The sequence below is a fragment of the Pseudophryne corroboree genome, chromosome 4, assembly GCF_028390025.1.
Source record: "Pseudophryne corroboree isolate aPseCor3 chromosome 4, aPseCor3.hap2, whole genome shotgun sequence".
Taxonomy (NCBI): Eukaryota; Metazoa; Chordata; class Amphibia; order Anura; family Myobatrachidae; genus Pseudophryne; species Pseudophryne corroboree.
The window spans coordinates 152,237,570-152,309,658 of NC_086447.1; the positions used below are offsets into that span (position 1 = coordinate 152,237,570).

Consider the following 72,089-nt stretch of genomic DNA (forward strand, 5'->3'; position numbering starts at 1 on the left):
CTGGGCAAAACCATGTTGCATTGCAGGTGGGGGATCAGTACTAAATGCCGCCGGTCGGAATCCCGCATCCCGCAGGTGGGGCAGATGTAACATGTGCAGAGAGAGTTAAGCTGTGTACACATGGTGAGACAAATCTGTAAGATTTTGACTATATACTCAAAATCTTAAGGAAAGTTAGTGCACATCCCAGGGTGTTAGGCAGCTTGCGATACCGATTCGATCACAATGCGCACTCCCGCGGGGTCGGTATCGCAAGGTTAGATAGACTATGCAGGCAAGTCAATCTTGACTATCTAGTGTACTATCTAGTACAAAGTATATAGTCACAATTGGCACTTAGTAAAAATCGTACATAGACAACATTGAAAGTACAGATAGTCAAAATCTGTGCTATCTGGGCTCTGGGGGGGGGGGGGGGTTTAAGGGTAATCGCATAGTCAAAATCGGGCATAACAAGGATCTCACCGTGTGTACACACCTTAGGATTTGGGTGGGTTATATTGTTTCTGTGCAGGGTAAATACTGCCTGCTTAATTTCTACACTGCAATTTAGATTTCAGTTTGAACACACTCCACCCAAATTTAAATCTCTCTGCACATGTTAGATCTGCTCCACCTACAGTGCACATGGTTTTGCACAACTGCTAACTTTTGGGTGGTTTGCTTACAACTGTTAATAACCCGAATTGTACTGTGACAGACCCTATTATGCAGTGTAGGACACTGAATGGGCTGATGATTTCTGTTAGCGTATGTTAGGTTATCGGATAAACAAGAAGCTTAGCACTATGCAGCACTGACATTCCACCCAAATCTATGCAGTTTGGCACCAACATATGGAGCCAAATTACTGACAACCCCAAGCAGTAGGCAGCAAGGCTGAATGACCTTAACACCATATGTGTAGACAGCTTTATTTTCATAAAAGTCACACTTCGCACAGTAATTAATCATGATGTGGGCGTAACAACAAACCTCGCCTTTTGCCTGTACATGTCATATTTTTATGTTTATATGCTTCTTTGCTTTACATCCTAATTTGCTACAGTGGCTGTATATTTTACTATCTGACAATGATGCGTCTTTTTAGTTGATCACAAATACAGCACAGTTGGTTTTAAATACACTTGAGGTATTCTTTGAAAGAGATCACACAGCACAGAGATGAAAGGAGGCCCTGCTACTTCTGTCGGAGCTGCTTGTTTTCCCACGACCACCGTATGTTCCATATATTAGTGAACCAGAAGGTGCAGGCAAGGAAATCAGGTTACCTATTTGGCCTGTGGACAACACAGACGCATTGTACATGTTCCCACGTGTTAGGTGAGTCAGCAGCCGCAGGGAAACTTATGTTCATATTAGTCAAACACATTTTGTTATAAACAGGATGAAAATAACAGACTGTGTAAATATATCACAGTGCAGTAGCTCTCATAAACATTTGCTGCAGACCCCTTCTCACATTCTGGGGATATTTCGTTTTTGCAGGTATACTTCGAAAACATTTGTTTTGAGGGGATTACCCCAAAAATAGTGTTGATAAATACTTACAGTAGTATCTCAGTCATTTTGAGTTAACCATTTGTGTCCACAGTTTTACACCGTAACTCAGTGGTTCCCAAACACGGTCCTCAACCTCAAGGCACCCTAAAGTTAGAGATGAGCGGGTTCGGTTCCTCGGAATCCGAACCCGCCCGAACTTCAGGTTTTTTTACACGGGTCCGAGCGACTCGGATCTTCCCGCCTTGCTCGGTTAACCCGAGCGCGCCCGAACGTCATCATCCCGCTGTCGGATTCTTGCAAGGCTCGGATTCTATCGCGAGACTCGGATTCTATATAAGGAGCCGCGCGTCGCCGCCATTTTCACACGTGCATTGAGATTGATAGGGAGAGGACGTGGCTGGCGTCCTCTCCGTTTAGAGTGACTAGAGTACTAGAGAGAGACACAAATTTTGGGGAGCATATAGGAGGAGTACTACTTGCTGCTGATAGTGTGACCAGTGACCAGTGCCACCAGTTTAATTAATCCGTTCTCTGCCTGAAAAAAAGCGATACACAGTGTGACACAGTCACACATACCATATCTGTGCTCAGCCCAGTGTGCTGCATCATATACTGTATATCATTATCTGACTGCTGATTGCTCAGTGCTCACTGCTCACACAGCTTAATTGTGGGGAAGACTGGGGAGCAGTTATAGCAGGAGTACATTTAAGTACAGTGCACACTTTTGCTGCCAGAGTGCCACTGCCAGTGTGACTGACCAGTGACCACTGACCACCAGTATTGTGATTGTCTGCTGACCACCAGTATATTGTGATTGTCTGCCTGAAAAAGTTAAACACTCATCGTGTGGTGTTTTTATAAACGCATTCTGCAGACAGTGTCCAGCAGGTCCGTCATTACATAATATATATATACCTGTCCGGCTGCAGTACTAGTGTGATATATATATATATATATATATATTTTAATTTTATCTCATTATCATCCAGTCTATATTAGCAGCAGACACAGTACGGTAGTCCACGGCTGTAGCTACCTCTGTGTCGGCAGTCGCTGGTCCATCCATAATTGTATACCACCTACCCGTGGTTTTTTTTTCTATCTTCTTGATACTAGTAGCTTACTTTAGGAGTCTGCAGTGCTGACAGACAGTGTCCAGCAGGTCCGTCATTACATAATATATATATACCTGTCCGGCTGCAGTACTAGTGTGATATATATATATATTTTATTTTTATCTCATTATCATCCAGTCTATATTAGCAGCAGACACAGTACGGTAGTCCACGGCTGTAGCTACCTCTGTGTCGGCAGTCGCTGGTCCATCCATAATTGTATACCACCTACCCGTGGTTTTTTTTTCTATCTTCTTGATACTAGTAGCTTACTTTAGGAGTCTGCAGTGCTGACAGACAGTGTCCAGCAGGTCCGTCATTACATAATATATACCTGTCCGGCTGCAGTACTAGTGTGATATATAGATATATTTTAATTTTATCTCATTATCATCCAGTCTATATTAGCAGCAGACACAGTACGGTAGTCCACGGCTGTAGCTACCTCTGTGTCGGCAGTCGCTCGTCATCCATAAGTATACTAGTATCCATCCATCTCCATTGTTTACCTGAGGTGCCTTTTAGTTGTGCCTATTAAAATATGGAGAACAAAAATGTTGAGGTTCCAAAAATAGGGTGAGATCAAGATCCACTTCCACCTCGTGCTGAAGCTGCTGCCACTAGTCATGGCCGAGACGATGAAATGCCAGAAACGTCGTCTGCCAAGGCCGATGCCCAATGTCATAGTACAGAGCATGTAAAATCCAAAACACCAAATATCAGTAAAAAAAGGACTCAAAAATCTAAAATAAAATCGTCGGAGGAGAAGCGTAAACTTGCCAATATGCCATTTACCACACGGAGTGGCAAGGAACGGCTGAGGCCCTGGCCTAAGTTCATGGTAAGTGGTTCAGCTTCACATGAGGATGGAAGCACTCAGCCTCTCGCTAGAAAAATGAAAAGACTCAAGCTGGCAAAAGCACAGCAAAGAACTGTGCGTTCTTCGAAATCCCAAATCCACAAGGAGAGTCCAATTGTGTCGGTTGCGATGCCTGACCTTCCCAACACTGGACGTGAAGAGCATGCGCCTTCCACCATTTGCACGCCCCCTGCAAGTGCTGGAAGGAGCACCCGCAGTCCAGTTCCTGATAGTCAGATTGAAGATGTCAGTGTTGAAGTACACCAGGACGAGGAGGATATGGGTGTTGCTGGCGCTGGGGAGGAAATTGACCAGGAGGATTCTGATGGTGAGGTGGTTTGTTTAAGTCAGGCACCCGGGGAGACACCTGTTGTCCGTGGGAGGAATATGGCCGTTGACATGCCTGGTCAAAATACCAAAAAAATCAGCTCTTCGGTGTGAAAGTATTTCAACAGAAATGCGGACAACATTTGTCAAGCCGTGTGTTGCCTTTGTCAAGCTGTAATAAGTAGGGGTAAGGACGTTAACCACCTCGGAACATCCTCCCTTATACGTCACCTGCAGCGCATTCATAATAAGTCAGTGACAAGTTCAAAAACTTTGGGCGACAGCGGAAGCAGTCCACTGACCACTAAATCCCTTCCTCTTGTAACCAAGCTCACGCAAACCACCCCACCAACTCCCTCAGTGTCAATTTCCTCCTTCCCCAGGAATGCCAATAGTCCTGCAGGCCATGTCACTGGCAATTCTGACGAGTCCTCTCCTGCCTGGGATTCCTCCGATGCATCCTTGCGTGTAACGCCTACTGCTGCTGGCGCTGCTGTTGTTGCTGCTGGGAGTCGATGGTCTTCCCAGAGGGGAAGTCGGAAGACCACTTGTACTACTTCCAGTAAGCAATTGACTGTCCAACAGTCCTTTGCGAGGAAGATGAAATATCACAGCAGTCATCCTGTTGCAAAGCGGATAACTGAGGCCTTGACAACTATGTTGGTGTTAGACGTGCGTCCGGTATCCGCCGTTAGTTCACAGGGAACTAGACAATTTCTTGAGGTAGTGTGCCCCCGTTACCAAATACCATCTAGGTTCCACTTCTCTAGGCAGGCGATACCGAGAATGTACACGGACGTCAGAAAAAGACTCACCAGTGTCCTAAAAAATGCAGTTGTACCCAATGTCCACTTAACCACGGACATGTGGACAAGTGGAGCAGGGCAGGGTCAGGACTATATGACTGTGACAGCCCACTGGGTAGATGTTTGGACTCCCGCCGCAAGAACAGCAGCGGCGGCACCAGTAGCAGCATCTCGCAAACGCCAACTCTTTCCTAGGCAGGCTACGCTTTGTATCACCGGTTTCCAGACTACGCACACAGCTGAAAACCTCTTACGGCAACTGAGGAAGATCATTGCGGAATGGCTTACCCCAATTGGACTCTCCTGTGGATTTGTGGCATCGGACAACGCCAGCAATATTGTGTGTGCATTAAATATGGGCAAATTCCAGCACGTCCCATGTTTTGCACATACCTTGAATTTGGTTGTGCAGAATTTTTTAAAAAACGAGAGGGGCGTGCAAGAGATGCTGTCGGTGGCCAGAAGAATTGCGGGACACTTTCGGCGTACAGGCACCACGTACAGAAGACTGGAGCACCACCAAAAACGCCTGAACCTGCCCTGCCATCATCTGAAGCAAGAAGTGGTAACGAGGTGGAATTCAACCCTCTATATGCTTCAGAGGTTGGAGGAGCAGCAAAAGGCCATTCAAGCCTATACAATTGAGCACGATATAGGAGGTGGAATGCACCTGTCTCAAGCGCAGTGGAGAATGATTTCAACGTTGTGCAAGGTTCTGCTGCCCTTTGAACTTGCCACACGTGAAGTCAGTTCAGACACTGCCAGCCTGAGTCAGGTCATTCCCCTCATCAGGCTTTTGCAGAAGAAGCTGGAGACATTGAAGGAGGAGCTAACACGGAGCGATTCCGCTAGGCATGTGGGACTTGTGGATGGAGCCCTTAATTCGCTTAACAAGGATTCACGGGTGGTCAATCTGTTGAAATCAGATCACTACATTTTGGCCACCGTGCTCGATCCTAGATTTAAAACCTACCTTGGATCTCTCTTTCCGGCAGACACAAGTCTGCTGGGGTTCAAAGACCTGCTGGTGACAAAATTGTCAAGTCAAGCGGAACGCGACCTGTCAACATCTCCTCCTTCACATTCTCCCGCAACTGGGGGTGCGAGGAAAAGGCTCAGAATTCCGAGCCCACCCGCTGGCGGTGATGCAGGGCAGTCTGGAGCGACTGCTGATGCTGACATCTGGTCCGGACTGAAGGACCTGACAACGATTACGGACATGTCGTCTACTGTCACTGCATATGATTCTCTCAACATTGATAGAATGGTGGAGGATTATATGAGTGACCGCATCCAAGTAGGCACGTCAGACAGTCCGTACTTATACTGGCAGGAAAAAGAGGCAATTTGGAGGCCCTTGCACAAACTGGCTTTATTCTACCTAAGTTGCCCTCCCACAAGTGTGTACTCCGAAAGAGTGTTTAGTGCCGCCGCTCACCTTGTCAGCAATCGGCGTACGAGGTTACTTCCAGAAAATGTGGAGAAGATGATGTTCATTAAAATTAATTATAATCAATTCCTCCGTGGAGACATTGACCAGCAGCAATTGCCTCCACAAAGTACACAGGGAGCTGAGATGGTGGATTCCAGTGGGGACGAATTGATAATCTGTGAGGAGGGGGATGTACACGGTGATATATTGGAGGATGATGATGAGGTGGACATCTTGCCTCTGTAGAGCCAGTTTGTGCAAGGAGAGATTAATTGCTTCTTTTTTGGTGGGGGTCCAAACCAACCCGTCATTTCAGTCACAGTCGTGTGGCAGACCCTGTCACTGAAATGATGGGTTGGTTAAAGTGTGCATGTCCTGTTTATACAACATAAGGGTGGGTGGGAGGGCCTAAGGACAATTCCATCTTGCACCTCTTTTTTCTTTAATTTTTCTTTGCGTCATGTGCTGTTTGGGGAGTATTGTTTTGAAGGGCCATCCTGCGTGACACTGCAGTGCCACTCCTAGATGGGCCAGGTGTTTGTGTCGGCCACTAGGGTCGCTTAGCTTACTCACACAGCTACCTCATTGCGCCTCTTTTTTTCTTTGCGTCATGTGCTGTTTGGGGAGTGTTTTTTGGAAGGGCCATCCTGCGTGACACTGCAGTGCCACTCCTAGATGGGCCAGGTGTTTGTGTCGGCCACTAGGGTCGCTTAGCTTACTCACACAGCTACCTCATTGCGCCTCTTTTTTTCTTTGCGTCATGTGCTGTTTGGGGAGTGTTTTTTTTGGAAGGGCCATCCTGCGTGACACTGCAGTGCCACTCCTAGATGGGCCAGGTGTTTGTGTCGGCCACTAGGGTCGCTTAGCTTACTCACACAGCTACCTCATTGCGCCTCTTTTTTTCTTTGCGTCATGTGCTGTTTGGGGAGTGTTTTTTTTGGAAGGGCCATCCTGCGTGACACTGCAGTGCCACTCCTAGATGGGCCAGGTGTTTGTGTCGGCCACTAGGGTCGCTTAGCTTACTCACACAGCTACCTCATTGCGCCTCTTTTTTTCTTTGCGTCATGTGCTGTTTGGGGAGTGTTTTTTTTGGAAGGGCCATCCTGCGTGACACTGCAGTGCCACTCCTAGATGGGCCAGGTGTTTGTGTCGGCCACTAGGGTCGCTTAGCTTAGTCATCCAGCGACCTCGGTGCAAATTTTAGGACTAAAAATAATATTGTGAGGTGTGAGGTGTTCAGAATAGACTGAAAATGAGTGGAAATTATGGTTTTTGAGGTTAATAATACTTTGGGATCAAAATGACCCCCAAATTCTATGATTTAAGCTGTTTTTTAGTGTTTTTTGAAAAAAACACCCGAATCCAAAACACACCCGAATCCGACAAAAAAAATTCGGTGAGGTTTTGCCAAAACGCGTTCGAACCCAAAACACGGCCGCGGAACCAAACCCAAAACCAAAACACAAAACCCGAAAAATTTCAAGTGCACATCCCTACCTAAAGCTAGACACACACTATACAATTATCTGGCAGATCTGTCTTGTTGGAATGAAAATCTGGTAATAGATGATAGCAAATGACAATTGGCTCCCAAACACACGAACCTCAAGGCATCCTAAAGCTGGGCACACACTATACAATTATCTGCCAGATCTGGCTTGTTGGAATGAAAATCTGATGATGGATGATAGCAAATGACAATCTGTGATTTAACCAATTTCTACGAACAACAGGTTTTGTCCATTTTCCAGTGTTTGGGTTGGGAGCAAATGGTCGATTGTCATTTGCTCTCATCCATTACCAGATTTTCATTCCAAATAGCCAGATCTGTCAGATTATCTGGCAGATAATTGTATAGTGTATGCTAGGCATGTCAGTCCAGGTTTTAAGGGGTGTGGTATGCGCGACCGCGCCAGTCAGCATACCGTCACCGGGATCCCGACACCGGAATCCCAGTGGGGGTGGCGAGTACTGCAAGCCCCTTGCAGGCACGTTGCGCTCTCTACGCTGCGGGCTCAGTGGCGACCTACGGTCGCCACGGGTTCTATCCCTACTCTGTAGGTGTCGTGGACACCCAGGAATGGGAATACTTTCTGTATTAGGGGGACGGCCACGCCTGCGTTGGCCGGACCGCTCCCCCTAAACGTCGGCTTAACGCCACTGTTCAGCCCCCTCCCGCCTAGCAACCGCCTCTGTCTCAGAGGCGATCGCTAGGTAACGAAACCTGCCATGCACTGGGGCACTGCGGCGCCTGCGCATGCGCAGTTCCGACCCGATCGCTGTGCTGCAACAAACTGCAGCGATCGATCGGGTCGGAATGACCCCATATATTCCCTCTCAATGGACAAACATACAAGTTAGGTTTCTTGTTTTTTTGACCAGTTTACTTAGCACTTTGTTGTTGTTTTGGATGTAGGAGGAAACCAGAGCACCTGGAGGAAACAAATGCAAACATCAGGAGAACATACAAACTCCACACAGACACATAATTGTTTTGGGAATTGAACTTCTGACCTCATCGCTGTGAGGCAGTAATGCTAATTAATAAGCCACCATGCACGCCCACAAGCCAATAAATGAATGTCAATATGGAAGCCCTTTAAACAAATGCATCCCCTCTTAAAGTATGATTCTGAATCATGAGCAATCCTACAGTGTAAATGAGGGAAAGTTCAATATATATTATATCCATAACATTTTCATCTTTCATAAAGTTTTATTTCCGTTATATAAGCAATTTGCGCTGCTATAACCCCTGTAATTGTGCAACTGGTGATTTAACTTCTGGAGCATGTTTAACAGTATAATAACACATATGTGGGTGATGGCTTATCAGATACAAACTCATTCTTGCAGATAATTGCAGAGTTATTTTGTGTAATTACACAAAGAGGAGCATTTGTACTTTAAAGACCTCGTCTACAGTCAGGATTTATGTTTCTCTCGCTGCTTTTTTATGAAGAACAAGGCAAGTTAATTGCAAGACAGTTTATAGGAGTTACCATCATGAAGGGTACATTAGCTTGTCACACCAAGCTGATATCGCAAACCGAAAAAATGTATATGTGAGAACACAGGAAACAAGGTATAGGTTGGAAAGAAGATATGCAAGTGCGGGCTATAAGCACAATTAACAAGTTTTATTTTAAAATAACAGTTCCACTTCAAGCTTGGAACTATTTAAGGCGGCCATGACACCTATGCTGCAAGGAAATGACTGTTAGTAGTGCATGGATACTGGGCTTGGTATACAGATGTGCTCAAATACTGGAGGAAGAGTTTCATCACACCTTCTAAAGAAGACAAGTGGAGGTGTTACCCATAGCAGAGTCTATCATTTATCTAGTACAGTCAATAAAATGCCCTTTTTATGTGGCACCCCGAAAAAATGGCGTGTGTGCCCCTTTAAAAGAGTCTTGCTTGCAGCTCCTCAGCAGCAGGAGAAGCGCACAGGAGGAGTGAAGTGTAGCCCATGGTTCGGTCACGTGGTCTCGGTGAGTAGAGCAGACTGGACAGGGGCAGCTAGGAGAAGCAGGGCCTGTTGGGAAGAACAAGGTGGATCGGGGAGGTGCTAGGAGGCAGGGAAACGTGGAGCAGATCGGTAGCTGAGTTCAGGAGACCACCACAGGATGCTGGGCGCTGAAAATAGCGCTGCTGAAGGAGAACAGCGGGGTTTTGCCGGGGAGCCAAGTGCCGGAGAGCTGGCATTGAGATGACACAGCTGATGACCAGACACCGCCAGATCTGGTGAGAGGCGTGGTCGCTGCAGCCATCTTGAGACAACGAGGAGCCATTGCAGCAAGTGCGGCCAGCACATACCTTCATTCCCTGGATCTGAGTGAGTACTGTAGGAAATTGACAGACCAGCCACAGGCAAGCATGCCCTTCAGCCTCCGCCATCCTTGTCACTGAGCAGTGTTTAAAAGGGCACAGCCAGCAGTGCCATAGTTTGCAAGTTAAAACCCACACAAGGGGTGCCAAAAGACTGAGTTTAATGCAGATCCAAGGGAGATATTTATACTATAAAGACTGAGTTTAACACAAATCCAACGGAGATACTTGTTCTGAAGGACTGAGTTTTATGACAGTTATTTCTGGAAGAACTGAGTTACTTTGGCAAATGCAGATCAAGAGCAGCAATTCAGTTAGACTGAGTGTGTTCTATTCAAAAGCCCCTCATTGTGAATGAGTTGCCATTGTTAAGGGACCCTACCATTCCTTCGCTAGTTACAACCTCTTTGAATAAAGGGCACGGCAGCTACAAATACACCTGCGGTGAGACATTCTTTCTATTGATGGCGGGGCGTGATGCATTACTACACTGACAAGGAGGTATGAGAAACTTTACCTCCAGCGGACTTCAGAGCTTAATATTGGCACTTCATCGGCTATTATAAAAAGGGTTTATACATCCAATAAGGTGTTACATTCATTTTCTTATGTAGTAACTACCAATGTGGACATTTGAGTGAGCAATTGTATCAGGATATCTACAAATTCTCTGTCCATATAGGAATTTCTGGACATTATAAAACACTTCCAAATTGAGACTTTATCAATTTTCCCATTGCATCGGTGCCACTGGGTTGGATAATACAGTGGTTGGGGTAATTTGATAAGTGGTTCTATTGTCACAGTGTAAATGTTTTAACAAAATTACTAATGTTTTAGTGGAATAATAAATTGTTTTATATATCTTATTATCTGCGCTCTCTTTTAAAGTTAATTTTATATATATATATATATATATATATATATATATGTATATATATATATATACATATATATATATATATTGTAACACTGTAGGGGTGCAAGGTGCCTTTTCCTGGGGAATATGGCAGCCCGCAGCAGCTGAGGAACAACACAAGTCCAGTTTCTGGTACAACTGACCCCGGCCAGTTTTATTGAAACAGAAAATAAAACAAACCCCAAAATAAAAATGCCTTGCCTGTCCGGCACTAACTAAACATAAGATGTTCCTAACTGTCACTAAACAAAACACAGAGTTCTTCAGTACATACTGTATAGCTTACTTGCATCAGAAAGCGTGTCTCTCACACACAGATCCCTCAGCCTTCCCAGGCAGTCTGCCCATACTAATCAGGTTAGCAGCACTATATCACTCTTACACAGCTGAAACCCTGATTAGCCCTCTGTGAGGCCAAAGACCCGAACTGGGCCCAATGTCTAGAACTCGCCTTATCGCTCTCTCAGAGCCTTTACCCAGCTTTTACAGCAAACTGAAAAGGTTCAGACAAAACAAAAAGCATTTTTCCTAGAAGTTAACATTTTCTAAAACATGTAAGACAAGAACCTGGGACAAATATACCTGCCCTCAAACACTATCCCAGTGTTCTTGTCACATATCCCCCTCCCCTGTTTCGACCTAGGGGCCGGAACACTTGTAGCCCCCAAACAGAAGATGCGAGACAATGCATCTGCGTTGGCCAATTGTGTTCCCGGTCTATGTTCGACAGTAAACTTAAAGTCCTGCAACGCTAGAAACCATCTAGTTACACGAGCATTCTTGCCTCTATTTACATACATCCATTTTAAAGGGGCATGGTCTGTCACTAGTCTGAATTGTCTACCCAAGAGGTAATATCTCAAGGTATCTAGTGCCCACTTAATGGCCAAAGCCTCCTTTTCCACAATGGCATACCTTTTTTCATGCTCATTGAGTTTCCTACTCAAATAAATGATAGGGTGTTCGTCCCCATCTCTGGTTTGGGACAGCACAGCACCTATCCCTACCTCTGAGGCATCTGTCTGTACCACAAATTCTTTTGAAAAATCTGGTGTTATCAACACCGGTTGTGAACACAAAGCCACTTTTAACGCTTGGAACGCCTTTTCTGCATCAGGGTTCCATTTCACCACATTTGACTGCTTCCCTTTGGTAAGGTCTGACAACGGCACCGCTGTGGTCGCAAAATTAGGAATAAACCGTCTATAGTACCCAGTAATTCCCAAAAAAGCCCTTACCTGTTTTTTATTCACTGGACGAGGCCAGTTTTGAATAGCATCAACTTTATTCAATTGGGGCCTAATCAGACCTCTGCCTATGGTGAAGCCCAAGTATTTGACCTCCTCCATTGCGAGGCAGCACTTCTTTGGGTTAGCAGTTAACCCTGCCTCTCTGATTGAGTCCAGTACTGCTTGTACTTTAACCAAATGGGACCCCCAGTCTGTACTGTGAATTACCACATCATCCAAATAGGCAGCTGCATATTTTCTATGGGGCCTCAAAATTTTATCCATCGCCCGTTGAAAGGTTGCTGGAGCCCCATGCAACCCAAAGGGTAACATCTTATACTGGTACAGCCCCTCCGGAACCGAAAAGGCTGTTTTTTCTTTGGCGCTATCAGATAAAGGTATTTGCCAGTAACCTTTGGTCAGGTCCAATGTGGTGAGAAACCTGGCTGTTCCCAGCCTTTCTACAAGCTCATCCACACGGGGCATGGGGTATGCGTCAAACTTGGACACCTCATTTAACTTACGAAAGTCATTACAGAAGCGTATGCTACCGTCGGGCTTCGGGATGAGCACTATGGGACTGGACCACTCACTGTTAGACTCCTCTATGACTCCAAGTTCTAACATGGTTTTAACTTCCTTAGAAATAGCTTCTCGCTGAGCTTCAGGAATCCTATATGGCTTTAAATGAACCCTGACCCCTGGTTCTGTGACAATGTCATGTTTTATTATGGTCGTTCGGCCAGGCAGCTCTGAAAATACCTCCCTATTTTGGATGAGAAATTCTTTAACCTGATTGTTCTGATCAGCTGATAATGTCTCTGACACCTTCACTGCGGGAAGCAACCGGGGTGAAGACACCGAAGGGCAAGGCTCCGCTGACAGAGACAACCTATCTTTCCAGGGTTTGATTAAGTTAACATGGTAGATCTGTTCGGGTTTTCTCTTTCCCGGCTGGTATACTTTGTAATTAACCTCATTCACTTTTTCCCTAATCTCAAATGGACCCTGCCATTTAGCTAGGAATTTGCTTTCCACAGTGGGTACCAAAACAAGAACTCTATCTCCAGGAGCAAATTCCCGTATCTTGGCACTCCGGTTATAGACCCTCTGTTGAGCACTTTGGGCCTGTTCCATGTGCTCTCTGACAACAGGTACCACGGCTGCAATCCTATCCTGCATTTGTGTTACATGCTCAATAACGCTTCTATAAGGAGTGGGCTGTCCTTCCCACGTCTCTTTGGCAATATCCAACAGCCCTCTGGGGTGTCTACCATACAACAAATCAAATGGAGAAAACCCCGTAGAGGACTGAGGAACTTCTCTGATGGCCATTAACAAGTAGGGCAACAAACAATCCCAGTTTTTCCCATCTCTCTCAACAACCTTTTTTAACATACTTTTTAATGTTTTATTAAACCTTTCCACCAACCCGTCAGTTTGGGGATGGTAGATGGACGTCCTGAGGTGAGTGACCTTAAATAACTTGCACAACTCTTTCATGATCCTTGACATAAATGGAGTACCTTGGTCAGTCAAAATTTCTTTTGGTATTCCCACTCTACTAAATACCTGCACCAGCTCCCTAGCTATCGCCTTGGTTGTGATAGTGCGTAAAGGGACAGCCTCAGGATATCGAGTGGCATAGTCCATAATTACCAGGATATACTGATGGCCCCGAGCAGACTTTAACAAGGGCCTCACGAGATCCATGGCTATTCTGTCAAACGGGACCTCTATAATAGGCATGGGAACTAGTGGGCTCCTGAAATGGGGTCTAGGGGCATGATACTGGCATTCAGGACAGGAAGAACAATATTCAGACACTTCTTTATAAACCCCTGGCCAAAAGAACCTTTGTAAAACTCTTTCAGTGGTTTTTTCTGCCCCTAAATGTCCTGCGGTAACGTGACTATGAGCTAAATCTAGTACCGTTCTCCGATAAGGCTGGGGAACTACCAGCTGTTCCACCACATCCTCACCCCTTTTGACAATGTGGTACATGAGCTCATTACAGATGGCCATGTGGGGATACGTAACCCTGTCACCTGGTACCACAGGTTCCCCATTAACAATCTTAACATTCTCTCTAGCCTTTATTAAGGTAGGATCCTTTAACTGTTCAGACGCAAACAGATCCTTCTTTACCTCCAGGTCAGGCACGCTTTCAGTTCTAACTACTATGTCTCTGTTCCCGGCAAGAGGGTCCTCACTGGACTCCCCATCTGTCACTTCCCCAGCCAAACTAGCAAAAGGCAAAGGGCCAGAAAGTTCCGAAGACCCACGTACATCCATAAAATCACCGGTATTATCAACTGGCTTTTTACTTCTCAGATCTGTTGATAACCGTGATTCCCACAGTTTCCAAAAATGAGGAAAATCCCTCCCTATTATGGCCTCATGCACCAAGGTAGGGACCAGTCCCACTTTAACCATTGCTGACCCACAACAAGTTTCTATATTCACCTCAGCAGTGGCATAATGTTGGGTATCCCCATGTATGCAAGTTACCCCAATAGGTATTTGCTGGACCTTTAAGGGGTTCACTAACCCAGCTTTCACGAGGGTAACTAAACTTCCTGAATCTAGCAAGGCCTCTACCCGGTTACCTTCTAAGAACACATCACACATTTGTTTTTCCAGCTCAGGTGAAGGTACCACAGTACAAGCTAACCTAGCAAAGAAAGACATTCTGCGACATTCAAAGGCAGCATCACATTGCATGGGTTCTTGCGTGACTGGGCAATTGGCAATAACATGACCTGGCATACCACACCTAAAACATTTAACCACACGATTATCAACCCATTTGGGCATCATAGACCGTTCTAGCCCCATTGGCCTGTTTCCAGGGCCAGTGTTTACAGTCTCTCCAGCCTTGCGTTCTCTTAACCGCCCAGCAACGTTTTCCCACGGAACAGTCTTACCAGTCTTTACTGAAGGGCGCTGTCGAGGATCTATGGGTTGCTGGGTGGTCATCAGTAGTTCCTCTGCTGCCAAATACCTCTCTACCATGTCCACTAATTGGTCAGCAGTACCCGGGTTTCCATGGCTCACTCACTTGCGCAGGACCATGGGCAAAGATCTCAAGTAGCGGTCCATGACGACTCTTTCCACCATCTGGGGACCAGTTAATGTCTCTGGCTGTAGCCATTTTTTTGTTAGCTGAATAAGGTCGTGCATCTGGGAGCGCGGAGGCTTCTCCATGGCGTACAGCCAACGGTGCACCCGTTGTGCTCGTACTGACAGCGTGACTCCCAGGTGGGTCAGGATCTCAGTCTTTAGTTTATCATAGTCCCGAGCCTCAGCAGGGCTTAAATCAAAGTAAGCTTTTTGGGGCTCACCTGACAGGAAAGGTGCCAGCAGACTGGCCCACTGTGCTTTCGGCCAGTTCTCCCGCTCGGCAGTCCTTTCAAACGTGGTCAGATAGGCCTCCACATCATCAGCCTCTGTCATTTTCTGCAGGAAGTGACTGGCTCGTATAGAACTAGAGCTGGTTGGAGCACTGACGGCCACATCTCCAACCCGAGCTGCAAGTCTCTGCACCACTTCTGCTAAGGCCTCTCTATCCTGACGCTGTTGCCTGTAAAGTTCATCAACAACTGCCTGCTGTTGTCTCTTATTTTCCTCCATTGCCACCTGCTGTAGTCTCCAATTTTCCTCCATTGCCACCTGCTGCTGTCGGTTGGCCTCCTGCTGAGCCGCTGTAGCTTGCAGCAAGGCTTTAAGCAGATCCTCCATGTCAACAGATTTTTCAGGCGGCTTTGCAGCTGCTTTCACCCAGGACATATATCAAACCCTCAGGGGTGAGTCTCAGTAACTTCACACTGGGCTGTATCTGCATAAACCACCGTTTTCTGCAGGCCTCACAAAGCTGCTGCTTTCACTTATGCGCAGAACGGCCTGCTCGCATTCTCCACCAAGTTGTAACACTGTAGGGGTGCAAGGTGCCTTTTCCTGGGGAATATGGCAGCCCGCAGCAGCTGAGGAACAACACAAGTCCAGTTTCTGGTACAACTGACCCCGGCCAGTTTTATTGAAACAGAAAATAAAACTAACCCCAAAATAAAAATGCCTTGCCTGTCCGGCACTAACTAAACATAAGATGTTCCTAACTGTCACTAAACAAAACACAGAGTTCTTCAGTACATACTGTATAGCTTACTTGCATCAGAAAGCGTGTCTCTCACACACAGATCCCTCAGCCTTCCCAGGCAGTCTGCCCATACTAATCAGGTTAGCAGCACTATATCACTCTTACACAGCTGAAACCCTGATTAGTCCTCTGTGAGGCCAAAGACCCGAACTGGGCCCAATGTCTAGAACTCGCCTTATCTCTCTCTCAGAGCCTTTACCCAGCTTTTACAGCAAACTGAAAAGGTTCAGACAAAACAAAAAGCATTTTTCCTAGAAGTTAACATTTTCTAAAACATGTAAGACAAGAACCTGGGACAAATATACCTGCCCTCAAACACTATCCCAGTGTTCTTGTCACAATATATATATATATATATATTCTTTGAATAAAAAACTGAGTATCATTGACATTTTCCTAACCCAGGACTCTCCCAATATCTGTGGGCCCATTCCCCCATTGACACACTGCAGCACAGCTGATTTGGGGGGTCATTCCGAGTTGATCGCTCGCTGCCGATTTTCGCGGCGCAGTGATCAGGTGATAAAATAACATTTATGTGCATGCGTATGGCCAGCAATGCGCACGCACGACGTATGGGTACAAAGCTCTTTGTGGTTGTGCTCAGGTTCTAGTAAAGTTTTCCTTCGCACTGATGCCCGCAAGAAGATTGACAGGTAGGGGCTTTTCTGGATGTCAACTGACCGTTTTCAGGGAGTGTTTGCAAAAATGCAGGCGTGTCTGAAAAAACGCAGGCGTGGCTAGGTGTTTGCTGGGCGGGTGTATGACGTCAAATCCGGACACAAATACGCTGAAGTGATTGCAAGCGCTGAGTAGGTTCAGAGCTACTCAGAAACTGCACAAACTGTTTTTGCAGAGCTCGGCAGCACATGCGTTCGCACTTCTGCTAAGCTAAAATACACTCCCTTGTGGGTGGCGGCATAGCGTTTGCACGGCAGCTAAAAACTGCTAGCGAGCAATCAACTCGGAATGACCCCCTTAGAGCAGAGCACCAACGATATTAGCCTGTGAAGATATTTGTTACCTTGGCTAGGGGAAGCTAGAAAGTAATTATTTAGTATTACTGAGTATATTGCTATTATTCTTATTATTATCACATTATAGAATGGAATGCACAGCGTCTTATATTATTTTATGATTCAAATGTTGGATACACACTAGGTGATTTTGTAAACAATATCACAAATTTTTACCCTCCTGAGCGATATTTGTATCATGCCAGCGATGGCCGATACACACTCCCGGGGATCGTTAATGACCCTCGCTGTCGCCTGTACATGCAGCTCAATCTGTTTATATCGTCAGATGCTGCATGTTCAGGCCGGCAACGGCATAACGCCACTGTACAATATCGCTTGTGATATTGCATAGTGTGTATGGCCTGGGACGGTAAAAACTATGCGATATCGCTTATACAGCATATCACATAGTGTGTATCAACCATAACGAATGTATGTTAATTGTGATTCCAATTGTCTTTTGCATAATGGATGATCTGTTGTGGTGTGAACTGTAGTGAACTGTATATTACTGTTCTCCTTGTATTCCAAATTCTTCTTTTTGTGTTTTCCAACCAAGCAACGTCCCTTAATCAACCAATAATTCCAAAGCCAGACTTCATTGAAGATCAATAAAAGACTTCTTGTTGGAATTGCGGACTTACTTCTGATTCGTATCAATCTATCCTAGCTCTCTGAAAACGGTACTAAGAGACAAGGGGGGTCATTCCGACCTGTACACACGCTGCCGCTTTTCGCAGCGTAGCTATTAGGTCACTACTGCGCATTCGTATGCACCGCAATGTGCAGGCGTGTCATACGGGTACAAAGCGGTTCGTTGCTGAGCGATGGATTTAATTAAGAATCCATTTGCACAGTCGATCGCTAGGAGATTGACAGGAAGAAGGCGTCTATGGGTGTCAACTGACCGTTTTGTGGGAGTGTTTGGAAAAACACAGGCGTGCCCAAGCGTTTGCAGGGCGGGTGTCTGACGTCAATTCCGGGACCAGACAGGCTGAAGTGATCGCAGCGGCTGAGTAAGTTCTGAGCTACTCACAAACTGCACAAAAATTTTTTTTTTTGCAGAGCTCGGCTGCACAGGCGTTCGCACACTTGCAAAGTGAAAATACACTCCCCGATAGACAGCGACTATCTGATCGCAGCGCTGCAAAAAGTAGCTAGTGAGCGATCAACTCGGAATGACCCCCAAGGTACGGGGAACAACATTTCAGGGGAAAGGTCCATCACATAGCCACCCAACACCTGTGATACTTCTCAACCACTTAGACATACCCTGCCAACCCCGGGGGTGTTACACTTAGAAGGTTTGATACATCTACCTCTAATAGTGATATGTAACGTGCACTTACTGGCTTGACATACAAAATTAGCTGTTGGGTAAAAATGTCAATGTAATATAAAATACTAATATATAACATAGGGCCTAATTCAGACCTGATCGTAGATGTGCTAAGTTTAGCACATCTACGATCAGTCACACTGACATGCGGGGGGACACCCAGCACAGGGCAAGTCCAACCAGCATGTCAGTCCCTGCCCCAACGCACAAGTACAAAAGCATCGCACAGCGGCAATGCTATTGTACTTCAGGAGTAGCTCCCAGCCAGCGCAGCTCCTGCGACCCGCCCACCCAACTGTCCGGCCACGCCTGCATTGCCTGGACCGCGCCCCCAAACGGCGTCTAAACGCTGCCGGCCCGCCCCCTCAGGCAGAGGCGATCAAGGGCTACAACAGCCGTCGGCTGTCTGCAATGCGATCAGGTCTGAATCAGCCCCATAAAGCAATGGTTCCCAAACTTTTTTGAATCACGGCACCTTACAGTATCACAATTGTTTTCGCAGCACCCCTAGGCCAAAAGATTATGGAAAAAATGAGAAAAAAATATTAAATGAAATAAGTGTTGCTTAGATGTCATTTAGGTTCAGTTGTGTGACCTTTGATGAATGGCAGCCACAAGTACTGGTTTTGCCTATTACATTGACCATAAATAATTTGAATTGGTCGTGGACTGGGCCGGACTGCTCATCTGGCAATTCTGGCAAATGCCAGAAGGGCAGATGGGCTGGTGGACTGGTCCAGTCCTCAGAGAGCAGGAAACGCCGCACGCAGCACAGCTCCCGGCTCTCTGTTTTGTTCTCCGTTGCCGCTGCAGTGCCCCGTTGCTAAGCAATATGGGGGCGTGCCACAACTCTGACTTGCAGCACTCCCCCATTTGCAGTGTCCGCGCGCCCCCGTTTACATGCGCACACGGATGCCAGGGCCGGAAAGAGGCCCTACTCCATCCCTGGTCCTGGACTACCAACACAGGGCACCCCTGCAAGTGCGCTCAGTATGGGAACCACTGCATAAAGTATTGAAGGTCAGCCACACTTGCCTACTGTCCCAGTACGGCCAGAAGTCTCCCTAAAATCGTGTGGCACTCCTGGCCACCTGGAAAAATGGGCAAGTCTCCAAAAGCCGTCCTCCATAGCCCACCCCACCTCTGCAGCCGTTGGCACCCCTTGCAGCCATCTGCGAAAGTGGGCGGTCGGGGAGGTCCGATGACAAATGGCGTCATCGGACCCCCCTCCCAGACTGCCCATTTTATAATTCCGGTAATCTGTGTGGGGGCTGATGATCGGAGCCGCAGGCAGGGAGGAAACAGCTATAAGGGATCTCAATAGATCCCTCTGGCACACAAGCTGCCGTGTACGCCATCTCAGGATGGTGTACAGTTTGACTGCCAATTTCCAAAAATAAAGCATTTTTCTAGAACTTCAGGAATATCACAATTTCTACTTAAGTATGGGGAGTGTGGAAATTATCGAGGCAGCTCTGTAGCAGGGAGATATGAGTGATATCGCCTTCATTACAGCCCTGAGGAATGAGGCTGACACTTAAAACTGAGAAACAGCAATGTAATCATTGTAAAACTGTCCAGGTACGTACGTGATGATGAATATGGCCTTAGTAGCATCTGCAATCACAGACTAGGATAGAGAATTCAACCAACATCTGTGCTGAATCACCAACGGTTTGGGTCGTTGGGTCGACTCAACTTAGGTCGACAGTCATTGGGTTGACCACTGAAGGTTGACATGGGAATTAGGTCGACGTGTACTATGTCGACAGGTGAAAAGGTCGACATGAGTTTTTGGACCTTTTTTGTCTCGTTTTCTTCGTAAAGTGACGGGGAACCCCAATTAGTGCACCGTGTCACCTCGCATGGCTCACTTTGCTCGGCACAGGGTACCGTTCCCAATTGTAGTCCACGTGGATTGTAAAGTATGAAAAAGTCCCAAATTTTTTTTTTTAAAAATTGAAAAACTCGTGTTGACCTTTTGACCTGTCGACCTAATGTCCATGTCGACCTAATGTCCATGTCGACCTATTGACCATGTCGACCTAACGACTGTCGACCTAAGCTGTGTCGACCTAACGACCTTATCCCTCACCAACAATAAAAAACAAATGATCAATTAGACATACATATGTGGCTTGGAGAACATTAATGGCCTGATGCAGAGCTGAACGTGCACCTGGTGGGGAGCGTATCTTGCGCATCAGCACTGCGCATGTTCCGGATCTGAGTAATACATAGCCGTGAATACTTTTTAAGTGCATCTCCAATTATATCTGAATATCTATCTATAGGATCTATTTATTATCATCCACACCCTTTTCACATTATTTTAGTATCACCTGAATGTACTAAAGGCATTTGGAGCAGTTTTCATGGAGCAGATTTAGAAACCCACATCGCATTCCCCATACTTATAATGGGAAATGTGATGTGGCCAAATTCACTAAAAAAAAAATGTGAAAAAATACCGCAGTGTGCCCTGTGATAATCTCGCCAGCTCAGGCTGGCGAGTTTACAGGGCAGCACTGCGATAATGTGGCATTTGACCAGCTTTCTCTGCCCTTGGCAGACAAAAGCTGAGCGAGGACCCGGCAGAGTGATCAGCTATGTGTGTCCGATGGACAAGCTGATCACAGTGTAAAAAAAATAAAAAACAAAAAAATAAATCATACTCACCTGTCCAGGGAGCTGGTGTCCGCTGCTCTGGTGAGCACTGCCGGGCGCCGGGTCCCCCATATGCTGCAATGTGACCCCGGTGCAGTAAAGTGATGCTGCAAAATGGCAGCACACTTTACAGCACTGGGGGTCACAGCGCAGGAGAAGGACCCGGCGCCCGACAGCCTTCTGAAGCAGCGCGGACCGGCTCCCTGGACAGGGGAGTATATTGATCTTCTGGGGGGAATCCGCAGCACGTGGGGTTAATCGCGATGGGGAGGTCCACCGGGCGGCGGGGGCAGCGCATGCGCAGCAGGACATCGGGGTATTTTTTACAAAAAATACCCTGATGATGCTGCGAAGAGGCTTCGCAGGGACAGAGCTTGACCGCAAGCTCTGTCCCTGCACGCGATAATTGATACATCCCTGCAATGTAATCAATTATCGCAGTGCAAATTTGGGCGATTTTATCACCTGTCATCCACATCCTGGATGCGGATGGTGATAAATAGGCCCCTAAATCATAAAAGGGGTATTAAATACTACACACAAAACTATGAAATCAAGTCCTTAAAGAACTTTACTTCAAAAAAAGAATAATAAGAAAAACAAACAGTAGACAAATATAAAAAGGGTATTACAGTACATACTCATCATGAGGATAAGTTTGTGAGCACAGACCGGTTCTTACTATGGGCCCAATTCAGAACTGATCGCAGCATCAAAATTGTTCTCTAATTGGCAAAACCATGGGGGTCATTCCGAGTTGATCGCTCGCTAGCTATTTTTGCAGCCATGCAAACGCATAGTCGCCGCGCACTGCGGAGTGTATATTTGCTGTGCAAGTGTGCGATCGCATGTGCAGCCGAGCGGTACAAAAATAGTTTGTGCAGTTTCTGAGAAGCTCAGAACTTACTCAGCCGCTGCGATCACTTCAGCCTGTCTGGTCCCAGAATTGACGTCAGGCACCCGCCCTGCAAACGCTTGGACACGCCTGCGTTTTTCCAAACACTCCCAGAAAACGGTCAGTTGACACCCACAAACTTCCTCTTCCTGTCAATCTCCTTGCGATCGGCTGTACAAATGGATTCTTCATTAAATCCATCGCCCTGCAACGATCCGCTTTGTGCCCATACGACGTGCCTGTGCATTGCGGTGCATACGCATGCACAGTAGTGACCTGATCGCTGCACTGCGAAAAATGGCAGAGTGCGATTAGGTCGGAATTACCCCCCATGTGCAGTGCAGGAGGCACAGATGTAACATGTGCAGAGAGAGTTAGATTTGGGTGGGTTATATTGTTTCTGTGCAGGGTAAATTTTGGCTGCTTTATTTTTACACTGCAAATTAGATTTCAGTTTGAACACACCCCACCCAAATCTAAAGCCCCGTACACACGGGGGGAGATGTGTGCTGAGCAATCTAGCATAGACCACTCAGCACACATCTCTCCCCTCACTCAGCACACAGCGCCAGAGCCGGCCATAGGTATAGGCAAACTAGGCAATTGCCTAGGGCATTTGATATGCCCAGTGGCATCAGCAGCTTCTGCTGATTAAAATGATATGCGGCATGCCTATATTCTGTGTGTAGCATTTCATATGCAGATACAGTCACAGTCTCGCACAGTATATAGGCATGCTGCATATCAGTTTAATCAGCAGAAGCTGCTTGTACATCCTAGCCACATAGCAATGCAAATAAGATGCATTTTCATAAAAAAAAGGTGCCCGACGTTATCATTGAGGCAATATTTATGAGGACACATCTGTATCCAAGCAGAGGCAGAGGTCACAGTGTTAGTGGCAGTGTGAGTGCTGTGTGCATGTGAGTGGGTTGGTTGTGCAGTAGTGTTCAGAATATGTGTAAGGAGCATTATGTGTGTCATGTAAAAATGCATCAATAATGTGCAACATATGTGTAAGGGGCACTGTGTGTAATTATGTGTATAAGGGTATTAATAATGTGCGGCATATGTGTAACCGGATACTACTGTATGTGTGTCATTATGTGTATAGGGGCACTAATAATGTGCAGAAAATGTGTAGGGGACACTGTGTGTGTCTTTATGTGTATAAGGGAATTAATAATGTGCAGCATATATGTAAGGGACATTATGTGTAAAAGAGCATTAATAAATAAAGGGGCATTACTGTGTGGAATTATGTGTATAAATGCATTACTGTGTGGCATTATGTGTATAAGGTGCTCTCTTATGTGGTGTTACGTATAGAAAGGGCACTACGGTGTCGTCTAATATGAATAAAGAGCAACAGGGTGTGGTGTAATGTGAATTAGGAGCAATTCAGTGTGATGTAATGTGAATAAGGGGCTCTACTGTGAGGAGTAATGTTTATAAGGTAAAGTAATACTACTGTGGGATGTAATATGAATTATGGACACTATCGCATGATCAAATGTGAATAAAGTTGCAGTACTGTGTGGCGTAATTGGAATTGGGATTACTATTGTATGGCCATGCCCCTTGCCAGCAAAAACACACCTCTTTTTGGGCTGTGTGCCAAATGTGCGAACTGTTCCTATTTAAAATATAGGGGGTACAAACACCAAAATAAGGACTGCTATGGGTGAGGGGTGATGGTGGTGGGAAAGAGGTGCAAGGTCAGAGGCGGAACCAGCGGTGGTGCTAGGGGGCACCAGCCAAAATATTGCCTAGGGCATCATATTGGTTAGGGCCGGCTCTGCACAGCGCGATGTGTCCAGAGTGAGGGGGCGGTGGGGCGCTCATCTCACCTAGCGCTGAACTTGAATTTCTAAGCAGTCTAGTCAGATTGCTTATAATTTAAGCATGGATCCCTCTTGTGTACCCCCCTTAACTCTCTCTGCACAGGTTATATCTGCCCCACCTGCAGTGCACATGGGGGTCATTCCGACCTAATTGCACGCTGTGCTTCTTCGCAGCCATGTGATCGGGTCGGAACTGCGCATGCGCAGCGGGCGCATTGCGCAGGCGTGTCATTGCCCGGCGTCGGCTGTCACCAGGCAGCAATGCCGCTAGCAAGGAAAGCGGTCGCAGTGGCAACCGCAAGAAGATTGACAGGAAAAAGGCGGATCCAGGCGGAACTCACCGTTTTCTGGGAGTGGTGAGTCCAACGCAACCGTGTCCAGGCGTTTGGAGGGCGGATGTCTGACTTCAATTCCGGGATCTGCATCGCTGGATCGATCGCACAGGGTAAGTAACTCTTACCCTGGTCTTCTTTTACAGGAAACTTTTTTTGCATAGCAGGGCTGCACAAGTGTTCGCAGCCCTGCTATGCAGAAATACACTGCCCCATAGGCGGTGTCTAGTTGATCGCACGGGTATCAAAAAGTTGCAACGTGCGATCAACTCGGAATGACCCCCAAGGTATTGCCCATTAGAAAACAATTCTGCTGCTGCAATCAGTTCTGAATTAGGCCCTATGTCTTTGCCGGGTGCAGTACGGCTGACCGGCGGTCTCCTGACCGCCGGTCAGCTTACCGACGCCGGGATCCCGGCAGCATACCGACGCCGGGATCCCGGCGGGGAGGGGCGAGTGCAGCAAGCCCCTTGCGCGCTCGCTGCGCTCGCCACGCTGCGCTCGCCACGCTGCGGGCTCGGTGGCGACCTGCGGTTGCCACTTGTTCTAATCCCACTCTATGGGTGTAGTGGACACCCACAAGTGGAAATAGTCCCTGTTGGTCGGCATGCCGACCATCGGGACAGTGACCCGTCGGGCTGGTGGAGGAGGTCGTGTGACTGTCGGTCAGCTGACCGGCGGTCACATGAATACCACTCGTCTTTCCCTTTGTCATTTTCAATATTGATTTGTTTTATTATTGATAAATTGATAAACATTGTTCTATTTAAGTTGTTGCAAAATTCAAACCGATATATCTGTAGTAGCCAGAAATGTAATCTCTTATCTACTGTGACGTCACATAATTTACATACGCATGATAGGGGCAACTTCCATTGTGATGAGCTTGTTGATAAGTCCAGGAACAGAACATGCCCCTGATACAGCAGGGTGTGGATCATTAGATCGACAGTGTCCAGGTCGACAATGTTTAGGTCGACCACTATAGCTCGACAGTCACTAGGTCGACAGGGTTGGAAGGTCGACAGGGTTTCTAGTAGAGATGAGCGCCGGAAATTTTTCGGGTTTTGTGTTTTGGTTTTGGGTTCGGTTCCGCGGCCGTGTTTTGGGTTCGACCGCGTTTTGGCAAAACCTCACCGAATTTTTTTTGTCGGATTCGGGTGTGTTTTGGATTCGGGTGTTTTTTTAAAAAAACCCTAAAAAACAGCTTAAATCATAGAATTTGGGGGTAATTTTGATCCCAAAGTATTATTAACCTCAAAAAACATAATTTACACTCATTTTCAGCCTATTCTGAACACATCACACCTCACAATATTATTTTTAGTCCTAAAATTTGCACCGAGGTCGCTGTGTGAGTAAGATAAGCGACCCTAGTGGCCGACACAAACACCGGGCCCATCTAGGAGTGGCACTGCAGTGTCACGCAGGATGGCCCTTCCAAAAAACCCTCCCCAAACAGCACATGACGCAAAGAAAAAAAGAGGCGCAATGAGGTAGCTGACTGTGTGAGTAAGATTAGCGACCCTAGTGGCCGACACAAACACCGGGCACATCTAGGAGTGGCACTGCAGTGTCACGCAGGATGTCCCTTCCAAAAAACCCTCCCCAAACAGCACATGACGCAAAGAAAAAAAGAGGCGCAATGAGGTAGCTGTGTGAGTAAGATTAGCGACCCTAGTGGCCGACACAAACACCGGGCCCATCTAGGAGTGGCACTGCAGTGTCACGCAGGATGTCCCTTCCAAAAAACCCTCCCCAATCAGCACATGATGCAAAGAAAAAGAAAAGAAAAAAGAGGTGCAAGATGGAATTATCCTTGGGCCCTCCCACCCACCCTTATGTTGTATAAACAAAACAGGACATGCACACTTTAACCAACCCATCATTTCAGTGACAGGGTCTGCCACACGACTGTGACTGATATGACGGGTTGGTTTGGACCCCCCCCAAAAAAGAAGCAATTAATCTCTCCTTGCACAAACTGGCTCTACAGAGGCAAGATGTCCACCTCATCGTCACCCTCCGATATATCACCGTGTACATCCCCCTCCTCACAGATTATCAATTCGTCCCCACTGGAATCCACCATCTCAGCTCCCTGTGTACTTTGTGGAGGCAATTGCTGCTGGTCAATGTCTCCGCGGAGGAATTGATTATAATTCATTTTAATGAACATCATCTTCTCCACATTTTCTGGATGTAACCTCGTACGCCGATTGCTGACAAGGTGAGCGGCGGCACTAAACACTCTTTCGGAGTACACACTTGTGGGAGGGCAACTTAGGTAGAATAAAGCCAGTTTGTGCAAGGGCCTCCAAATTGCCTCTTTTTCCTGCCAGTATAAGTACGGACTGTGTGACGTGCCTACTTGGATGCGGTCACTCATATAATCCTCCACCATTCTATCAATGTTGAGAGAATCATATGCAGTGACAGTAGACGACATGTCCGTAATCGTTGTCAGGTCCTTCAGTCCGGACCAGATGTCAGCATCAGCAGTCGCTCCAGACTGCCCTGCATCACCGCCAGCGGGTGGGCTCGGAATTCTGAGCCTTTTCCTCGCACCCCCAGTTGCGGGAGAATGTGAAGGAGGAGATGTTGACAGGTCGCGTTCCGCTTGACTTGACAATTTTGTCACCAGCAGGTCTTTCAACCCCAGCAGACCTGTGTCTGCCGGAAAGAGAGATCCAAGGTAGGCTTTAAATCTAGGATCGAGCACGGTGGCCAAAATGTAGTGCTCTGATTTCAACAGATTGACCACCCGTGAATCCTTGTTAAGCGAATTAAGGGCTGCATCCACAAGTCCCACATGCCTAGCGGAATCGCTCCGTGTTAGCTCCTTCTTCAATGCCTCCAGCTTCTTCTGCAAAAGCCTGATGAGGGGAATGACCTGACTCAGGCTGGCAGTGTCTGAACTGACTTCACGTGTGGCAAGTTCAAAGGGCATCAGAACCTTGCACAACGTTGAAATCATTCTCCACTGCACTTGAGACAGGTGCATTCCATCTCCTATATCGTGCTCAATTGTATAGGCTTGAATGGCCTTTTGCTGCTCCTCCAACCTCTGAAGCATATAGAGGGTTGAATTCCACCTCGTTACCACTTCTTGCTTCAGATGATGGCAGGGCAGGATCAGTAGTTTTTGGTGGTGCTCCAGTCTTCTGTACGTGGTGCCTGTACGCCGAAAGTGTCCCGCAATTTTTCTGGCCACCGACAGCATCTCTTGCACGCCCCTGTCGTTTTTTAAAAAATTCTGCACCACCAAATTCAAGGTATGTGCAAAACATGGGACGTGCTGGAATTTGCCCATATTTAATGCACACACAATATTGCTGGCGTTGTCCGATGCCACAAATCCACAGGAGAGTCCAATTGGGGTAAGCCATTCCGCGATGATCTTCCTCAGTTGCCGTAAGAGGTTTTCAGCTGTGTGCGTATTCTGGAAAGCGGTGATACAAAGCGTAGCCTGCCTAGGAAAGAGTTGGCGTTTGCGAGATGCTGCTACTGGTGCCGCCGCTGCTGTTCTTGCGGCGGGAGTCCATACATCTACCCAGTGGGCTGTCACAGTCATATAGTCCTGACCCTGCCCTGCTCCACTTGTCCACATGTCCGTGGTTAAGTGGACATTGGGTACAACTGCATTTTTTAGGAGACTGGTGAGTCTTTTTCTGACGTCCGTGTACATTCTCGGTATCGCCTGCCTAGAGAAGTGGAACCTAGATGGTATTTGGTAACGGGGGCACACTGCCTCAATAAATTGTCTAGTTCCCTGTGAACTAACGGCGGATACCGGACGCACGTCTAACACCAACATAGTTGTCAAGGACTCAGTTATCCGCTTTGCAGTAGGATGACTGCTGTGATATTTCATCTTCCTCGCAAAGGACTGTTGAACAGTCAATTGCTTACTGGAAGTAGTACAAGTGGGCTTACGACTTCCCCTCTGGGATGACCATCGACTCCCAGCGGCAACAACAGCAGCGCCAGCAGCAGTAGGCGTTACACGCAAGGATGCATCGGAGGAATCCCAGGCAGGAGAGGACTCGTCAGACTTGCCAGTGACATGGCCTGCAGGACTATTGGCATTCCTGGGGAAGGAGGAAATTGACACTGAGGGAGTTGGTGGGGTGGTTTGCGTGAGCTTGGTTACAAGAGGAAGGGATTTACTGGTCAGTGGACTGCTTCCGCTGTCACCCAAAGTTTTTGAACTTGTCACTGACTTATTATGAATGCGCTGCAGGTGACGTATAAGGGAGGATGTTCCGAGGTGGTTAACGTCCTTACCCCTACTTATTACAGCTTGACAAAGGGAACACACGGCTTGACACCTGTTGTCCGCATTTCTGGTGAAATACCTCCACACCGAAGAGCTGATTTTTTTGGTATTTTCACCTGGCATGTCAACGGCCATATTCCTCCCACGGACAACAGGTGTCTCCCCGGGTGCCTGACTTAAACAAACCACCTCACCATCAGAATCCTCCTGGTCAATTTCCTCCCCAGCGCCAGCAACACCCATATCCTCCTCATCCTGGTGTACTTCAACACTGACATCTTCAATCTGACTATCAGGAACTGGACTGCGGGTGCTCCTTCCAGCACTTGCAGGGGGCATGCAAATAGTGGAAGGCGCATGCTCTTCACGTCCAGTGTTGGGAAGGTCAGGCATCGCAAACGACACAATTGGACTCTCCATGTGGATTTGGGATTTCAAAGAACGCACAGTTCTTTGCGGTGCTTTTGCCAGCTTGAGTCTTTTCAGTTTTCTAGCGAGAGGCTGAGTGCTTCCATCCTCATGTGAAGCTGAACCACTAGCCATGAACATAGGCCAGGGCCTCAGCCGTTCCTTGCCACTCCGTGTGGTAAATGGCATATTGGCAAGTTTACGCTTCTCCTCCGACAATTTTATTTTAGGTTTTGGAGTCCTTTTTTTTCTGATATTTGGTGTTTTGGATTTGACATGCTCTGTACTATGACATTGGGCATCGGCCTTGGCAGACGACGTTGCTGGCATTTCATCGTCTCGGCCATGACTAGTGGCAGCAGCTTCAGCACGAGGTGGAAGTGGATCTTGATCTTTCCCTAATTTTGGAACCTCAACTTTTTTGTTCTCCATATTTTATAGGCAGAACTAAAAGGCACCTCAGGTAAACAATGGAGATGGATGGATTGGATACTAGTATACAATTATGGACGGACTGCCACGGTTAGGTGGTATAAAAAAACCACGGTTAGGTGGTATATATTATAATAATAATACAATTATGGATGGACGGACTGCCTGCCGACTGCCGACACAGAGGTAGCCACAGCCGTGAACTACCGCACTGTACACTGGTTGATAAAGAGATAGTAGTATACTCGTAACAACTAGTATGACACTATGACGACGGTATAAAGAATGAAAAAAAAACCACGGTTAGGTGGTATATATTATAATAATAATACAATTATGGATGGACGGACTACCTGCCGACTGCCGACACAGAGGTAGCCACAGCCGTGAACTACCGCACTGTACACTGGTTGATAAAGAGATAGTAGTATACTCGTAACAACTAGTATGACACTATGACGACGGTATAAAGAATGCAAAAAAAACCACGGTTAGGTGGTATATATTATAATAATAATACAATTATGGATGGACGGACTGCCTGCCGACTGCCGACACAGAGGTAGCCACAGCCGTGAACTACCGCACTGTACACTGGTTGATAAAGAGATAGTAGTATACTCGTAACAACTAGTATGACACTATGACGACGGTATAAAGAATGCAAAAAAAACCACGGTTAGGTGGTATATATTATAATAATAATACAATTATGGATGGACGGACTGCCTGCCGACTGCCGACACAGAGGTAGCCACAGCCGTGAACTACCGCACTGTACACTGGTTGATAAAGAGATAGTAGTATACTCGTAACAATTAGGATGACACTATGACGGTATAAAGAATGAAAAAAAAACCACGGTTAGGTGGTAGGTATATAATAATAAATAATACAATTCTGGTCGGACGGACTGCCTGCCGTGTGCCGACACAGAGGTAGCCACAGCCGTGAACTACCGCACTGTACACTGGTTGATAAAGAGATAGTAGTATACTCGTAACAATTAGGATGACACTATGACGGTATAAAGAATGAAAAAAAAACCACGGTTAGGTGGTAGGTATATAATAATAAATAATACAATTCTGGTCGGACGGACTGCCTGCCGTGTGCCGACACAGAGGTAGCCACAGCCGTGAACTACCGCACTGTACACTGGTTGATAAAGAGATAGTAGTATACTCGTAACAATTAGGATGACACTATGACGGTATAAAGAATGAAAAAAAAACCACGGTTAGGTGGTAGGTATATAATAATAAATAATACAATTCTGGTCGGACGGACTGCCTGCCGTGTGCCGACACAGAGGTAGCCACAGCCGTGAACTACCGCACTGTACACTGGTTGATAAAGAGATAGTAGTATACTCGTAACAATTAGGATGACACTATGACGGTATAAAGAATGAAAAAAAAACCACGGTTAGGTGGTAGGTATATAATAATAAATAATACAATTCTGGTCGGACGGACTGCCTGCCGTGTGCCGACACAGAGGTAGCCACAGCCGTGAACTACCGCACTGTACACTGGTTGATAAAGAGATAGTAGTATACTCGTAACAATTAGGATGACACTATGACGGTATAAAGAATGAAAAAAAAACCACGGTTAGGTGGTAGGTATATAATAATAAATAATACAATTCTGGTCGGACGGACTGCCTGCCGTGTGCCGACACAGAGGTAGCCACAGCCGTGAACTACCGCACTGTACTGTGTCTGCTGCTAATATAGACTGGTTGATATTTAAAGAGATATTAGTAGTATACAACAATACTATACTGGTGGTCAGGCACTGGTCACCACTCCTGCAGCAAAAGTGTGCACTGTTAATTAATATAATTGTACTCCTGGCTCCTGCTAACAACCTGCAGTGCTCCCCAGTCTCCCCCACAATTAATTATAAGCTTTTAATTTATACATTGATGACTGTGCAGCACACTGGGCTGAGCTGAGTGCACACAGACTGAGTCACACTGTGTGACTGACTGTGCTGTGTATCGTTTTTTTTTTCAGGCAGAGAACGGATATAGCAGAGAGAAGTGAACGGATATATTATATTAAATAAAAGTTAACTAGCAACTGCACTGGTCACTGACTGTGGTAAACTAACTCTGTCTGCGACTCTGCACAATCTCTCTCTATCTAATCTATCTATCTCTATTCTAATGGAGAGGACGCCAGACACGTCCTCTCCCTATCAATCTCAATGCACGAGTGAAAATGGCGGCGACGCGCGGCTCCTTATATAGAATCCGAGTCTCGCGATAGAATCCGAGCCTCGCGAGAATCCGACAGCGTCATGATGACGTTCGGGCGCGCTCGGGTTAACCGAGCAAGGCGGGAAGATCCGAGTCGCTCGGACCCGTGGAAAAAAAAGTGAAGTTCGTGCGGGTTCGGATTCAAAGAAACCGAACCCGCTCATCTCTAGTTTCTAGGTAGACATGTGCTAGGTCGACAGGTCCAAAGGTCGACATGAGGTTTTTTGGGGGTTTTGGTATCGTTTTTTTTGTAGAGGCTCACTTCGCTTGCCATGCTTCGGGCAAGGTGCCTTGCTCCGCTACCGCTTCGCCCGGCACAGATTACCGTTCCAATCGTAGTCCACGTGGATCGTTAAGTATGAAAAAGTTCAAAAAAAGAAAAAAAATGTGAAAAACTCATGTCGACCTTTTGACCTGTCAACCTACCACATGTCGACATATAAACCCTGTCGACCTTCCAACCCTGTCGACCTAGTGACTGTCGACCTATAGTGGTCGACCTAAACAGTGTCCATCTTCAGACCGGTTCCCGATACAGCACATGCTAGCTCTAATATCAGACTGCTTCTGTCTCATGCCTTCCTCCTCACTCTTTTTCAATACAAAAATAAAGGTTCTTATTGAAAATATAACTTTCCCCATGAATCGCTTGCAATGAAAATGTGATAACAAGTAACAGCGTCATATCAGGGCACAATGAATGTGGTGATTATCGGTGTACTAACAGATTGTGGTAAGACTAGACATGTATAGAGCACATTATTGCAGATGACATTTCTCTAAGCTGGATACAATCAGCACAAGACAGAGCATTACGTGCAGGAGAAACTGGAAAGGTCATAAATAAATAGGTGGCATACAACTTTCTTGGATCACAGAGAATGCTGCTGGGTGCAGACCTATAATGGGTTTCCTATCTTACAGCGTCAGTGACCCGCAAAGTGTTTGGTAAATTCTCAACACTGTGTCTGACAAGTTCATTTAGAACAGGAAACCAGAGGGTTCATAAATGCAGAGGCGGGTTTCTCTATGTGTTCTTCCTAAACCCCTGAAGCCATCTTCCTTCCCCTCTTTGGACTGGTGGCATTGAACCAGCAAAAATATAATGCTGTCGTCAGTTAGTGCTCTGAGCCAAGAATACAACAAAAACCATAGTACTTCACTGTTCACTAAGCTAAAGCACTTTCAGGATGCTGAGAGAGCAAATATCCACAATACTGAGTGAAAACAGGTAACAGCTCTAAAGAACATCATGTCTCATACGTTCATGTGCTTAAGGCATCAGCAGACTCTTGGTTCTAAATACAGCAGTGCCCCCAACTCACATTGGGGGTAATTCCAAGTTGATCGCAGCAGGATTTTTGTTAGCAGTTGGGCAAAACCATGGCCCTCATTCCGAGTTGTTCGCTCGTTGCCGAATTTAGCTATATTGCGATTAGTCGCTTACTGCGCATGCGCAATGTTCGCAGAGCGCATGCGCTTAGTTATTTTACTCAAAAGTTAGGTATTTTACTCACGGCATTACGAGGATATTTCTTCGTTCTGGTGATCGGAGTGTGATTGACAGGAAGTGGGTATTTCTGGGCGGAAACTGGCCGTTTTATGGGTGTGTGTGAAAAAACGCTGCCGTTTCTGGGAAAAACGCAGGAGTGGCTGGAGAAACGGGGGAGTGCCTGGGCGAACGCTGGGTGTGTTTGTGACGTCAAACCAGGAACGAAACTGACTGAACTGATTGCAGTGGCAGAGTAAGTGTCGAGCTACCAAGCAAAAGAGCGACCAGGCACTGGTATAAAATAAATTCCAAAAGAATTGTGAAAAACCAAAGTTGGACAATTAGCCTTTCAATTGCAGGTCCCTTTTGGTGGTGCGCCCCGAGCCAGAAAGTACAAGTACTAAGGAGGGTGAAAAAGAAAGCTCTTGTGTGGGCGCACTCTTATGAATCAATTAACATTAAATTATGACAGAAACATTAAAACGTATGTTTATTATTCAACTTTAAAATTGAAAGATATTCCCTATGTGATCCTAAATGGAGGTGTACAAATTAGAAAAAGGTGAGAGAAAGAATAATGGATATAGATTATATATATAACCTTAAAAAGATAAAAATGTTCTGGTCTGTTGAATCACACAAAAAGGATTTTAGAAAGGTTGCAGACACAAGATAGTCTAGCAGCCGTTTCACCTGACCAGTACAGATAATCTGTATTAATGAGACCAACCAAAGAGATCAGTACTATATATTGGAGAACCGCTTGGATTGGGTTAATACCAGATAATTAGATATTAACCTGTTAAAGAATTTTAGCAAATTAGGAATGTTTAGATCAATATACCCTAGACACTGGTAGAAGTGAAGGAGAAAAGTTAGAAATAGTACGTAGTGGTGATATTGCTGTTGGTGTCCACCCTTAAAAAAGGGGAATAGTCCGTACTCTACAAAACCGGGTATTCCCAGGGAGTCTCCTCTCAAGGTACTGACCTGGCCCGACGCTGTTTCGCTTCCAAGATCGGACGAGATCGGGCATTAGCAGCGTGGTATGATAGTAGAGAGACTATCTACCAATGAGAGTGCACCTATATAGGAATAGTAAGAGGATTTATAGAAAAGATAAGATCGAAAAGTGTGTGGATCTGCTTTCCACGTTAGGCAGGGTAAAAAGAATTGCCACACTGTGGCATCGTTAACCCTGGATCGAGGATGAGAGTCCACAGAATGATAGTAGAGGAGAGGGAAAAATAAGATAAAGATGGAGAACTGAATGATAAGTAAGTTAGAATAAATTGATTTGATCTGCAATCTGCAGGATTGATGAGCTGTAATAAACACAAAAAATCCTAGCTGTGTAATTCACATATACCTTTCTGTTTTCCTTAATCCATTCATGGGGGCAGTATCACAGAAGTAATAATCATGACTGAAGTTAGAGAATGATATCAGACCATTTTGTGTACCCCACTATTCCTCATGTTGAAAAATGGGTGTAGTACTGTGAGTGGGTCTAGTCTGCAATCTATAAGATTATCTGGCTATAATAGGCACAGAAATTCTAACAGCATGATATACAGTATAAATCAGAATGTCTGAATAAGATAGGCACTAATAACAAAGATAATGGAGACTCCAAAGTCATATATATGTATAAAAGGGGTAAATGATACTCAAGATGTCAGGTATGGAGACAAATGGTAGTAAATACTGCTCCAAAGAAGATCTCGTCCTGAAATTCGTGGAACTGCAATCAATAGGATTAACTAACTATCATAGGCACAGAAATTCTAACAGCATGAGGTGCAGTATAGATCAGAGTGCCTGAATAGAATAGGTACCAATAGCGAGGATAATAGAGACTCCAAAGTCATATACATGTATGAAAAATAAATGATACTCAAGATGTCAGGTATGGAGACAAATGACAGTAAGTACTGCTCCAAGGAAGGTCTCGTCGTGAAGTCCGTGGAAAACGCGTTTCGCCCGTCGGGGCTTGTTAACTTCCGGGATCTAGAAGTTAACAAGCCCCGACGGGGCTCTATTATCTATTATCTATTATCCTCGCTATTGGTACCTATTCTATTCAGGCACTCTGATCTATACTGCACCTCATGCTGTTAGAATTTCTGTGCCTATGATAGTTAGTTAATCCTATTGATTGCAGTTCCACGAATTTCAGGACGAGATCTTCTTTGGAGCAGTATTTACTACCATTTGTCTCCATACCTGACATCTTGAGTATCATTTACCCCTTTTATACATATATATGACTTTGGAGTCTCCATTATCTTTGTTATTAGTGCCTATCTTATTCAGACATTCTGATTTATACTGTATATCATGCTGTTAGAATTTCTGTGCCTATTATAGCCAGATAATCTTATAGATTGCAGACTAGACCCACTCACAGTACTACACCCATTTTTCAACATGAGGAATAGTGGGGTACACAAAATGGTCTGATATCATTCTCTAACTTCAGTCATGATTATTACTTCTGTGATACTGCCCCCATGAATGGATTAAGGAAAACAGAAAGGTATATGTGAATTACACAGCTAGGATTTTTTGTGTTTATTACAGCTCATCAATCCTGCAGATTGCAGATCAAATCAATTTATTCTAACTTACTTATCATTCAGTTCTCCATCTTTATCTTATTTTTCCCTCTCCTCTACTATCATTCTGTGGACTCTCATCCTCGATCCAGGGTTAACGATGCCACAGTGTGGCAATTCTTTTTACCCTGCCTAACGTGGAAAGCAGATCCACACACTTTTCGATCTTAACTTTTCTATAAATCCTCTTACTATTCCTATATAGGTGCACTCTCATTGGTAGATAGTCTCTCTACTATCATACCACGCTGCTAATGCCCGATCTCGTCCGATCTTGGAAGCGAAACAGCGTCGGGCCAGGTCAGTACCTTGAGAGGAGACTCCCTGGGAATACCCGGTTTTGTAGAGTACGGACTATTCCCCTTTTTTAAGGGTGGACACCAACAGCAGTATCACCACTACGTACTATTTCTAACTTTTCTCCTTCACTTCTACCAGTGTCTAGGGTATATTGATCTAAACATTCCTAATTTGCTAAAATTCTTTAACAGGTTAATATCTAATTATCTGGTATTAACCCAATCCAAGCGGTTCTCCAATATATAGTACTGATCTCTTTGGTTGGTCTCATTAATACAGATTATCTGTACTGGTCAGGTGAAACGGCTGCTAGACTATCTTGTGTCTGCAACCTTTCTAAAATCCTTTTTGTGTGATTCAACAGACCAGAACATTTTTATCTTTTTAAGGTTATATATATAATCTATATCCATTATTCTTTCTCTCACCTTTTTCTAATTTGTACACCTCCATTTAGGATCACATAGGGAATATCTTTCAATTTTAAAGTTGAATAATAAACATACGTTTTAATGTTTCTGTCATAATTTAATGTTAATTGTTTCATAAGAGTGCGCCCACACAAGAGCTTTCTTTTTCACCCTCCTTAGTAAGTGTCGAGCTACTCAGAAACTGCTAAGAAATTTCTATTCGCAATTTTGCGAATCTTTCGTTCGCAATTCTGCTAAGCTAAGATACACTCCCAGAGGGCGGCGGCTTAGCGTGTGCAATGCTGCTAAAAGCAGCTAGCGAGCGAACAACTCGGAATGAGGGCCCATGTGCACTGCAGGGGAGGCAGGTATAACATGTGCAGAAAGAGTGAGATTTGGGTGGGTTATTTTGTTTCAGTGCAGGGTAAATACTGGCTGCTTTATTTTTACACTGCAAATTAGATTGCAGATTGAACACACCACACCCAAATCTAAAGGGCCCTACACACTGGCCGACCCGCCGCCGAGCTGCCCGACGGCAGATACGGCCGACGAGCGACCCGGCAGCGGGGGGGGCAGTGACGGGGGGAGTGAAGTTTCTTCACTCCCCCCGTCACCCGGCTGCATTGAAGTTCAGGCAAATATGGACGAGATCATCCATATTGGCCTGCATGTACAGCCGACGGGGGACCAGCGATGAACGAGCGCGGGGACGCGCATCGTTCATCGCTGGAGCCTCCACACTGAAAGATATGAACGAGTTCTCATTCATTTATGAACGAGATCGTTCATATCTTTCAAAAAATCGGCCAGTGTGTAGGGCCTATAACTCTCTCTGCACATGTTAAATCTGCCTCCCCTGCAGTGCACATGGGGGGTAATTCTGAGTTGATCGCAGCAGGATTTTTGTTAGCAGTTGGGCAAAACCATGTGCACTACAGGGGAGGCAGATATAACATGTGCAGAAAGAGTTAGATTTGGGTGGGTTATTTTGTTTCTGTGCAGGGTAAATACTGGATGCTTTATTTTACACTGCAATTTAGATTGCAGATTGAACACACCTTACCCAAATCTAACTCTCTCTGCACATGTTATATCTGTCTCCCCTGCAGTGCACATGGTTTTGCCCAACTGCTAACAAAGATCCTGCTACGATCAACTCAGAATTACCCCCATGGTTTTGCCCAACTGCTAACAAAAATCCTGCTGCGATCAACTTGGAATTACCCCCATTATGAGCTACACTGTGCTGAAAATTCACATTATATGCCACAATGTGCCCCCTCCCAATTCACAGTATATGCCACAGTGGGGATGCAGTTAATTTGCCGGCAGTCTGAATCCAGGCAGTCAGAATCCCGACGCCGGAATCCCGACTGCTGACAATACCAACAGCAGGAATCCTGGCTCACAGGGGCTATTCCCAATTGTGGGTGTCCACTTGTGGCGAGCGGACTCTTTGCGCTCGCCCCACTGCTGGCATACTGACGGACGAGATTCCGTTGTCGATATACTGACGTCCAGCACCCTGACCGTCGGTAAATAATACTGAACCCCCACAGTATGCCCCTAAGTCACATTATATGCTACACTGTGTACCTAAGTCACATTGCATGCTACACAGTGACCCTAAGTCACATAATATGTTAAACGGTAATCCTAATTTACATTACAAGCTACACCAGTGGTTCTCAAACTGTGTGCCGTGGTACCCTGGGGTGCCTCAGGACACTTGCAGGGGTGCCTTCGATTGGTGGCCCAGGACCAGTTCAAATTATTTATGGTCAATGTAATTGGCAAAACCAGTGCTGGTGGCTGCCATTCATAATACATGTGGTCAAACAGAAGCAAATCTTGTCCCTCACCACACAACTGACCCTAAGGATGACATATAAACACAATTTACTTAATTTAGTATTTCTTTCTAGATTTCTCAATAAGAAACTTTTGGCCTAGAGGTGCCGTGAAAAAAATTCTGATACTCTAGGGCGCCATGCTTAAAAAAAAGCTTGGGAACCACTGAACTACACTGTGCCCCTAAGTCACATTATATTGTACACCGTGCCCCTAAGTCACATTATATTGTACACTGTGCCCCTAAGTCACATTATATTGTACACCGTGCCCCTAAGTCACATTATATTGTACACCGTGCCCCTAAGTCACATTATATTGTACACTGTGCCCCTAAGTCACATTATATTGTACACCGTGCCCCTAAGTCACATTATATTGTACACCGTGCCCCTAAGTCACACTATATTGTACACCGTGCCCCTAAGTCACATTATATTGTACACCGTGCCCCTAAGTCACATTATATTGTACACCGTGCCCCTAAGTCACATTATATTGTACACCGTGCCCCTAAGTCACATTATATTGTACACCGTGCCCCTAAGTCACATTATATTGTACACCGTGCCCCTAAGTCACATTATATTGTACACCGTGCCCCTAAGTCACATTATATTGTACACCGTGCCCCTAAGTCACATTATATTGTACACCGTGCCCCTAAGTCACATTATATTGTACACCGTGCCCCTAAGTCACATTATATTGTACACTGTGCCCCTAAGTCACATTATATTGTACACCGTGCCCCTAAGTCACATTATATTGTACACCGTGCCCCTAAGTCACATTATATTGTACACCGTGCCCCTAAGTCACATTATATTGTACACCGTGCCCCTAAGTCACATTATATTGTACACCGTGCCCCTAAGTCACATTATATTGTACACCGTGCCCCTAAGTCACACTATATTGTACACCGTGCCCCTAAGTCACATTATATTGTACACCGTGCCCCTAAGTCACATTATATTGTACACCGTGCCCCTAAGTCACATTATATTGTACACCGTGCCCCTTAGTCACATTATATAGTACACTGTGCCCCTAAATCACATTATATTGTACACTGTGCCCCTAAGTCGCATTATGTTGTACATTGTGCTCCTACGTCACATAGGACGGGATGTATTAAAATACATTGCTGCCCCTCGTCGCACACCGCAGCGATGCTAATCGCATATGTACTAACATATGCGATTAACATCGCAATGCGGTGACAGAGCCCCCCGCGATACCTGTCAGATGATTGTGCGGGGATCTCCGTCACCTCCTTGGGGACTCTCACCTCCTAGGCATCGGCAAGCAGGCAGCAGTCAGTCCCGGGGTCCTCCTCATCCTCCCTGCAGCCAGAAGGACCTCCGGATGTGTTGCTGGGGGAGGAGGAGTTTGGGTTCAGGGACCAGGGCTGCCTGCACACAGGTATGCCGGGGGGAGGAGGGTCGGCGCAAGGCGGTGGGATGAGGCAGCTGGGTAAGTAGCCCATAGGCTTCTATAGGTTATCAAAAGATGACGATACCCTTGGCGGCGAAAACCCGGAGGCCGGATCTTAGTACATATTCGGTAAAACCCCTGAAAACGGCAGTTTTACCGAATTTTCCCTTTAGCACATCCAGCCCATAATATGCTATACTGTACCCCTAAGTCACATTATATTATACACTGTGATCCTAAATAACATATTGTACACTGTGCCCCTAAGTCACATTATAGTGCACACTGTGCCCCAATACTTGCCTACCCTACCGGAATGGATGGGAGGCTCACGAAAATTGGGTGGCCCTCCCGCGCCCCTGGAAAGGTGGGCAAGTCTATCGCTTTCCTGATAGCCCACCGCACCCCTCCTCGGCCACCCACAGCAGTGAACAAGTGGTCCGAGGAGAATTGCGTCATCGTAGCTAGGCCCCCCCTGGTCTACAGTGCATGTTTTCACGGCACTGTAGAGCAGGGGGCGGAGCAATGTTGATGCTATTGTGATGCCACGCCCCCAGACTGCCCACCTCCCTGCCAGTTACGCCCTCGTACAGCCCATCTTATCACTGGCCATGCCCCACAGACAGCCCACCTTGCAGCTGGCCACACCCCCAAGCACCTACCATGATGCCACCTCCCAGAAGAGGGGGCAGCAAAGTAGGCAAGCATGTGTGCTTCTAAATAACATTATATGTATACTGTTCCCTTAAATATTATATGCCACACTGTGCCCCTAAATCACATTGCATGCCACACTGTGCCCCACACTCCAGCTGCTTCGGCTCACGCCTGCCACGCCAACACAAGCCAGACCAAACCAAACCCACGGGCATGACAAGGCCACTCTGAAACTCACACTCTCTATCTCATATTATATTGCACACGGTACCTCTATAGTCTATATAACCAGAGGTGTATCTACCCATTGGCCAGGATGGCACTCGCCAGGGGCGCCAGCTGAGCAGGGGGCGCCACCTGACGGTGCCACCCTCGGCCAATGGGTGGAATCCCTTAAGCCGTAGTGTCTGGCAATACCTGCTGTGCCGAGCTGCCTGTGCCTGGGATGGAGGGTGGAGCATCGCTCAGCAGGCAGGAGCTGGTGATGGTGTCCGGCACCGCAATGCACTACAGGGAAGAAACTGAAAATAAACTACAACTCCAAGCAACCCTTGCTTTCGGGAGCTCCCGGCAGCAAGAGCTGCTGGGAGCTGTAGTTTTTCCCCCCAGTTTTTTCATGTAGTTTGGTGCGGTGCCCGACACCGGCGCCAGCTCCTGACTGTAGAACAATCCTCCGCCCTCCATCCCAGAGGTCGGCACAGCAGGTATTGCCAGACACTACGGCTATCTGCTGGGATGTTGTGCGGTGGGGACTATGGCTATGTGCTGTGTGGGGAGGTTATGTATGTGCTGGGAGTGGGAGAGACTACTGCTATGTGCTAAGGGCAGACTACAGCTATGTGCTGGGAGGCGGATGGGGACTAGGGCTATGTGTTGTGTGGGGAGGCTATGTATGTGCTGTGTGGGGAGGCTATGTATGTGCTGGGAGTGGGGGAGACTACTACTATGTGCTAAGGGTGGACTACAGCTATGTGCTGGAAGGGGGATGGGGACTATGGCTATGTGCTGTGTGGGGAGGTTATGTATGTGCTGGGAGTGGGGGAGACTACTACAATGTGCTAAGGGCGAACTACAGCTATGTGCTGGAAGGGGGATGGGGACTATGGCTATGTGCTTGGGGAAGTGAGGGGCTATGTGCAGGGAGGGTGGACTATGGCTATCTATGCTGGCAGGGAACTATTGTCATGTGACGGGAGGGGAGGTGGGGACTACTGTATGACTGTGTTGGGAGAGGTGGAGAGTATGGCTATGTGCTGGGGGACTACGGCTATTGCTTGGGGAGGTGGGGGTTATGTGCTGGGATGGGGACTATGACTATATGACTGTGGGGGCATACCTGGCACTGTGGGGGCATATGTAGCACTGTGGGGCACATCTGGCACCGTGGGGGCATATGCATATCTGACACTGTGAGGGCATATCTGGCAACGTGGGGGAATATGTGTATCTGGCACTGTGGGGGCATATCTAGCACTGTGAGGGCATATGTGTATCTGGCACTATTGGGGGCATATGTGTATCTGGCACTGCAGTATTGGGGTCATATGTGTATCATGCCCCTATTTTCATTGGCCACTCCCATTTTTTCTACTTGCACCACTGGATAGTGCGCTGCACTGCACTTCTTTCCACTACTATTTGATACTACCTGGCCTTGGGTGGCATTGCATCCTCAGCCAGGCCAGGCACTGCTGATATCTCCTCAGTGTTACAAGAATTACTGTGTGGGCATAATGTGTAAAGGGAACTGCTGTGTGGGCATGATGTGTATAAGGGTTACAACTGTGTGGCGTAATTTGTATTGGGGGAACTATTGTATGGTCATGCCCCTTTCCTCAAGATCATGTCCCTTTCTCTGACGTCCTAGTGGATGCTGGGTACTCCGTAAGGACCATGGGGAATAGACGGGCTCCGCAGGAGACTGGGCACTCTAAAAGAAAGATTAGGTACTATCTGGTGTGCACTGGCTCCTCCCTCTATGCCCCTCCTCCAGACCTCAGTTAGAATCTGTGCCCGGCTCGAGCTGGTTGCACACTAGGGGCTCTCCTGAGCTTCTAGTAAAGAAAGTATTTGTTAGGTTTTTTATTTTCAGTGAGATCTGCTGGCAACAGACTCACTGCTACGAGGGACTAAGGGGAGAGAAGCGAACCTACCTGCTTGCAGCTAGCTTGGGCTTCTTAGGCTACTGGACACCATTAGCTCCAGAGGGATCGAACACAGGCCCAGCCTCGGTCGTCTGGTCCCGGTGCCGCGCCGCCGTCCCCCTTGCAGAGCCAGAAGCAAGAAGAACATCCTGAAAATCGGCGGCTGAAGACTCCGGTCTTCATTAAGGTAGCGCACAGCACTGCAGCTGTGCGCCATTGCTCCCTATGCACACCACATACTTCGGTCACTGATGGGTGCAGGGCGCTGGGGGGGGGCGCCCTGGGCTGCAATTAGAGTACCTTACATTGGCAAACAGCACATAATATAGTCTAAAAAACTATATATGTGCAAAAATCCCCCACCATAATGTAAATATTAGAGCGGGAGAAGTCCGCCGAGAAAGGGGCGGGGCTATCTCCCTCAGCACACTGGCGCCATTTCCTCTTCACAGCTCCGCTGGAAGACAGCTCCCCAGGCTCTCCCCTGCAGTTTCCAGGCTCAAAGGGTAACAAAGAGAGGGGGGGCACTAAATTTAGGCGCAAAACTGTATATGTAAAGCAGCTATAGGGAAAAATCACTTTGTGTTAGTGAAAATCCCTGATTAAATAGCGCTGTGGTGTGTGCTGGCATACTCTCTCTCTGTCTCCTTAAAGGACTTTGTGGGGTCCTGTCCTCAGTCAGAGCATTCCCTGTGTGTGTGCGGTGTGTCGGTACGGCTGTGTCGACATGTTTGATGAGGAGGCTTATGTGGAGGCGGAGCAGGTGCCGATAAGTGTAATGTCACCCCCTGCGGGGCCGACACCAGAGTGGGTGGATATGTGGAAGGTATTAACCGACAGTATCAACTCCTTACATAAAAGGCTGGATGACGTAACAGCCGTGGGACAGCCGGCTTCTCAGCCCGTGCCTGCCCAGGCGTCTCAAAGACCATCAGGGGCTCAAAACGCCCGCTACCTCAGATGGCAGACACAGATGTCGACACGGAGTCTGACTCCAGTGTCGACGAGGATGAGACATATACACAATCCACAAGGGGCATCCGTTGCATGATTACGGCAATGAAAAATGTGTTACACATTTCTGACATTACCCCAAGTACCACTAAAAAGGGTATTATGTTTGGGGAGAAAAAGCAGCCAGTGTTTTTTCCCCCATCAGATGAGTTGAATGAAGTGTGTGAAGAAGCGTGGGGTTCCCCCGATAAGAAACTGGTAATTTCTAAAAAGTTACTGATGGCGTACCCTTTCCCGCCCGAGGATAGGTCACGTTAGGAGATATCTCCTAGGGTGGATAAGGCGCTCACACGCTTGTCAAAAAAGGTAGCACTGCCGTCTCAGGATACGGCCGCCTTGAAGGAGCCTGCTGATAGAAAGCAGGAGGCTATCCTGAAGTCTGTATATACACACTCAGATACTATACTGAGACCTGCAATTGCTTCAGCATGGATGTGTAGTGCTGCTGCAGCGTGGTCGGATACCCTGTCAGATAATATTGATACCCTCGACAGGGATACTATTTTGCTAACCATAGAGCATATTAAAGACGTCGTCTTATATATGAGGGATGCACAGAGGGATATTTGCCGGCTGGCATCTAGAATTAATGCAATGTCCATTTCTGCCAGGAGGGTATTATGGACCCGGCAGTGGACAGGTGATGCTGATTCTAAAAGGCACATGGAGGTTTTGCCTTATAAGGGTGAGGAATTGTTTGGGGATGGTCTCTCGGACCTCGTATCCACAGCAACAGCTGGGAAATCGACATTTTTACCTCAGGCTCCCTCACAACCTAAGAAAGCACCATACTATCAGGTACAGTCCTTTCGGCCTCAGAAAGGCAAGCGGATCAAAGGTGCTTCCTTTCTGCCCAGAGGCAGGGGGAGAGGGAAAAAGCTGCACCAGACAGCCAGTTCCCAGGAACAAAAATCCTCCCCTGCTTCTAGTAAGTCCACCGCATGACGCTGGGGCTCCACAGACGGAGCCAGGTGCGGTGGGGGCGCGTCTCCGGAACTTCAGCGACCAGTGGGTTCGCTCACAGGTGGATCTCTGGGTTCTACAAGTGGTATCTCAGGGATACAAGCTGGAATTCGAGGCGTCTCCCCCTCGCCGTTACCTCAAATCAGCCTTGCCAGCTACTCCCCAGGACAGGGAGGTAGTACTGGCGGCAATTCACAAGCTGTACCTCCAGCAGGTGATAATCAAAGTTCCCCTCCTTCAACAGGGACGGGGTTACTATTCCACAATGTTTGTGGTACCGAAACCAGACGGTTCGGTGAGACCCATTCTAAATTTGAAATCCTTGAACACTTATATAAGAAAGTTCAAGTTCAAAATGGAATCGCTCAGGGCGGTTATTGCAAGCCTGGAAGAGGGGGATTACATGGTATCACTGGACATCATGGATGCTTACCTACATGTCCCCATTTACCCACCTCACCAGGAGTACCTCAAGGTTGTGGTACAGAACTGCCATTACCAATTCCAGACGTTGCCGTTTGGTCTGTCCACGGCACCGAGGGTGTGTTCCAAGGTAATGGCCAAAATGATGATACTCCTTCGAAAGAAGGGAGTTATAATTATCCCGTACTTGGACGATCTCCTTATAAAGGCGAGGTCCAAGGAGCAGTCGTTGATCGGAGTAGCACTATCTCAGGAAGTGCTACAACAGCACGGCTGGATTCTGAATATCCCAAAGTCGCAGCTGGTTCCTACGACGCGTCTGCTGATATTGGGCATGTTTCTGGACACAGAACAGAAGAAGGTGTTTCTCCCGGAGGAGAAGGCCAAGGAGTTGTCATCTCTGGTCAGAGACCTCCTGAAACCAAAACAGGTGTCGGTGCATCATTGCACGCGAGTCCTGGAAAAGATGGTAGCTTCTTACGAAGCAATTCCCTTCGGCAGGTTCCATGCAAGGAACTTTCAGTGGTACCTGTTAGACAAGTGAGGATCGCATCTTCAGATGCATCGGCTGATCACCCTGTCCCCGAGGGCCAGGGTGTCTCTGCTGTGGTGGCTGCAGAGTGCTCATCTTCTCGAGGGCCGCAGATTCGGCATTCAGGACTGGGTCCTGGTGACCACGGATGCAAGCCTCCGAGGTTGGGGAGCAGTCACTCAGGGAAGAAATTTCCAAGGACAATAGTCGAGTCAGGAGACTTCCCTACACATAAATATTCTGGACCTAAGGGCCATTTACAATGCCCTAAGGCAAGCAGAACCCCTGCTTCAAAACCAGCCGGTGCTGATTCAGTCAGACAACATCACGGCTGTCGCCCATGTAAACCGACAAGGCGGCACAAGAAGCAGGATGGCGTTGGCAGAAGCCACAAGGATTCTCCGATGGGCGGAGTATCACGTGCTAACACTGTCAGCAGTGTTCATTCCGGGTGTGGAAAACTAGGAAGCAGACTTCCTCAGCAGGCACGACCTCCACCCGGGAGAGTGGGGACTTCATCCAGAAGTCTTCACGCAGATTGTGAACCGTTGGGAACGGCCACAGGTGGACATGATGGCGTCCCGCCTCAACAAAAAGCTAAAAAAGTATTGCGCCAGGTCAAGAGACCCTCAGGCGATAGCTGTGGACGCACTAGTGACACCGTGGGTGTACCAGTCGGTTTATGTGTTCCCTCCTCTTCCACTCATACCCAAGGTACTGAGGATAGTAAGTAAGAGAGGAGTAAGAACTATACTCGTAGTTCCGGATTGGCCAAGAAGAACTTGGTACCCAGAACTACAAGAAATGATCTCGGAGGACCCATGGCCTCTGTCTCCCAGACAGGACCTGTTACTGCAGGGGCCCTGTCTGTTCCAAGACTTACCGCGGCTGCGTTTGAAGGCTTGGCGGTTGAACGCCGGATCTTAACGGAAAAGGGCGTTCCAGATGAAGTGATTCCTATGCTGTTAAAGGCTAGGAAAGACGCTGCCTGAAGTTCAGACGTTGTTAAGGGAGTGCTGCATATTCAGCCCCCTTTTGTGCCTCCAGTGTCACCTTGGGATCTCAACGTAGTATTGGATTTCCTAAAATCACATTGTTTTGAGCCACTTCAGAACGTGGAGTTGAAGTATCTCACGTGGAAAGCGGTCATATATATTTGGCCTTGGCTTCAGCTAGGCGTGTGTCAGAATTGGCGGCTTTGTCATGTGAAAGCCCTTATCTGATCTCCATAGGGACAGGGCAGAATTGAGGATTCGTCCCCAATTTCTCCCTAAGGTGGTATCAGCGTTTCATTTGAACCAACCTATTGTGGTGCCTGCGGCTACTCGGGACTTGGAGGCCTCCAAGTTGCTGGACGTAGTCCGGGCCCTGAAAATCTATGTTTCCAGGACGGCTAGAGTCAGAGATACTGACTCGCTGTTATCCTGCATGCACCCAACAAGCTGGGTGCTCCTGCTTCTAAGCAGACTATTGCTCGCTGGATCTGTAGCACGATTCAACTTGCACATTCTGCGGCTGGACTGCCACATTCTAAATCAGTAAAAGCCCATTCCACGAGGAAGGGGGCTCTTCTTGGGCGGCTGCCCAAGGGGTCTCGGCATTACAACTTTGCCGAGCTGCTACCTGGTCGGGGTCAAACACGTTTGCAAAATTCTACAAGTTTGATACCCTGGCTGAGGAGGACCTTGAGTTTGCTCATGCGGTGCTGCAGAGTCATCCGCACTCTCCCGCCCGTTTGGGAGCTTTGGTATAATCCCAATGGTCCTTACGGAGTACCCAGCATCCACTAAGACGTCAGAGAAAATAAGAATTTACTCACCGGTAATTCTATTTCTCGTAGTCCGTAGTGGATGCTGGGAGCCCGTCCCAAGTGCGGACTCTCTGCAATACGTGTATATAGTTATTGCTTAACTAAAGGGTTTTGTTATGAGCCATCTGTTAATGAGGCTCATTTGTTGTTCATACTGTTAACTGGGTATAGTTATCACAAGTTGTACGGTGTGATTGGTGTGGCTGGTATGAGTCTTACCCTGGATTCCAAATCCTTTCCTTTTTGTGTCAGCTCTTCCGGGCACAGTTTCCCTAACTGAGGACTGGAGGAGGGGCATAGAGGGAGGAGCCAGTGCACACCAGATAGTACCTAATCTTTCTTTTAGAGTGCCCAGACTCCTGCGGAGCCCGTCTATTCCCCATGGTCCTTACGGAGTCCCCAGCATCCACTACGGACTACGAGAAATAGAATTACCGGTGAGTAAATTCTTATTTTTTTGCATATGCACCTTTCCTATTTCAAATATGGAGGGCGCCAGTCCCTTACTTTGCCAGGGGCGCTCGAACCCCTAGATACACCCCTGTATATAACATTATATTCTGTACTGTGCCCCTAAATAATATTATATGCCACACTGTACCCCTAAGTCCAGTCCAGTGGTGCTGTGTTGTGCTGCAGTAGTCCAGTGGTGGTGTCTTGTGCTGCATCAGTCCAGTCACAGTGGTGGTGTCCTCTGCTGCCATATGTCCAGTGTTGCTGTATAAGTCCAGTCCATTGCAGTGGTGCTGTGTTGTCCTGCATCAGTCCACTGGTGGTGTCCCTGTGCTGCGGTATATGTCCAGTGGTACTGCCGTATATGTCCAGTGATACTGCCGTATATGTCCATTGATACTGCCGTATATGTCCAGCGGTACTGCCGTATAAATCCAGTGATCCTGCCGTATAATTCCAGTGATCCTGCCGTATAATTCTAGTGGTACTGGCGTATAAGTCCAGTCCAGTGATACTGCCGTATATGTCCAGTGATACTGCCGTATATGTCCATTGATACTGGCGTATATGTCCAGCGGTACTGCCGTATAAATCCAGTGATCCTGCCGTATAATTCCAGTGTTCCTGCCGTATAATTCCAGTGGTACTGGTGTATAACTCCAGTGATCCTGCCGTATAATTTCAGTGGTACTGGTGTATAAATTCAGTGATCCTGCCGTATAATTCCAGTTATCCTGCCGTATAATTCCAGTGATACTGCCGTATAATTCCAGTGGTACTGGCGTATAAGACAAGTCCTGTGATACAGCCGTATATGTCCATTGATACTGCCGTATATGTCCAGCGGTACTGCCGTATAAATCCAGTGATCCTGCCGTATAATTCCAGTGATTCTGCCGTATAATTCCAGTGGTACTGGCGTATATAAATCCAGTCCAGTGATACTGCCGTATATGTCCAATGGTACTGGCGCATAAATCCAGTGATCCTGCCGTATAATTCCAGTGATCCTGCCATATAATTCCAGTGGCACTGGCGTATAAATCCAGTCCAGTGATACTGCCATATATGTCCAATGATACTGCCGTATATGTCCATTGATACTGCCGTATATGTCCAGCGGTACTGCGGTATGAATCCAGTGATCCTGTCATATAATTCCAGTGGTACTGGCGTATAAATCCAGTTATCCAGCCGTATAATTACAGTGGTAATGGCATATAAATCCAGTGATCCTGCCGTATAGTTCCAGTGATCCTGCCGTATAATTCCAGTGGTACTGGCGTATAAGTACAGTCCAGTGATACTGGCGTATATGTCCATTGACACTGCCATATATGTCCAGCGGTATTGCCGTATAAATCCAGTGATTCTGCCGTATAGTTCCAGTGATCCTGTCATATAATTCCAGTAGTACTGGCGTATAAATCCAGTGATCCTGCAGTATAATTCCAGTGGTACTAGCGTATAAATCCAGTGATCCTGCCGTATAATTCCAGTGATCCTACCGTATAATTTCAGTGATCCTGCTGTATAAATCCAGTGATCCTGCCGTATAATTCCAGTGATCCTGCGTATAATTCCAGTAATCCTGGTGTATAAATCCAGTCCAGTGATACTGCCGTATAATTCCAGTGGTACTGGCGTATAAATCCAGTGGTACTCCCGTATAATTCCAGTGATCCTGCCATATAATTCCAGTGGTACTGCTGTATACTGTATGTCCAGTGGTACTGCCATATAATTCCAGTGATACTGCCGTATATATATATATATATATATATATATATATACCCTGTTGAAAAGCGGATTACTGAGGCCATTACAACTATGCTGGTGTTAAACGTGCGTCCGGTATCCACCATTATTGCAGTGGGACTGCAGTGCCACTCCTAGATGGGCCAGGTGTTTGTGCCACACACTTGTGTCGCTTAGCTTAGTCATACAGCTACTTCATTGCACCTCTTTTATTTCTTTGCATGATGTGCTGTTTGGGGACTAGTTTTTTTAAGTGCCATCCTGTATGCCACTGCAGTGCCACTCCTAGATGGGCCAGGTGTTTGTGCTGCACACTTGTGTCGCTTAGATTAGTCATGCAGCTACCTCATTGCACCTCTTTTAATTCTTTGCATGATGTGCTGTTTGAGGCCTAATTTTTTTAAGTGCCATCCTGTCTGCAACTGCAGTGCCACTCCTAGATAGGCCAGGTGTTTGTGCCGCACACTTGTGTTGCTTAGCTTAGTCATACAGCTACATCATTGCACCTCTATTTCTTCTTTGCATGATGTGCTGTTTGGGGCCTAGTTTTTTTTAAGTGCCATCCTGTCTATCATTGCAGTACCACTCCTAGATGGGCCGGGTGTTTGTGCCACACACTTGTGTCGCTTAGCTTAGCCATCCAGCTACCTAATTGCACCTCTTTTTCTTCTTTGTATCATGTGCTGTTTTGGGCCTATATTTTAAATCTGCCATCCCGTCTTTTTATGTTCAGTGATGCTGCCGTATAATTCAAGTGGTACTGGTGTATAAGTCCAGTGATACTGCCGTATATGTCCAGTGGTACTGCCATATTGTTCCAGTGATACTGCCGTATGTATATACCCTGTTGCAAAGCGGATTACTGAGGCCATAACAACTATGCTGGTGTTAGATGTGCATCTGGTATCCACCATTAGTGCAGTGGGACTGCAGTGCCGCTCCTAGATGAGCCAGTTGTTTGTGCCACATACTTGTGTCACTTAGCTTAGTCATACAGCTACCTCATTGCACCTCTTTTACTTCTTTGCATGATGTGCTGTTTGGGGACTAGTTTTTTTAAGTGCCATCCTGTCTGCCACTGCAGTGCCACTCCTAGATGGGCCAGGTATTTGTTCCGCATACTTGTGTCGCTTAGCTTAGTCATTAAGCTACCTCGGTGCAACCTTTTGGCCTAAAAACAATATTGTGAGGTGTGAGGTGTTCAGAATAGACTGGAAATAGATGGAAATGAACGTTATTGAGATAAATAATACCGTAGGATCAACATTACCCCCAAATTCTGTGATTTTAGCTGTTTTTGTTTGTTTTTTTCAAAAATCATCCAGATCCAAAACCAAAATCAAAACATGAAAGGGTGGTTTTTGCAGAACCGATCCAGATCCAAAACATGAGCATGGAACCAGAACCAAAACCAAAACACAAAACCCGAAAAGTGCCCGCCGCACATTTCTAGGTTTTAGCCGTTTTTACGTTTTTTTCCAAAAATCATCCAGATCCAAAACCAAAACTAAAACACGAAAGGGTGGTTTTGGCAAAACCAATCCAAAACCAAAACGCGAGCGGAGCATTAGAACCAAAACCAAAACACGAAAAGTGCCTGCCGCACATCTCTAGTATAAGTCCAGTGATCCTGCCATATAATTCCAGTGGTACTGGCGTATAAGTCCAGTCCAGTGATACTGCCGTATATATCCACTGATCCTGCCGTATAATTCAAGTGGTAATGGCGTATAAGTCAAGTGATACTGCCGTATATTTCCAGAAGTACTGCCATATAATTCCAGTGATACTCACGTATGTATATACCCTGTTGCAAAGCGGATTACTTAGACCATAACAACTATGCTGGTGTTAGACGTGCATCAGGTATCCGCCATTAGTGCAGTGGGACTGCACTGCCACTCCTAGATGGGCCAGGTGCTTGTGCCGCACACTTGTGTCGCTTGGTTTAGTCATACAGCTACCTTATTGCACCTCTATTTCTTCTTTGCATGATGTGCTGTTTGGGGCCTATTTTTTTTAAGTGCCATCATCTCTGCCATTGCAGTGTCACTCCTAGATGGGCCAGGTGTTTGTGCCGCACAATTGTGTCACTTAGCTTAGTCATTGCACCTTTTTTACTTCTTTGCATGATGTGCTGTTTGGGGTCTAGTTTTTTTAAGTGCCATCCTGTCTGCCATTGCAGTGCCACTCCTATATGGGCCAGGTGTTTGTGTCGCACACTTGTGTCACTTAGCTTAGTTATGCAGCTACCTCATTGCGCCTCTTTTTCTTCTTTGCATGATGTGCTGTATGGGGCCTAGTTTTTTTAAGTGTCATTCTGTCTGCCACTGCAGTGCCACTCCTAGATGGGCCAGGTATTTGTTCCGCATACTTGTGTCGCTTAGCTTAGTCATTAAGCTACCTCGGTGCAACCTTTTGGCCTAAAAACAATATTGTGAGGTGTGAGGTGTTCAGAATAGACTGGAAATAGATGGAAATGAATGTTATTGAGATAAATAATACCGTAGGATCAACATTACCCCCAAATTCTGTGATTTTAGCTGTTTTTGTTTTTCCCCCAAAAATCATCCAGATCCAAAACCAAAACCAAAACACGAAAGGGTGGTTTTGGCAAAACCAATCCAGATCCAAAACATGAGCATGGAACCAGAACCAAAACCAAAACACAAAACCCGAAAAGTGCCCGCCGCACATCTCTAGGTTTTAGCCGTTTTTAAGTTTTTTTTTAAAAATCATCCAGATCCACAACCAAAACTAAAACACGAAAGGGTGGTTTTGGCAAACGCGAGCGGAGCATTAGAACCAAAACCAAAACACGAAAAGTGCCTGCCGCACATCTCTAGTATAAGTCCAGTGATCCTGCCATATAATTCCAGTGGTACTGGCGTATAAGTCCAGTCCAGTGATACTGCCGTATATATCCACTGATCCTGCCGTATAATTCAAGTGGTAATGGCGTATAAGTCCAGTGATACTGCCGTATATGTCCAGAAGTACTGCCATATAATTCCAGTGATACTCACGTATGTATATACCCTGTTGCAAAGCGGATTACTTAGGCCATAACAACTATGCTGGTGTTAGACGTGCATCAGGTTTCCGCCATTAGTGCAGTGGGACTGCACTGCCACTCCTAGATGGGCCAGGTGTTTGTGCCGCACACTTGTGTCGCTTGGTTTAGTCATACAGCTACCTTATTGCACCTTTTTTACTTCTTTGCATGATGTGCTGTTTGGGGACTATTTTTTTTAAGTGCCATCATCTCTGCCATTGCAGTGTCACTCCTAGATGGGCCAGGTGTTTGTGCCGCACACTTGTGTCACTTAGCTTAGTCATACAGCTACCTCATTGCACCTTTTTTACTTCTTTGCATGATGTGCTGTTTGGGGTCTAGTTTTTTTAAGTGCCATCCTGTCTGCCATTGCAGTGCCACTCCTATATGGGCCAGATGTTTGTGTCGCACACTTGTGTCACTTAGCTTAGTTATGCAGCTACCTCATTGCACCTCTTTTTCTTCTTTGCATAATGTGCTGTTTGGGGCCTAGTTTTTTTAAGTGCCATTCTGTCTGTCATTGCAGTGCCACTCCTAGAAGGGCCAGGTGTTTGTGCCGCACACTTGTGTCGCTTACCTTAGCCATCCAGCTACCTCAATGCACCTCTATTTTTCTTTGCATCATCTGCTGTTTGGGGTCTATTTTTTAAATCTGCCATCCTGTCTGCCACTGCAGTGCCACTCCTAGATGGGCCAGGTGTTTGTGCCGCACACTTGTGTCGCTTAGCTTAGTCATACAGCTATCTCGTTGCACCTCTTTTACTTTTTTGCATGATGTGCTGTTTGGGGCCTAGTTTTTAAAAGTGCCATCCTGTCTGACAATGCAGTGCCACTCCTAGATGGGCCAGGTGTTTGTGCAGCCCACTTGTGTCGCTTAGCTTTGTTATCCAGTGACCTTTCTGCATCCTTTTGGCCTAAAAACAATATTGTGATGTGTGAGGTGTTCAGAATGGACCGGAAATGAGTGGAAATGAATGTTATTGAGGTTAATAATGCTGTGTGGTCAAAATTACCCCCAAATTCTGTGTTTTTAGTTGTTTTTGTGTGTTTTTCAAAAATCATCCAGATCCAAAAGCAAAAACCAAAAGGGTGGTTTTGGCAAAACCAATCCAGATCCAAAACACGAGTGGGGATCCAGATCAAAAACCAAAACACGAAAAGTGCCCGCCGCCCATCTCTAATAAAAATGTTAATAAAGTGAGTTAGGAGTGTCACTGGTACAGCAGATATATTGTATAATAACCCCTAAGAGACATTAGTCCAGGCCTCATCTATGTGGCAGGTCCATCTCTGATTCTCTAACACCAGTTGACTAGGCAACCTTAGGATAACTTTGCTATAGTCCAATGCTAGTTCTCCCTCGCACTCCATATCAGGCTCCTCTGTGGGAGTGGCAGGCAGCAAGGAGCTACAGCTAGAAACAGCGCCTGAATGTAATTAATATTCCGCAGCTTGGCAGTATTTCAGACAGCCACGAGAAAGCTCCATGAAGGGTGACAGTTACCTGAAAAGTATGCAGCAAAGTTATGCAGAGGAGATGGAAGCCACCAGCACAATATGGACTTGTGTGGGGTCATCTATAGAGGCCCCATAATACTGAGGCAACTGCTGCTTTCTGTGGCGGTGGCGCAAGTACTGGTGGGGCCATTAGTAATTGAGAAGGTGGTGTGCTACTGGGGTTGTTAGGGTCAGTCACAGGTGAACGCATGGACAGGTGTACACAAGGGAAGGTGTATGTATCGCCATTTGCATAAAGTCGCACATGGGCGACCACCAATAAACGCATCTGCTGGTACTTCTGTTTCCACCTTTGAATTAGGCCCATTTTTTGCCTTTTTTTGCTTGCAATGGCGTCAGGTATTTTACATGATGTATCTCTTCCATTTTAATAATATGAAGCATTCTTTACACTTTTTTTAGTCTGTGAAAAATGGAAAATTGGCAGCCGCTCTTTAGAGTTTAATTGCTGGTATCACTGTAAAGGATGCTTTAGTCTACAGCAGAGGTGGCCAAAAGGTAGATCGCGATCTACCGGTAGCTCGCGGAGCATCCGCCAGTAGATCACGACAGACTTAACAGAAAATAACTGTAAGGAGCCTGCCGCCGCCGCTTCTCTTCACAATTCCCAGAGATGCAGTGTGCGGGTGACGTAATGACGTCACCCGCGATGTGAGGAGCCTGGGCGCTAGTTGGATCCAGTTTGATCACGCCGGCAGTGGCGACGTCAGGAGAAGCAGCCAGCGAGAGGCCATGCAGCATGAAAGCGGGAGCCGTGATTGCGGGGAGAGGGAGAACTGAACCTAGGCAGCGTGACAACTTGTCAGGTAAATTATGCAAAGGGGGGTTTCTTCACAAAGGGAGGGACGATCTGCAAAGGTGGGATCTGCGCAGAGCGTTGTATCTTCACAAAGGGTTTTTTGTACACAAAAGGGGATCTGCAAAGGGTTGAGGATCTGCACAGAGGGGATTATTGTACAGGGGGCTATTATGCAGGGGACTGGAAGGGGGTATCTGCAAAGTAGGGGATTTGCACGGAGGAGGGTATTGTACAGGGGGCTATTATGCAGGGGAGTGGAAGGGGGTATCTGCACAAAGGGGGATCCGCAAAGGGACGATTTGCACAGAGGGGGGTTATTTGATGTTGTCGATCTTAATGCTGTTTTTAAATGTGCACATTATTATAAGGTGATGTTATTTGATGGAATCATTATTAATGCTATTTTTAAATGTGAGTGTTATTTGACGCTGGTAGATCACAGGTAAGTAAGTGAACAAAAAGTAGATCCCAGGTCCCAAAAGTCCGGCCACCCCTGGTCTACAGCATAACGTAATTTTGATTGTGGGGGTGGGGGAGGGGGGAAATGGGGGGTTTGGTCATTCCGAGTTGATCGCTCGCTAGCAGTTTTTAGCAGCCGTACAAACGCTATGCCGCCGCCCACTGGGAGTGTATTTTAGCTTAGCAGAAGTGCGAACGAAAGGATCGCAGAGCGGCTACAAAGTTTTTTTGTGCAGTTTCAGAGTAGCTCTAAACCTACTCAGCGCTTGCGATCACTTCAGACTATTCCTGTTTTGACGTCACAAACACGCCCTGCGTTCGCCCAGCCACGCCTGTGTTTTTCCTGGCACGCCTGCGTTTTTACGGTCACTGCCTGAAAACGGTCAGTTGACACCCAGAAATGCCCACTTCATGTCAATCACTCTGCGGTCAGCGGTGCGACTGAAAAGCTTCGCTAGACCCTGTGTGAAACTACATCGGCCATTGTAATAGTATGACACGCATGTGCATTGCGCCGCATACGCATGCGCAGAAGTGGCTTTTTTTGCCTCATCGGTGCACAGCGAACGAATGCAGCTAGCGATCAACTCGGAATGACATCCATGGTCAGAATACTTTCACGCTAATGCCTGCTGAATGGAAGTTTGCATTACATTAATGGAAGACTACAGTAGTTGCACGATCGTATCCTCTGCACGACTTTCTAGAAACTGATAATCTAATGTTATTCCATTGTTTGAAGCATTGTTACAAGATTTGGAGGCATTGTTTTTAAAACAATTACAATTAAAACCTTTACTACTGTACATTTTTCTTTATTCTAAGGGTCATATTTATAAAAAAAAATTACCTAATTATTACTTATTGCCGATATCCACAGTAATTTCGGAACAGGTTTTGGTGACATTGATCATTGCCCCCTAGCCGGGACAGCAGCTGGAATAAGTAGCTGTTCCGGCAATGCCTAAAAACTGAGAAAGGAAACATTGCTGACATAGGAGCTATCATGGGTGCAATGTGTGCTGTGCACATCGGCCCCTGGGTCCAGGGGGGCCCACACTGCACACATTGCACCCATATTGTTTTAATATTCACCTTTCCTGAGTCCCGCGACGGGTGCTGCAGCTGCGGCAAAAAAATTGCTCCCTTAATGACTGCCACGCATGCGCAGTAGATAATTTGTCTCCAGACCATGGCGGGCACCATGTTTCGGGAGACCTGAGCATGCGCAAAAGACTTCGGCACAGTGCCGGAGCTTACGGTGCTATAGAGAGGAGGGGGCTCACCCGGAGTCAGCACACAGGCCCCCTCCTCTCTTAAAATGCCCCTAATTTGCCAGGATCTATCCTTTGGGTGTAACTGCCCACATGCACACTCTAAGAGCCGGAGGTATCTCAATGGATCTTACTTCACACTAATGAACTTCTTTCCATAGGAAGGAGCGGGCTAATGTTATCTGAAGTCTGTGGACCTGGCCTAATAGATTAAAAAAATGGAACTATAATAGCTGCCAAGATATAATTATTATTATTATTATTATTATTATTATCCTTTATTTATATGGCGCCACATGGGATCCGCAGCGCCCAATTACAGAGTAAACAAATAAGCAAAACATGAAGACAGTGACAGTGACAGTTCAATACAATATAGGACAAGTACAGGGTATATAAACATAGCTGCGTCCGTAAACAGCACTGAAATAAGTATCAGGGTGGCAGAAAACCGGAGGATTTATTGCAGTCAAAGGGAGTATTGATATTGAAAAGAAGATAAGTTAAGTAAGAGACGTAAAAGCACGTGAGGGAAGATGACCCTGCTCATGAGAGCTTACATTCTAAAGGGGAGGGGCACACAGACAAGGGTGACACAGATGGGGTAGAAAGTGAGCATGGGCCACAGAAGGCTTAGGATGAGAGACGCCTGGGTTTGGTGTCATGAGTCTGAGTTGCCTATTAATTAGTCCCCTGTTAATTGTCCAATTCGCTGCAAGTTGTGGCAGTGGATACAAATCTACTAGAGCAATTCAGTATAGTTCTGGTTCCGGCAGTGCCAGATTAAGATTCTCATGGGCCTGGATCTGAAATTTATGAAGGGCCTATTGTGTGTTGATGCAGGGCGTGTGACCAGCAGTGTGGGGTGGAGAGTGGGAGGCTACTGATATGGGTGTGTGACCAGTGCTGTATTTGTATTTATATTTATGAGTGTGTTTGTGTGTAGACATTAGTGATGAGCGGGTTCGGTTCCTCGGAATCCGAACCCCCCCGAACTTCACCCATTTTACACGGGTCCGAGGCAGACTCGGATCCTCCCGCGTTGCTCGGTTAACCCGAGCGCGCCCGAACGTCATCATCCCGCTGTCGGATTCTCGCTAGATTCGTATTCTATATAAGGAGCCGCGCGTCGCCGCCATTTTCACTCGTGCATTGGAGATGATAGGGAGAGGACGTGTGCAGCGTTCTCTCAGTTGTGTTCAGTGGGCTGCAAATATCTGTGTGCGGCAAATATCTGTGCTCAGTGTGCTTGCAAATATCTGTGCTCAGTGTGCTGAAGTGAAAATATCTACGTTCTCTGCCTGAAAAACGCTCCATTAAACATCTTAGTGATATTTGGTGGACCCCTTTCTTTGAAAGTAAAGCATTCATAACCTAGAACCAGAAATAACGACACTGAGACTTGAATTTTGGCAGAAAATTGCTAGCTATTTATTTGTCCCTATCCATTAGGAAACCTGTAATAAAGAAATTAATTTAATATGCCGCTCCAGCTGGCATATGGTGGCGGCCCAAAAGAACGGCTCAATTAATCTGAATTAACTTTAAATAACTAACCCTATAAATTTACTAAAACTTACTATAAACCGGTAATAGGTGACAACTCAACCCCCACAGTGACTACCCACCGCTCCTGGGTGCCCTGCCGCTGCCTTCCCGGACGGGTGGTCAAGCGGCCATAAGTCGATGGAGGTGAGTGCACCTAAACCACAACAAACTGTAAAAAACACTACAGTTTTCCCTACAATACAAAACTGCCGTTCTTTTCCGCCAATAAATAGCCAACGAAAACAGCCAACAACTTAAAGCCAAAGCCCACGTGCCACAAATTCTTAATACCAGGGCGGGAGGGTGGGAAAGCAAATCACCAAGAGACTTAAGATGGCCTCTCCTTCCCTATATATAGCAAACCCTCCCCCTAAAGAAGGCTGTACTTTCCTCACAGCTAGGTCCACCCCTCCCCAGATGTTTAACTCTTTCCTCTCCTATGCAGTCAATACTCTCTCCTAAACATCTTAGTGATATTTGGTGGACCCCTTTCTTTGAAAGTAAAGCATTCATAACCTAGAACCAGAAATAACGACACTGAGACTTGAATTTTGGCAGAAAATTGCTAGCTATTTATTTGTCCCTATCCATTAGGAAACCTGTAATAAAGAAATTAATTTAATATGCCGCTCCAGCTGGCATATGGTGGCGGCCCAAAAGAACGGCTCAATTAATCTGAATTAACTTTAAATAACTAACCCTATAAATTTACTAAAACTTACTATAAACCGGTAATAGGTGACAACTCAACCCCCACAGTGACTACCCACCGCTCCTGGGTGCCCTGCCGCTGCCTTCCCGGACGGGTGGTCAAGCGGCCATAAGTCGATGGAGGTGAGTGCACCTAAACCACAACAAACTGTAAAAAACACTACAGTTTTCCCTACAATACAAAACTGCCGTTCTTTTCCGCCAACAGCGAAAGACTCATCCCCAAAGTCTTTCGCACCGCCACCATAAACCTACCCTAACTCCTGCAAAGCGAAACCTAGATCCTCCAGAAAAAACATCATCCCCTCATTGGATAGATGTACTCCATCGCGCCGGAAAAGGTGGCTGTCTCTGAACCGTATCCTCGGGTGGCGAACCACCCTCCCACCGTGGGACAGCACCCACTTTGCCACCGCTCCGTTCACCTTTTTCCGGGCCTCATCAATCTGGCGACCATCCGCCACACCCCTCCAACACAATCTTGGCACCATCATGGAAAAAACCAACACACAATTGGTCCACGCCGCGGTCACACTTGCCAGATCCTGTATCATGGCCCACCGCAGATCCAAGGATGTCCTCTTCCCCAGGTCGTTGCCACCTAGATGGACAACCAAAACCCTAGGGACTCCATGCTTGCTGGCCTGACTCACTAACCTACTCCTCAGCTCACCCCACATCATTCCTCGCCAGCCAAGCCATCTGACACCCTGTGTTCCTAGCAATGCCTGAGACCCTTCCGAGGCCACAAACCTGGCCGCCCAGTAAATGTAAGAGTGGCCAACCACCCAAATGGGCAAATAGTCTCCGAACCATCCTGAAGGGAAAAAGAGGGGTAGAATTGATTACTAAGAGGCTTATTAATTGTTTATACTGAAGGATCTGCCAAAAAAGAAAACTTTAGATCTCGCCATTGCAGCAGTCACGGCCTAGCCGACTGCACCATGTTCCGTTGCCAATTTAAAGCGCAATTAAAGACACAAAGGGGAAGGATCAAATAAAACAAACGAAATAAAAAAGGGGGGGGGGGATATAAAATGGGAAACACATGTAATAACTCAGCTGGAGGTGAAACGTAAAGACCTGCTGAGGGACTCTGATTAGACCAAATTAGCCGAATTATAGATTAGAATTCAGTCCGTCAAGTCAGGCAAAAAATCGCAAATAACTCCAGACCCCCGCTGCCGACTCATGCCAGCAACGGCGAGTAGCTAATCCCTGAGTAGGATAAAAAAGGGGGAACACCAACAGACGCACAACACCATAAAATCACAGAACTGGAACAACGTAATACATTGCCATTTAAACAAAGCCCCAAGCGCAAACCGACCTCTCATGTGACGGGGCGAATATATCGTCTGTAACTTGACGACTTCCATCGCCCCACCGCTTGGATTTCAGTTCTGGAGCAACCCGCCGCAGCAGCCGACGTCGCTGCGCCTATGCGAAAGGAATGGGTACCGAAAGCAGTGGGTGGGAGGCCCAAGCCCGCCAAACAACGACTCAGCATCCAACGAAACTGGTATTTCGTGACTGGCAGCCCATCATAATGCAACAGCCAAGACCCCTCCTTAACGGGTCGCACCACCACATATTGCCTTGCCAGCCAACTGGGCAAACGCTCTCCTCTAGCGCTGGAACCATTGTAACCCAGCGCCCTCTCCCCACTTGATCCGTCTTGGAGCGTCGCAACCTGCACAGCAAGGACCTCTCACCCACTACCACGTCCCCGACCAGCATGCGCGAATCTGCTCTCTTGGAAGGCGCTACCAACTCAGAAACTCGAAAGGCCCCGTGGTAAGCCATTGAGAACGCCAAACTAAACAAAAGCGTCTCAAACCTGGACGACGCGACTCGCCCTACCGCCTCGATGACGGCTGGCAACAAAGCCGCATCGATGGGCCGCCTCCTATCCGGTGGCGACGGCGCAACTCGCGCCCACCCTTTCATTGCCTTCCGCAGAACCTCGCTTTTTGTTACGTCAGGGACGCCTCGCAGCTTGCAGAAAAATGAGATGCCTGCCAAATACCGCGATACCACTGCTCGTGACCTACCGGAGACGTAAAGCTGCCACATAAAAGAAAGCATCAGCCGATGCCTACTCTTACCTTGATGCTGACGCCCTTGGACAAACTCCTCCCATTCACTCCAAGCTTGTTCGTAAGCCTTGAGCGTGGCTGGCGCTACTGACCGCAACGCTAGACCCTCCAGTCCGGCCCGATCACCTGCCAAACCTAACCGGGACAATGAAAACCTTGCTCGTTGGCCTCAGGTGCCAACAACCAACACCTCTCCCACTGTCCTCGCGACAAAGCGTCGACAATCCCATTCTCCAAACCGGGCACATGTTGCGCGCGGAACCACAGGTTCCTATGCAAGCATGTCAAAAGCAATTGCCCTAGCACCCGCATAACCACCAACGACTTTGCCCTCTGGTTATTAATCGCATGCACCACGCCCAGATAATTGCATCTAAACAAAATGCTGCGATTAGCCAGCCGATCGCCCCAGACCTCCAACGCCACCATAATGGGAAAAACTCCAGAAGCAAAAGGTCCTTCGTGAAACCCCCGCGATGCCATTCTGCCGGCAACGAGGCCGCGCACCAAGATCCCTCCAGATGGCAACCGAATCCAGAGGCGCCCGCTGCGTCGGTGAACAGCTGCAACCTAGCGCTGTCCGCCATTGGGGCCTGCCATATACACACCCCGTTGAAGTCCTCGAGGAACGAGGCCCATATTGCCAAATCCCTCTTAATCTCTGAGGACAAACGCACGAAATGGTGCGTTCTGGCACACCCCGCAGTCGCCCTTCACAGCTTCCGGCAGTACACACCTAAAAGCGAACTCAAATGAGCCGGAAGGCGCCTGGAGCCTTCTTAGGAACCACCCCCACTGGAGAGATGACCAAGTCATCCCCCGAAGGAACACGCCGCGTTGTTAAACGTGAAACATTTTCCTTTTGTGGTGGCACGCCTCCCTGCGCGGACTGCCGACCTACCTGACTTGGCCAATCCGCCGTCCGCGCCGAACCACTGGGAGGACGACCCTGCGTGGTGCCCGTCCGCCCCCGGCTTCCGGGGCTCCTCCGCCTGTAGCGAAGCCCGGGTGACCTTGAGCCCAACCTCAACGTCCTTGAACCCGAAGTCCATGACCTGCAAACCTTCCTGTTGTTCCCTGAATTCCTGATCGTACCTGCGCCACTCCGATCCCGAAGACGTGCGCTGCATGTCATGTACGAGATGCAGGTACCTAATTATATTCGTGTGCTCTGCCGGCCTGTCCTCCAGGTAAGATGCCGCGAAGACCCAGAACCCGGCCAGGCAATTATCGAAGGTACGGAATGCCTCAGCCCCGATGCCCTTCTTTGCGCTGCCACCTTATACTCTTTCTTCGCGACCTTCGTCAATACGAACACGTCCACGAAGTCGCCCCTCCAAATCTTCTTGCGGCAGCTATCTCGCAGCCCACGCAGTACAGCAGTATAGACGAATCGCACGACACCGGGCAAATTGGGAGCTTCTTGGCCCTACGCGCTTCCTCGCTAAGCCGCTTGCGCCTGTTCCGCTGCCCTCTTGGCGAATTTAGTTGCCCGCTTCTTTGCCCTAGTTGTGCTACTGACTTCGGACGCCTGTGACGACATTGAAGATGAGGAAGAGGAAGAACTACGCGAACTAGAGCTCGTGGAGGAACCCGAATACCGACTGCACCACCTTACCTGATGCCGCCGACTGCCCCGACATGGAATCTTCCGGCGCGTCCAAATCGTTGCCTTCCTCCTCGAAATCTGCCATCGCCTCATCCCCGAGCTCCCTTGAAAAAGAGGAAGAAGCGGAGGACCCCTCCAGCACTCGCGGCACATGCCGCGGCCTCAGTGCTGGGGGCGTTGCGGCCGTGATCTCCCCCGCGTCCTGCCCTGGACCCTGTTGTAATTCTGCGGCGACCGTCCCGAGCTCACGGCAGGCGCGTGCCACCCGCTGCGCCGCCATAGCCCGCAGCCCGCCGGAACGAACAGCCGTTCTAGGGGAGGCAGCTGCGGCTAGCGGCCCTAACACCTTCACCGCTGTGGCCAGGGCCGAGCCAGCGCTCCGGAGGGGTCGTGACTGCCCCAAAATGCGGTCCTGGGTCCTTCGCCGGGGCCCGCGTGCGACCACGCACTCGCCGCCCGACATGCGTGTGCCGGGCATCCGACGCACGCTGCCCTTGCGGGAAAGCGGAGGCACCGCTGTCGACGCCCGCACTGCCCTCGCCTCCGAATTTGTCCCCTCTTCCCATGTATCGGAACTATCCGATGCCGCAGAGGGGGGGGGGGGACCGCCGTGAGCTCCTGCGGCGCGTGCAGCAGCCCCGCGGCCACTAACCCATTCCCTGTCCCCCCTCCTCCCCCGCAGGCCGCTAGATTCCGGCCCTGGGGGAGTGATCTGAAAAGACCGGGAACCCCACGGCGCGCGCGTCCCACCGCTTCCGGTCCGTGCTCTCTCAGCCGAAGCGTTTGGGGATGACGCCGTGCGAGCCCTGCGACAGGCCTCGCTCGGCTGGCCTCCGTCCCCCGCCCAGTGCCCTCCCCCCGCCTGGAACCACTAGCCGGCCCCGGCAAGGGGGAAGAGCTGGGCATCGAACTCAGTCTCCGGTCCCTGGATGAGCGCCTGGCGCGGCGCGCTCCCGCGGGCACCCGGCACTGGGGCTTCCCCGGCCATGCCCGGGGGCAAGGGCTGCTGCCCGCCCACCTCCGGGCGGCCTGACTCCCTCTCTGATCCTCCTCGTCGGCCGCTCCCGCCAGTCACATCCGGCCCGGCTTCCGCCAGATCCCTCGAGGAGGCCCTAGGAGACGGGACGCCGTCCCCAGGGCCAGCCAGCTCGCCCCCGGAATCAGCCCCCACCGCCCGATGAGCGGTAACGGGCTGGGGTCCCGGCGGACCGTCGTGGGCGAGTGGCAGCCAGAGCACTGATGTGTGACCTAAATGCAGGGAGCTGACAATAGAGATGGCTACTGACTCTCTGTCTCAACACAGTGACTGGAATCATCAGGAAGTGTGAATGATTCGAGTCACTCACTGTTTCATGAGTCGAGACAGCAGCAGCAGCAGCTTCTCTCAGACAGAGGGAGGAAACTCTGTGTCCTGTGTCCTTCAGTCAGTGTGTTCTGCTGTCTTTAGCTGTGATTGGCCAGAGGCTATACCAGGTGACACCCAGTGGGAGGGGGGAGGGAGCAGTCACGACTAACCAGTCAGTGAGTGCTCTGCTGCTGTGCCTGATCCATGTCATGAATCATGATTCATCCTGAGTCTGCCAGTGAGGGAGACAGTTGTACACTGTGTAGACTCCGTGACTCAGTGAATGAATCTGATTCATGCAGCAGGAGGTGGAGCCCCTGTGGTACAGGGCTCTCGGCTCAGTGCTCACTGATCCTGCTCAGTGTGATTGTGGGTGGCAAACTCCCTGGAGGCTAGATAGTGTATAATATAATAAATCCAAGGCCACCTAAAATCATCCAATTAGCAAAGTATTGGTTATTAATAATATATCAACATAACACTGAATCTATGTTAATATATTATTAACAATCAGGGCATAAGCAGCTGCCTCCCCCAGATACACTGTACAATCACTGCAGCTGAATAACTCCATGAGTCCAGCACTGATCCTCCAGCACTGGCAACTCACTGATTCATGTGCAGTCTCTGCAACACATTCCACTACAGATGAGTCATGACTCATGTGCTGAGACACTGACTCCAGACACTTCACTGAACTGAGTCATGTGTCTCAGCTCAGCTCAGTGAATCACTTTGCCCATGACTAGCTGACAAAACACTGAAATGTATAAATCCGAAAAAGAAAATGGGGGGATTCTGCAAAGCAGCACTCACCCCAAAGCAAATCACCAAGAGACTTAAGATGGCCTCTCCTTCCCTATATATAGCAAACCCTCCCCCTAAAGAAGGCTGTACTTTCCTCACAGCTAGGTCCACCCCTCCCCAGATGTTTAACTCTTTCCTCTCCTATGCAGTCAATACTCTCTCCATCTGTGCTGCATTGTAGTATATAGTAGGAGGACAGTGCAGAATTTTGCTGACCAGTGACCACCAGTATTATATCAATACGGTACAATAGTCCACTGCTCTACCTACCTCTGTGTCGTCAAGTATACTATCCATCCATACCTGTGGTGCATTTAAGTTTTGCACAGTATATATATATAGTAGGAGGACAGTGCATAATTTTGCTGACCACCAGTATATAATATATAGCAGTAGTCCACTGCTCTACCTACCTCTGTGTCGTCAAGTATACTATCCATTCATACCTGTGGTGCATTTAAGTTTTGCGCAGTATATATATAGTAGGAGGACAGTGCAGAATTTTGCTGACCACCAGTATATAATATATAGCAGTACGGTACAGTAGTCCACTGCTCTACCTACCTCTGTGTCGTCAAGTATACTATCCATCCATACCTGTGGTGCATTTAAGTTTTGCGCAGTATATATATAGTAGGAGGACAGTGCATAATGATTGGCCCAGCCAGAGCCCAGACTTGAATCCGATTGAACATCTCTGGACAGATCTGAAAATGGCTTTGCACCGACGCTTCCCATCCAACCTGATGGAGCTCGAGAGGTGCTGCAAAGAGGAATGAGCGAGACTGCCCAAAGATAGGTGTGACAAGCTTGTGGCATCATATTCAAAAAGATTTGAGGTTGTAATTGCTGTCAAAGGTGCATCAACAAAGTATTGAGCAAAGCCTGTGAATACTTATGTACATGTGATTTTTTATTTTTTTTATTTTTTATAAATTAGCAAAAATCTCATTATGGGGTATTGTGTGTAGAATTTTGAGGGAAAAATTAATTTATTCCATTTTAAAGGGGGGTACTCACGGAGCGATCACTGCTTAAAATCTAAGCAATCTGACTAGATTGCTTAGATTTTAAGCAGTTATCACTCCGTGTACCCCTCACAGCGATAGCGATGCGCAGCTCCGCGCATCGCTATCGCTGGTGCAAGATTGGCCCGCATGCAGGCCAATCTAGCAGGTCGCTCACTTCACCCGCTGGGTGAAATGAGCGCCCCCCGCACGCTCAGCACACATCGCGCTGCGCTGAGCGGGGGGAGAGATTGCGCTGGACGGTTCGCTCAGCACACATCTCTCATTAGAAATTAAAATGTATTTATTCCATTTTAGAATAAAGGGAGGTACTCACAGAGCGATCAGCAGCATGAGGCGGGACGGGGCAGAGAAGGAGGCGGATTACTCTCCTCGCCACCAGCATTTTCATAGCATCAATCCAGGGAAGCCCAGAGGTGCGGCCTGAGAAACATTGCCATTATTCTTTAAATTCTATAGCGAAGCACGGGTATTCAGCTAATATATATATACAGGTTGAGTATTCCATATCCATATATTCCGAAATACGGAATATTCCGAAATACGGAATTTTTTGAGTGAGAGTGAGATAGTGAAACTTTGTTTTCTGACGGCTCAATGTACACAAACTTTGTTTAATACACAGAGTTTTTAAAAAATATTGTATTAAATGACCTTCAGGCTGTGTGTGTAAGGTGTATATGAAACATAAATGAATTGTGTGAATGTACACATATTTTGTTTAATGCACAAAGTTATTAAAAATAATGGCTAAAATGACCTTCAGGCTGTGTGTATAAGGTGTATATGTAACATAAATGCATTCTGTGCTTAGATTTAGGTCCCATCACCATGATATCTCAGTATGGTATGCAATTATTCCAAAATACGGAAAAATCCGATATCCAAAATACCTCTGGTCCCAAGCATTTTAGATAAGGTAGACTCAACCTGTATATATATATATATATATATATATATATATATACACACACAACTCCAAGAACGGACAATAAGGCACTCCATACCTCAAGACATACCTTGAGGTATGTCTTGAGGAAGGGGCTTTCCCCGAAACGTCACATACAAATATGCCTTTTTACTTTTGGATTCACCCTCTGGAGTGTCTTATTGTCCGTTCTTGGAGTTGTATGCGTCATTTTGGATTATGGCACCGGGGCATGCTGTTTGGAATTGAATTGAGTGCCGGCTCAGTTGTATTTGTATATATATATATATATATATACATACATAAACATTTATACACATATATGTATGCAGCGCAGTAGCATGCAGGACTGACATTTCACCTCAGGAGGATCGGTCAGCCTACCAAGTCCCGGCCTTCACGGACCTGCTTCTTGTCTACTGCTGATTCTGCCTGTGCTTCCTTCAGGGCGCTCCGCGGTCACTCATTCTGACATCAGACGGCGCGTCCTCTAATTGTTTGCGGTGCAGGGCGGGCTAGTGAAGCCTTCCACAGCAATTCCAGATTTATCAAGTTTATGCCGGTGACGGGTGTTTAGTCAGGCGGCGACAGGGGAGGGGTGGTCACAGGCCTCTCCCGGGGGGCGTGGAGACTTTGGACGGACAGTATCAGGCTGCTGTAGCAGGAAAACATTTTTACCTGTCTGCAGCATCAGCACCGCTTATACTGTGGGCCTATTTTGATGTGGGGCCTGGAGCTGCAGCTGCATTCGCCCCATTGTTATTCTGGCCCTGGGTTCCGGGACAGATGCTCTGCTAAACAGTGGTCCCTCAATCTCTAACATTGCTGCTAATTAAAAGCTACGAAACTCTACACTGAGAGGCAGTGTAAATGCGCTTGTATGAACTAAGTTCAGGTTGGATCGCAAAATTTGAGAATCGCAATCTGGCCGATTATCGAATGACTGCACATGTGCAGCATTCACATTGCGTGTGCGCACCCATGATTAGCGATTTTTTTCTGCGAACGAATTGTACTTCAACGCAATTGCATTTTGATTGACAGGAAGCCAGCGTTTAGGGGCGGAAACATGGCGTTTTGTGGGTGTGTTTGTAAAAACACAGGCATGGCGAAGCGTTCTTCGGGTGGGTCTCTGACTTCAACGATGACCACTTCCAGCCTCTTGCATACGCCTAATTGCGGATGACCTTGCTTAGCCCAGATGGAAAAACTCTTCGATGTTCCGGTATTTGCATATGGTAATGCGATCAGATCACGCATTGCGATGCATTCACAATTTCTGCAATGGGCGTTTTTTCTCGATTTCTGGACGACCAACTATTTGATCGCAGCAACTGCTTTATAGCAAGATTAGCCATCCAACCTGAATAGGGGCCTGTGACCACATGTACGAACTTAGAGCATGTGCTCACTAGAGACCGTCAGAGGAGACTACTGTCCTTTGTCTTGCTATAATTATCCTTTACACATAGACGCTATTTACTTACCTTTGCTAGATGATATTATTTGTATTAATCAATACTAATTTAGGCATATACTCCTGTAAAAGACATGTGTTATAAGAGACTAATTGTAATAATAAATAACACACAGCATAATATAAATCACGATGGATAGTACGTCATCTCAGATATCCATGGTCTGTGTGAAAGTAGTTGGCATGTAGCCTTGTACATGTATATATGATAATAGAACTCCTCTGTGATTTCTAGCATCAATATAATTTACTATAGATTTTACATTATCCTACAGAGTAATACACTTTTTAAACAAATACCATGGCCAGTAGAGTGGTATACTTTGAAACAGGGTACAATGGGCCTGATTCCGATTTGTACACAGGTGCAGGGATGCGGCTGTGCTATGCCGTATAACTGAAATGCTAAATTAATGCAGCAAGAGACGTCTGTAGGAAATAGACACCTCCTGCATGTATCTGCAATCCGAGTCACCATTGCTACCATCGTGACCTCCGGGTCATAATCTGTGCAGTGGGTACAGGGACACAATATATCCATCTTATCATATGTGTTGATTGGAATAAACAATTGTATAGTGGGTGACATGGATGGTGTAATGGTTAGTGTTGCTGCCTCACAGCACTGAAGTGATGGGTTTGGTTCCCCCCATGGCCCTAACTGTGTGGAGTTTGTATGTTCTCTCCATGCTTGTGTGGGTTTCTTCTGGATAGATTACAAGGGCAGATTTCCTCCCACAATCCAAAAATATGCTGGTAGGTTAACTGGTTCCAGACGAAAATGAACCACAAAGGACGCGTGTCTGTGTGGTAGAGAATATTGATTGTAAACTCCACTGAGGCAGGGACTAATGTGAATGGCCAAATATTCTCTGTAAAGCGCTGCGGAATATGTGTGCGCTATATAAATTCCTAATAATAATAATAATAAAAATAATAATAATAATAATGTGTATGCATGATATCAATTCTTCGGAATATTTCCTTGCAAGTATAATCTTCTGTAAATTGCATCTTTTTTAGGATGTGGAGACTAGCTGGATGCGAGAACTTCTGTGTCGTGGTCCTGACAGTCTCGGCTCCAGTGTTCTTGTGTGCCCACATAAATATCTGTAGCAAACAGATTAAGTGGTAACTAGTGAGGGCAGTTCAGATTCTGGAAAGCCAAGACATGTCAGCATAATGAATGCAGTAATATGAGCTCATCTATTTGACCTGTCAAAGGTTTTGTTGTGGAAAGCTGAGTGGAGTGGCGTGAAATCTGTCACCAGTACTGATAGCTGCTTAGTCTAGGAATATTTTTTAGCATGTATTATATTTCCCCCTAAATCTATGCTTGTGAAATTTAATTATACCCATTATTAGATTTGTATACCTGTAAGGATGGGGTTCTAGAGCTGTAAGTAACATTATGAAGAGGCACTTGTCCCAGTGTTTCTAGAGAGACACCTCTCTGCAGCAGTTGTTCATTTTATGCCCCATAATAGTGCCCTTGCTCACATTATAGGGCTGCCAGTACACATTATGCAACACCAGGGCCGTTATTAGGGGTGTGTGGCCTGTGCCGCCACATAGAGCACAAGGGCTCTGTGGGCAGCACCATTGCTGTCCTACGGCCCTTGCTTCTAGATAGCAGGGTACCTGGAATGCTGCTGCAGTGCCACCTGAAACAACACTCCTGACAGGCACCCTGCAGTCTGTGCAGCCGATTGGAGCATCCTCAGGATGTCCCGGTCAGCACTGAACTTACCAATGCGATGACCCGCCCCCTCTGCATGGCATCCTGCTATCACGTGCTCAGGGGGAGAGGCCGCCACCGGGAGCACACAGGGTGGCTGGAGCAACATTTATCATACGCAACAAATTTTATCATTCACAACGGGTTTTATCACTAGTTGATAAATGGGCCCCAAAGGTTTTTGTCGGGAAATAATCAGATAAAATAATAAAGACTTATCTGCCACACTCTGCTAGGGTCTACTTTAAAGATGGAGATTATTTTAAGCGCGCAGTCAACAGCAGCTGGTAACGGGGGTGGTCAGATCCCCAAAATACAAACTGAGCAAAGATAAATAGTGTGTACGAGCGCTGGCTGTAGCAACAACAATACTTGTGGGACGGTTTGGTACAGAAAAATTTACAAATACATTTTATTACACTATACAATAATTAAATATATATATATACAAAAAATCAGAATAGATAAAAAAAAAACTATCACGGTGTTCTAGAATAAATAGCAATGATGACTAAATAAGCTTTAAGTCAGACACTTAAATGACTCCTTTTGCAATGTTATTCCTACCCGGGCTAGGACTCTCTCCAGCAGAATGTCCATATTAGGTCATAGAAAGCATCTTGTTGATACCGGTTAGAATGCAGAAGTTCCCAATGCTTGGCACAGCAAAGTTGTTGGTAGTTGTTACAGGGGGAATCCCAGTTCCTTATATGCTGCAGTTAGTCCAGGGAGATATTCAGTCTAAACAATATCAGGGTAGAAATTATCAGGAGTCCAGGTTGCAAATGAATGTGTCTGTCAAGCTCTACGCATTTCGCTGGTCCAAACAACCCAGCTCCTGAGGAAGCTGTGTTGTTTGGACCAGCGAAACGCGTAGAGCTGGTCCACACTTTTTATCTTTACAGGGTCTACTTTAAGACTTCCGGTGCTTGCCGCATTACACTGAACCCTTCCTGCTCAAGCAAACAATTTGAAACAAGTCAATAGGGTGTTGATGGCCATGAACTGTCCATTCAAAGTGGGCACCCCGTGGATGAAGTGAATAAAGTCTGGAAAGTGAGTAAAAATCTGCTTTTACTTTATCACATCAAACTCCAAAACAACAACGAAAACGATATTTTTTGGATTGATTGTATCTCATGGAAAGGTCATATTTGTTCAGAGAGTCAGACAAATAGGGACTGATCTGAGTCGCACACAAGTCGCAATGCGCATGAATCTTGCGAATTTCAGCATTCTACGTGTGCACTAAAGAAAGAAAGATGGCCTGTGCGCATGCATGCACCAGATCGCATATACACACACACGTGTAATATCTGGGTGGCTACCATGAGATCTCACAGAACTTTTCAGTAACATGGAAGTGCTGTGGGGGGGGGGGGGGGGGGTGCAAGTGCCAGTACTAATGACGACGTCTGTGTATATAAGAACAGTGGCCGCGATAGGATTTCACATGCAGTCGCACAGATTTGTCCTATACAAAGACAGATTCTGTCAGTAGCATAACTCAGACTCAAATAATATGCTGCTATAGTAAGGGAGGGGATTCCATGCTATAGTGGGGAAGTACGGCTTTTATAGGTGGGGAGGGCATAGGCAAATACAGGGTGGGGGGTTTCCACTTGCCTGGAAACCCTTCTTCCCCACAGCCTATCGGCCGTGATTCCCGATATTTGCAGGCACCGGCCAGCCTGCAGAAGCTGAAGATTAATCAGGCCAACCAGGTCCAGCAAGTCAGTGTCCAGCAAAGCAGACCCTGGACCCGTCACGCCTTCAAAACTGGCGTGACACCGCTCCCCGTTTTGAAGAACGGTGCCGTCCTAACTCCACTCCCCAAATGCCTCACCATATCAATCTTACTGTGACTGACGGGGCTGTAAGCGACATCACAAGACCTGTTCTGCACATGCGCAGACCCCCAAACACTGTACTTGTACGCAATGAATAATAATATAGATATATAATGCATATGTATCAGGCCATTCATCGCACCAGAGAGAAAATCTGGCAAGTGCCTTATTCATACTTACCGACAACCCGGCTGCCTCTTCCGTGAGGGGGATGCCGGGTCGGAGCAGCAGTGGAACCTGATGCAGCAGGGGGGTGTGTGGCAATTATGACCAACGATGACCAACGATGTATTGATTGGGGAGCGTGGTTCAG

The 72,089-nt window shown here is 47.1% G+C and overlaps 2 pseudogenes; one reads left to right on the forward strand and one right to left on the reverse strand.

Annotated features, from left to right (window-relative positions):
- Positions 1-34,096: 34,096 nt before the first annotated feature.
- Positions 34,097-34,215, reverse strand: LOC134913179 (5S ribosomal RNA; annotated as a pseudogene).
- Positions 34,216-36,003: 1,788 nt separating this feature from the next.
- LOC134913180 (5S ribosomal RNA) lies at positions 36,004-36,122 on the forward strand (annotated as a pseudogene).
- The last annotated feature ends 35,967 nt before the right edge of the window (positions 36,123-72,089 follow it).